This window comes from Pseudophryne corroboree, unplaced genomic scaffold (genome assembly GCF_028390025.1).
Source record: "Pseudophryne corroboree isolate aPseCor3 unplaced genomic scaffold, aPseCor3.hap2 scaffold_356, whole genome shotgun sequence".
In the NCBI taxonomy this organism is placed as follows: domain Eukaryota; kingdom Metazoa; phylum Chordata; class Amphibia; order Anura; family Myobatrachidae; genus Pseudophryne; species Pseudophryne corroboree.
Genome location: NW_026970012.1, coordinates 263420 through 335508, shown reverse-complemented (window position 1 = coordinate 335508; position 72089 = coordinate 263420). Strand labels below are relative to the sequence as shown.

General features: G+C 45.0%; 9 non-coding genes and 2 pseudogenes across 9 annotated transcripts; all 11 read right to left on the bottom strand.

The window, feature by feature from the left end:
- Positions 1–39094: 39094 nt before the first annotated feature.
- LOC135020762 (U1 spliceosomal RNA) lies at positions 39095–39258 on the bottom strand. The gene has a single exon (XR_010218115.1). It is a non-coding gene; the product is annotated as a U1 spliceosomal RNA (small nuclear RNA).
- Positions 39259–39901: 643 nt separating this feature from the next.
- Positions 39902–40064, bottom strand: LOC135020769 (U1 spliceosomal RNA). Its single transcript, XR_010218122.1, has one exon. It is a non-coding gene; the product is annotated as a U1 spliceosomal RNA (small nuclear RNA).
- Positions 40065–40216: 152 nt separating this feature from the next.
- On the bottom strand, positions 40217–40380 carry LOC135020764 (U1 spliceosomal RNA). The gene has a single exon (XR_010218117.1). It is a non-coding gene; the product is annotated as a U1 spliceosomal RNA (small nuclear RNA).
- Positions 40381–41072: 692 nt separating this feature from the next.
- On the bottom strand, positions 41073–41214 carry LOC135020771 (U1 spliceosomal RNA; annotated as a pseudogene).
- A 152-nt stretch (positions 41215–41366) lies between these two features.
- Positions 41367–41530, bottom strand: LOC135020765 (U1 spliceosomal RNA). Its single transcript, XR_010218118.1, has one exon. It is a non-coding gene; the product is annotated as a U1 spliceosomal RNA (small nuclear RNA).
- Positions 41531–42201: 671 nt separating this feature from the next.
- Positions 42202–42358, bottom strand: LOC135020768 (U1 spliceosomal RNA). Its single transcript, XR_010218121.1, has one exon. It is a non-coding gene; the product is annotated as a U1 spliceosomal RNA (small nuclear RNA).
- A 12589-nt stretch (positions 42359–54947) lies between these two features.
- LOC135020766 (U1 spliceosomal RNA) lies at positions 54948–55111 on the bottom strand. The gene has a single exon (XR_010218119.1). It is a non-coding gene; the product is annotated as a U1 spliceosomal RNA (small nuclear RNA).
- A 671-nt stretch (positions 55112–55782) lies between these two features.
- LOC135020767 (U1 spliceosomal RNA) lies at positions 55783–55945 on the bottom strand. The gene has a single exon (XR_010218120.1). It is a non-coding gene; the product is annotated as a U1 spliceosomal RNA (small nuclear RNA).
- Positions 55946–56097: 152 nt separating this feature from the next.
- LOC135020763 (U1 spliceosomal RNA) lies at positions 56098–56261 on the bottom strand. The gene has a single exon (XR_010218116.1). It is a non-coding gene; the product is annotated as a U1 spliceosomal RNA (small nuclear RNA).
- A 655-nt stretch (positions 56262–56916) lies between these two features.
- On the bottom strand, positions 56917–57070 carry LOC135020770 (U1 spliceosomal RNA; annotated as a pseudogene).
- A 152-nt stretch (positions 57071–57222) lies between these two features.
- On the bottom strand, positions 57223–57386 carry LOC135020761 (U1 spliceosomal RNA). The gene has a single exon (XR_010218114.1). It is a non-coding gene; the product is annotated as a U1 spliceosomal RNA (small nuclear RNA).
- Positions 57387–72089: the final 14703 nt, after the last annotated feature.

The following is a 72089-nucleotide window of genomic DNA, read 5'->3' as shown; positions in this document are numbered from 1 at the left end:
AAGAAAGACTTTAGTTCTGGGTGTGCACTGGCTCCTCCCTCTATGCCCCTCCTCCAGACCTCAGTTTGATACTGTGCCCAGTGGAGACTGGGTGCTTTTCAGGAGCTCTCCTGAGCTTTCTGACAGAAAGTATTTTGTTAGGTTTTTAATTTTCAGGGAGCACTGCTGGCAACAGACTCCCTCATCGAGGGACTGAGGGGAGAGAAGCAGCCCTACTCTCTGAGTTGCAAGGTCCAGCTTCTTAGGCTACTGGACACCATTAGCTCCAGAGGGATTGGTACGCAGGATCTCACCCTCGCCGTCCGTCCCAGAGCCGCGCCTCCGTCCCCCTTGCAGAGCCGGAAGATAGAAGCCGGGTGAGTATGAGAAGAAAAGAAGACTTCAGAGGCGGCAGAAGACTTCATGATCTTCACTGAAGTAACGCACAGCACTGCAGCTGTGCGCCATTGCTCCCATACACCTCTCACACTCCGGTCACTGTAAGGGTGCAGGGCGCAGGGGGGGCACCCTGGGCAGCAATATAAACCTCTTTTTGGCAAAAATATAACACATATACAGCGGGGCACTGTATATATGTATGAGCCCCCGCCAATTTTACAGTTTAAGCGGGACAGAAGCCTGCCGCCGAGGGTGCGGGGCTTCTCCCTCAGCACTCACCAGCGCCATTTTTTCTTCACAGCACCGCTGAGAGGAAGCTCCCCGGACTCTCCCCTGCTTATACCACGGTAGACAAGAGAGTTGAAAAGAGGGGGGGGGGCACATAATTTGGCGCAAATTACATACAGCAGTACTACTGGGCAAACATTAAGTTACTGTGTATTCCTGGGTTATATAGCGCTGGGGTGTGTGCTGGCATACTCTCTCTCTGTCTCTCCAAAGGGCCTTGTGGGGAAACTGTCTTCAGAAAAAGCATTCCCTGTGTGTGTGGTGTGTCGGTACACGTGTGTCGACATGTCTGAGGAAGAAGGCTATATTAGAGAGGAGCAGGAGCAAATGAATGTGGTGTCTCCGCCGACAGCTGATTGGATGGATATGTGGAATGTTTTAAATGCTAGTGTAAACTCATTGCACAAAAGATTAGACAAGGCTGAAGCTTTGGGACAGTCAGGGTCTCAACCCATGCCTGATCCTATGTTGCAGGGACTGTCAGGGTCTCCTAAGCGCCCACTATCCCAGATTGTTGACACAGTTACAGACACGGATTCTGACTCCAGTGTCGATTACGATGATGCAAAGTTACAGCCAAAATTGGCAAAATCCATTCGATATATGATTATGGCAATAAAAGATGTTTTGCACATCAGAGAGGAACCCCCTGTCCCTGACAAGAGGGTACATATGTACAAGGTGAAAAAGCCTGAGGTAACCTTTGAGGGGGTCACACGAGCTGAACGAGTTATGTGAAAAAGCTTGGGAATCTCCAGATAAAAGACTGCAGATTTCCAAAAGGATTCTTATGGCGTATCCTTTCCCATCAATGGATAGGTTACGATGGGAATCCTCCCCTAGGGTGGACAAAGCATTAACACGCTTATCCAAGAAGGTAGCCCTCCCGTCCCAGTATACGGCTACCCTCAAAGAGTCTGCTGACCGCAAACAGGAGATTACCCTGAAGTCCATTTATACACATTCAGGTACCTTACTCAGACCGGCAATTGCGTCGGCCTGGGTGTGTAGTGCTGTAGAAGCATGGACGGATACCTTATCTGAGGGGATGGATACCCTAGATAAGGATACTATTTTATTGACCCTGGGGCATATAAGAGATGCTGTCCTATATATGTGTGTATGCAAACTACAGGTGGTGCTGCAGGGCTCACACCCTTTTACTTGTCTTGTAGAGCAACTCTGGAGCTGTTTCTGGGTCCAGCTGCTGCAAGAAATCAGCTTGAATGCTTCAGGGGCTGGGGCATGGCCAACATGAGCCCACACTGATGGGGGGTGGGGGTGTATAAAGCGATTTAGGGGTCATCCAAGCGCAACCCCACAAAGGCCGCCATGCCCTGCGTGACCCTTTTCTCTTTTCATATGCAGACGAGGGTTGCAGCCAACTATGCCCACTGCTTGGATGACATCACTATATGCAAATCCATCTGCTGCAGGCCTTCCCCCAGGAATGCTTGCAGTAGTTGTTGCATTTGGTTTGTTGTTTGGGGGTGCTTCAGTATTAGGCAGCCTTCTGCCCTCCCACATTCGTCTGAAAATGTGTTCTCCCTGCAGTTGTTGTTCCCAGATGAGAGTTCCCTTGTGCTTCCTCAGTTGAATCTCCTTAACTTGACAGGGGTGTGCCCGAGCAGCCGCCCTCCACAGCCCTATCCCAACACATACTTATCTTGCATATGAGATCTCTTGATCATGAAGATAGTTCTCACAGGGTGAGGTTCATCCATTACATTTTAAAGTAGGAAGGTACAAATTACATATTCAAATTACATATATGTGCTGGATTCAAATGTTTTCCCCCCTTCCTTTCTCAATTGTGCCCATCAGCAGCTATTCTAATGTTGCTGCCAATGGGTGTGACGCATTCATTTCTTCTGTGGGGTACACTGGACTCCACAAGGATTCACATTGTATATGTACACCAGAGTAGGATCTTGATCTGAGGCACCAACAGGCTCAAAGCTTTTGACTGTTCCCAAGATGCTCAGCGCCCCCTCCTCTATAACCTCGCTTCCATGAACAGGGAGCTCTGTTTGTAGTTGGTGCCTTCAGTAGCAGGCCACTTAACAGGGGGCTGCCTCAGGCAGCCTATTCTTAGCTATTAATTTTGGCAAGAAAAGAAGAACTTTTTTTATAAGAATCTACAAGGGCTGCAGCAGGCTAGGTCTAATAGACCTCTTTACTGCAGCTCCATCACTCCCAGTGGCGCAGTATACTCCCGTGCCCCGGTTGCTGGGTCACTGCAGCGGAGGCTCCGGTTTCTTCCTAAGGTCAGTCACACACACACCGCCCTCCGGGATCACGAGGCCGCTGATGGGGGCGGGCCGTGTGCGCACTGGCGTGGACACTGATTACTGGGCAGCCGCTCCACTAGCCACCAGGGACAGTTAAGGAGCACAGCTCTGGGGGGTTTTCTCCTATATTAACCCCATTTTGTACTACCCGCAGTGCATTGTGATAGGTAATGGGGCCTGATTCAGGTTGGATCGCAATCCAACTGCAAAAACTGCTAAGAGCATACGCCTGCATTTTCTGCGGCACCCCGCAGATAATGCGATCACCTCTTCCTGTGAATCGGTGAAGGGGGGGGGGGGGAGGGGGGTCAACAACACTCCATTTCCAAGTCGGAGATGGAGCGGTGCGGGGGCACGGTTTCAAAATGGGGTCGGCAACGGAGAAACAGGAGGCGTGGTCAGAGCAGCTGCATGACATCACAACATGGGCCGGACTCTGCAAGTGGAGCCCCAGCGTCATGAGGTAGATTTTGTAGAGGCCGGGGAGGACTTCTGTTCCTGGGAACTAGCTGTGTTGTGCAGCTTTATTCCTCTGCCCCTACCTCTGGCAAGAAAGTACGCACCTCGCACTTTCTTGTTTCTTTGTGACCGAAAGGACTGCATTTGATAATGCGGAGCTTTCTTATGCTGTGAGGGAACATAAGGTAAAAAATTTGATTTTCCAACTGTAGCTGTGCGTGTTAATGCTTTGTCCATCCTACGGGAGGATTTCCATCGTAACCTATCCGTTGATGGAAAAGGATACGCCATAAGAATCCTTTTGGAAATCTGCAGTCTTTTATCTGGAGATTCCCAAGCTTTTTCACATAACTCGTTCAGCTCGTGTGACCCCCTCAAAGGTTACCTCAGGCTTCTTTCCCTTGTACATATGTACCCTCTTGTCAGGGACAGGGGGTTCCTCTGTGATGTGCAAAACATCTTTTATTGCCATAATCATATATCGAATGGATTTTGCCAATTTTGGCTGTAACTTTGCATCATCGTAATCGACACTGGAGTCAGAATCCGTGTCGGTATCTGTGTCAACAATCTGGGATAGTGGGCGCTTATGAGACCCTGACAGTCCCTGCAACATAGGATCAGGCATGGGTTGAGTACCTGACTGTCCCAAAGCTTCAGCCTTGTCTAATCTTTTGTACAATGAGTTTACACTAGCATTTAAAACATTCCACATATCCATCCAATCAGGTGTCAGCGGAGACACCACATTCATTTGCTCCCGCTCCTCTCTAATATAGCCTTCTTCCTCAGACATGTCGACACACGTGTACCGACACACCACACACACAGGGAATACTTTTTCTGAAGACAGTTTCCCCACAAGGCCCTTTGGAGAGACAGAGAGAGAGTATGCCAGCACACTCCCCAGCGCTATATAACCCAGGAATAACACAGTAACTTAATGTTTGTCCAGTAGCGCTGCTGTATGTAATTTGCGCCGAATTATGTGTCCCCCCTCTCTTTTCAACCCTCTTCTCTACCGTGGTATAAGCAGGGGAGAGTCCGGGGAGCTTCCTCTCAGCGGTGCTGTGGAGAAAAAATGGCGCTGGTGAGTGCTGAGGGAGAAGCCCCGCCCCCTCGGCGGCGGGCTTCTGTCCCGCTTAAACTGTAAAATTGGTGGGGGCTCATACATATATACAGTGCCCAGCTGTATATATGTTATATTTTTGCCAAAAAGAGGTTTATATTGCTGCCCAGGGCGCCTCCCCTGCGCCCTGCACCCTTACAGTGACCGGAGTATGTGAGGTGTATGGGAGCAATGGCGCAGAGCTGCAGTGCTGTACGCTACCTCAGTGAAGATCATGAACTCTGTGGAGCCCGTCTATCCCCATGGTCCTTACGGAGTCCCCAGCATCCTCTAGGACGTTAGAGAAACTAGGATTTTAATACCTACCGGTAAATCCTTTTCTCTTAGTCTGTTGAGGATGCTGGGCACCCGTCCCAGTGTGTACTGTGTCTGCAGTTATTAAATGGCCCTTAACTCCAGAACATTTATGTGGAGACAACTTTCCTGACTTGACCATCTTCCTTGGACGTTTTTTTACCCCTGTGTGACTGCTCCTCAGCCTCGGAGGGTTGCATCTGTGGTCCCTAGGATCCAGTCCTGGATCCCGAACCATCGCCCCTCTAGGAGGTGAGAACTGTGCAGCCACCAATGGAGTGAGATTCTGGTCTTGGAAGACAGGATTATCCTCCGGTGCATGTGTAGGTGGGATCCGGACCAATTGTCCAACAGGTTCCACTGGAACACTCTGGCATGGAACCTGCCAAACTGAATGGCCTCGTAGGCCACAACCATCTTCCCCAGCAACTGAATGCATTGATGGATTAACACTCTTGCTGGTTTCAGAATTTGTTTGACCAGACTCTGGATCTCCATAGCCTTTCCACTGGAAGAAAACCTCTTCTGTGTCCAGTATGTGTTATGATTCCAGCACTCTGGTCAGAGAAGATCTTATGGCAAGGACCGGAGCACTGGAACGGAATGCTGGGGAAGGGAGCAGGACAGGAAAATAGCCCCTGGCGCCCTAACTCTGTTGTCTCACCCGTGTTGTCAGAAATCCCCTGCGAGACTATGGTTTCTTGAGCCCTTGGCAGCCGCGTCTGAAGGGCGGATTATGTCTGCCCAACTTCGATGCCCCCCGGTCTTAATGAGAGACAAAGGGAAACCCGAGACAGGGTGATAACAAGAGGCCCTCTAACTAAACAACCAGGCCAGGGGATAAGCAAACTCAAAACTATAATATGTGCGGAGAAACCGCCAGGAAAAAGGACAACCAAAATATCCACTTGTCCAATTCTCCTACCCGGCACCGCCGAGTACCAGAGAGGACTTGTGGAAGCGGAACCCTCCGCAAATGCTCCAAACACAAAATATAAAAGGTAAAGCGGCTGAGCCGCAACACACGGCAGAGCCGCAACTCACGAACACCACTGGATATAAAACGGTGATCAGTCAGGACTCCAGGGAACCAAACGACCTCTTGGGATGAGATGACAACTCCCGAATACCGGACTTCTGCGGACTGGAATGACCGGATACAGCAGGACTGGAAACAGACTCTCAGCAAACAAAGGCAGCATGCAGGAAGCTATTACCGGCATCTGTGAGAAGCCCTGGGAGTGTATTTAACAAGGAGTCCTCCAATCAGCTGCTAATGGCTGATTAGAATAAATGCCGTGCAGCTGCCTTGCTGCACGGCCAGAGAGCAGGTGAATATCTTAATTTCCTAAAGCCTAGCAACGGGGAACGCGGTCCGCCAGTGGCGTCCCCGTTGCTAGGGTCCGTGCGGCTCAGCGCGCCCGGCGTCTAGCGTTGCTAGGGAGCCGGCGGCTGTACGTGCACGGCATCTCTAGTTGCTAGGCGCCGGGCCGCGCAGACCATCAAGCGGACCCTGGCGCCTAACAGTACCCCCCCCTTGAGGAGGGGTCAAGGAACCCCTAAAGCCAGGTTTCTGAGGAAATTCCCGAAAAAATGCCCTCTTGAGCCTCGGGGCATGAAGATCCTTATCCAGGACCCAAGACCTTTCCTCCGGACCATAGCCTTTCCAGTGAACCAGAAAATACAGCCGATCCCAGGACAATTTGGAATCGAGAACCTTCTCTACCAAGAACTCCTGTTGTCCCTGTACATCCACTGGAGATCTACCCTGAGAGATCTTCCGAGGAAATCTACTGGAAGAAACGTATTGTTTCAACAGGGAACAATGAAACGTATTTCCAATCCTGAGAGATCTTGGTAAACGTAACCGAAAGGCAACTGGGTTGACTCTTTTAATAATAAGAAATGGCCCAATAAATTTGGGTCCCAGTCTAGCTGAGGATTGTCGAAGTCTGATGTTGCGAGTCGACAACCACACCCTATCTCCCGCCTTAAAAGTGCAAGGACGTCGGAGCCTGTCAGAAAATTTCTTCTCTCGAAAGGCCGCTTTTCTGAGAGCAAGGTGCACCTTTTTCCAAATGGCTCTGAGATGGGAGGTTAAGGTAAGCGAGGAGACTGAGGAATGATGAAAAAAAGAATTAGCTCTGGGGTGAAAACCAAAAACTGAAAAGAATGGAGACTCTTTAGTGGAGGAATGACAAGAATTATTGTAAGCAAATTCAGCCAACGGAAGAAACTCGGACCAATCATTCTGGAGTTTGGCTGAATACAAGCGCAAATATTGTTTCAATGATTGATTAACTCGTTCGGTTTGCCCGTTGGATTGTGGGTGGTAACCGGATGTTAACGACAATTTCATCTTCAATGAGGCACAAAAACATTTCCAGAATTGTGCGATGAATTGTGGACCCCGATCAGAAACAATATCAGTAGGCAACCCATGAAGCCTGAATACATGGCGGAGAAACAAAACTGCCAACCCTTGGGCAGAAGGCAATCGGGGAAGAGCAATAAAATGAGCCATTTTACTAAAACGGTCCACTACCACCCATATGACTCGGAATCCGGCTGAAAGGGGAAGGTCAACCACAAAATCCATGGAAATATGAGACCACGGCCTGAGAGGAACATTTAAGGGCATAAGTTGCCCGATGAACCTTATGCTGTGCACAAACCTGACATTAATAAACAAATTCCTTGACGTCTTTAGAAAGACCAGGCCACCATACTGAGCGAGAGACTAACTCCAATGTCTTAGAGACTCCTGGATGCCCTGAAACTTTGTTATCATGGAATTCCGTTAAAACAGTAACTCTCAAAAACTCAGGGACGTAAAGACGACCAGCAGGAGTAATTCTAGGAGCTTGGTGTTGAAGCTGTTTTAACTGGGTAAATAAATCTTGTGTGAGGCCCGCCCAGATGACCGAAGATGGAAGTATGGGGGTAACAGGATTGTTATTGTGAACCGGAAGAAAGCTATGTGACAGGGCATCAGCCTTAGTATTCTTGGAACCAGGCCTGAAAGTGATTATAAATTTGAAACGCGTAAAAAATAATGCCCAACGTGCCTGCCGGGCATTAAGCCGCTTAGCCGATTCAATGTATTGCAGGTTCTTATGGTCAGTCAATACCGAAATAGTATGTTTTGCTCCCTCCAGCCAATGCCTCCACTCCTCGAAAGCCCATTTTACCGCCAGTAACTCCCGATTACCAACGTCATAGTTGGATTCAGCGGAGGAGAATTTCCTGGACATAAAGGCACAAGGATGTAACTCCAGAGACTCCGGATCCTTTTGAGAAAGGATAGCCCCCACTCCAACCTCCGAGGCATCAACCTCCACCACAAAGGGCAATTCCGGATTAGGATGTCTGAGGACTGGAGCCGAGACAAAGGCTTGTTTCAAGGCCCGGAAGGACAACTCAGCTTCACGCGACCAGTTGGTAGGATCCGCTCCTTTCTTTGTCAGAGCTACAATGGGAGCAACCAGGTCAGAAAAAGAATGAATGAACCTCCTATAATAATTCGCAAACCCTAAAAAACGCTTAATTGCTTTTAATTGGTGGGTTGCGCCCAACTAAGGATGGCCTGGAGTTTCTTTGGTTCCATGGAAAATCCCTGAGGGGAAATTATGTACCCTAAAAAAGATACTTCCGTGACATGAAACTCACACTTCTCCAGCTTGGCATATAAATGATTCACACATAACTTTTGAAGAACCAGACGCACCTGGGTAACATGTTGTTCCATTGATTTAGAAAAAATCAGGATGTCGTCTAAGTAAACGACCACGAATTTCCCTAGGAAGTCACGGAGCACATCGTTAATGAGGTCTTGAAAAACTGCCGGAGCATTGGACAGGCCGAACGGCATCACCAGGTATTCGTAGTGACCCGACTGAGTACTGAAGGCCGTTTTCCACTCATCTCCAGATTTAATTCGGATGAGGTTGTACGCTCCTCTAAGGTCAATTTTAGAAAAAATCACAGCAGAACGTAACTGATCAAAGAGTACAGAAATCAACGGCAAAGGATAGGTGTTTTTAACTGAGATCTTATTCAGGGCTCTAAAATCAATGCAAGGTCTAAGCGAGCCATCCTTTTTCTCCACAAAGAAGAAGCCTGCACTTAAAGGAGATTTTGATGGTCTAATAAATCCTTTCTCAAGGCTCTCCTTTACATAATCATTCATAGCCGCAGTTTCTGGCCCGGATAATGCATATAATCTTCCCTTTGGCAATGCGGCACCAGGAATTAACTCAATAGCACAATCATAAGGCCGATGGGGAGGCAGAATGTCCGCATTGCCTTTGGAGAAAACATCAGCAAACTCCTGGTATTCCACCGGAATGAGTTCTGGAATGATAGCTGCTGCTCTGACTGGAAACGTGATACATTCCTTATCACAAAAAGTACCCCAATGTGAACACTCCCCCGACCGCCAATCAATGGTGGGATTATGAAAGGCCAGCCAAGGGTGACCCAGAACAACTGGAACTGCTGGGCAATGTGTAAGAAAGAACTCAATTTTCTCGGAATGTAGAGCTCCTACTGTAAGTAGTACAGGGGGTGTACGGAGAGAAATAATCCCATTAGACAGCGGACTCCCATCTAAGCCATGCATGGTGACACACCTACCCAAAGGTAACTGAGGAATGCCTAAGGCCTTAGCCCAAGTTAAATCCATAAAGTTTCCTGCAGCTCCACTGTCAACAAAAGCCGACACCGAAGAACTGAGGCTGCCAAAGGAAACTTTAACTGGGACTAAAAGGGAGTTATTCGAGGAGATAAGCTGCAGACCTAGGTGAACCCCCTCACAATTCACCTGGTCAAAGCGTTTCCCGACTTGTTCGGACAATTACGAGCAAAATGTCCCTTACCCCCACAGTACAGACAAAGACCAGAATTTTGCCTTCTGGCTCTTTCTTCAGGAGACAGCCGGGAGAGACCCATCTGCATGGTCTCCTCTACGTCTTCAGGAATGGAATATACACACGGACTTGACCTTACAGGTGCTCCTTTTTCAGCCCTCCGCTCTCTGAGACGACGATCAATCTTAATAGAAAGCTCCATGAGTTTATCGAGAGTCTCAGGAGCGGGGTACTGAAGGAGACTGTCTTTTATAGACTCTGATAAGCCGAGGCGAAACTGACTGCGCAGGGCTGGGTCATTCCAGCCACAGTCGTTCGACCAACGGCGAAACTCCGTACAATAAACCTCTGCAGGATTTCTACCCTGTCTGAGAGCGCGCAACTGACTTTCAGCGGACGCCTCTCTATCAGGGTCATCATACAAGAGCCCTAAAGACTCAAAAAAAGCGTCAACTGACAACAATGCCGGATCCTCTGCTCTTAAACCAAATGCCCAGGTCTGAGGATCCCCCTGGAGCAAAGAAATAATAAACCCTACCCGCTGAGATTCAGTACCCGAGGAAGTCGGTCTTAAATGAAAATAAAGTTTACAGGATTCTTTAAAATTAAAAAACTCTTTTCTATCACCAGAAAAACGGTCAGGCAAATGCATCTTTGGTTCAGGGACTACCCTTGGGGAAGCTCGCAAAAGATCTTCCTGCGACTTCACCCGAAGAGAAAGATCCTGAACCATCTGAGTAAGTTCTTGAATCTGGCTGACTAAGAGCTGACCAGGATTTGGCCCTAAACCTGTTGGATTCATGAGGCCGATAAACTCTCACAAAACTGAATGAGAAAAAATTAAACCCCGTTTAATTTTAAGTTTTGGTATGGCCGGTAATAATGTTATGATTCCAGCACTCTGGTCAGAGAAGATCTTATGGCAAGGACTGGAGCACTGGAACTGAATGCTGGGGAAGGGAGCAGGACAGGAAAATAGCCCCTGGCACCCTTACTCTTTTGTCTCACCCGTGTTGTCAGAAATCCCCTGCGAGACTATGGTTTCTTGAGCCCTTGGCAGCCGCTTTTGAAGGGCGGATTATGTCTGCCCAACTTCGATGCCCCCCGGTCTTAATGAGAGACAAAGGGAAACCCGAGACAGGGTGATAACAAGAGGCCCTCTAACTAAACAACCAGGCCAGGGGCTAAGCAAACTCAAAACTATAATATGTGCGGAGAAACCGCCAGGAAAAAGGACAACCAAAATATCCACTTGTCCAATTCTCCTACCCGGCACCGCCAAGTACCAGAGAGGACTTGTGGAAGCGGAACCCTCCGCAAATGCTCCAAACACAAAATATAAAAGGTAAAGCGGCTGAGCCGCAACACACGGCAGAGCCGCAACTCACGAACACCACTGGATATAAAACGGTGATCAGTCAGGACTCCAGGGAACCAAACGACCTCTTGGGATGAGATGACAACTCCCGAATACCGGACTTCTGCGGACTGGAATGACCGGATACAGCAGGACTGGAAACAGACTCTCGGCAAACAAAGGCAGCATGCAGGAAGCTATTACCGGCGTCTGTGAGAAGCCCTGGGAGTGTATTTAACAAGGAGTCCTCCAATCAGCTGCTAATGGCTGATTAGAATAAATGCCGTGCAGCTGCCTTGCTGCACGGCCAGAGAGCAGGTGAATATCTTAATTTCCTAAAGCCTAGCAACGGGGAACGCGGTCCGCCAGTGGCGTCCCCGTTGCTAGGGTCCGTGCGGCTCAGCGCGCCCGGCGTCTAGCGTTGCTAGGGAGCCGGCGGCTGTACGTGCACGGCATCTCTAGTTGCTAGGCGCCGGGCCGCGCAGACCATCAAGCGGACCCTGGCGCCTAACAGTACCCCCCCCTTGAGGAGGGGTCAAGGAACCCCTAAAGCCAGGTTTCTGAGGAAATTCCCGAAAAAATGCCCTCTTGAGCCTCGGGGCATGAAGATCCTTATCCAGGACCCAAGACCTTTCCTCCGGACCATAGCCTTTCCAGTGAACCAGAAAATACAGCCGATCCCAGGACAATTTGGAATCGAGAACCTTCTCTACCAAGAACTCCTGTTGTCCCTGTACATCCACTGGAGATCTACCCTGAGAGATCTTCCGAGGAAATCTACTGGAAGAAACGTATTGTTTCAACAGGGAACAATGAAACGTATTTCCAATCCTGAGAGATCTTGGTAAACGTAACCGAAAGGCAACTGGGTTGACTCTTTTAATAATAAGAAATGGCCCAATAAATTTGGGTCCCAGTCTAGCTGAGGATTGTCGAAGTCTGATGTTGCGAGTCGACAACCACACCCTATCTCCCGCCTTAAAAGTGCAAGGACGTCGGAGCCTGTCAGAAAATTTCTTCTCTCGAAAGGCCGCTTTTCTGAGAGCAAGGTGCACCTTTTTCCAAATGGCTCTGAGATGGGAGGTTAAGGTAAGCGAGGAGACTGAGGAATGATGAAAAAAAGAATTAGCTCTGGGGTGAAAACCAAAAACTGAAAAGAATGGAGACTCTTTAGTGGAGGAATGACAAGAATTATTGTAAGCAAATTCAGCCAACGGAAGAAACTCGGACCAATCATTCTGGAGTTTGGCTGAATACAAGCGCAAATATTGTTTCAATGATTGATTAACTCGTTCGGTTTGCCCGTTGGATTGTGGGTGGTAACCGGATGTTAACGACAATTTCATCTTCAATGAGGCACAAAAACATTTCCAGAATTGTGCGATGAATTGTGGACCCCGATCAGAAACAATATCAGTAGGCAACCCATGAAGCCTGAATACATGGCGGAGAAACAAAACTGCCAACCCTTGGGCAGAAGGCAATCGGGGAAGAGCAATAAAATGAGCCATTTTACTAAAACGGTCCACTACCACCCATATGACTCGGAATCCGGCTGAAAGGGGAAGGTCAACCACAAAATCCATGGAAATATGAGACCACGGCCTGAGAGGAACATTTAAGGGCATAAGTTGCCCGATGAACCTTATGCTGTGCACAAACCTGACATTAATAAACAAATTCCTTGACGTCTTTAGAAAGACCAGGCCACCATACTGAGCGAGAGACTAACTCCAATGTCTTAGAGACTCCTGGATGCCCTGAAACTTTGTTATCATGGAATTCCGTTAAAACAGTAACTCTCAAAAACTCAGGGACGTAAAGACGACCAGCAGGAGTAATTCTAGGAGCTTGGTGTTGAAGCTGTTTTAACTGGGTAAATAAATCTTGTGTGAGGCCCGCCCAGATGACCGAAGATGGAAGTATGGGGGTAACAGGATTGTTATTGTGAACCGGAAGAAAGCTATGTGACAGGGCATCAGCCTTAGTATTCTTGGAACCAGGCCTGAAAGTGATTATAAATTTGAAACGCGTAAAAAATAATGCCCAACGTGCCTGCCGGGCATTAAGCCGCTTAGCCGATTCAATGTATTGCAGGTTCTTATGGTCAGTCAATACCGAAATAGTATGTTTTGCTCCCTCCAGCCAATGCCTCCACTCCTCGAAAGCCCATTTTACCGCCAGTAACTCCCGATTACCAACGTCATAGTTGGATTCAGCGGAGGAGAATTTCCTGGACATAAAGGCACAAGGATGTAACTCCAGAGACTCCGGATCCTTTTGAGAAAGGATAGCCCCCACTCCAACCTCCGAGGCATCAACCTCCACCACAAAGGGCAATTCCGGATTAGGATGTCTGAGGACTGGAGCCGAGACAAAGGCTTGTTTCAAGGCCCGGAAGGACAACTCAGCTTCACGCGACCAGTTGGTAGGATCCGCTCCTTTCTTTGTCAGAGCTACAATGGGAGCAACCAGGTCAGAAAAAGAATGAATGAACCTCCTATAATAATTCGCAAACCCTAAAAAACGCTTAATTGCTTTTAATTGGTGGGTTGCGCCCAACTAAGGATGGCCTGGAGTTTCTTTGGTTCCATGGAAAATCCCTGAGGGGAAATTATGTACCCTAAAAAAGATACTTCCGTGACATGAAACTCACACTTCTCCAGCTTGGCATATAAATGATTCACACATAACTTTTGAAGAACCAGACGCACCTGGGTAACATGTTGTTCCATTGATTTAGAAAAAATCAGGATGTCGTCTAAGTAAACGACCACGAATTTCCCTAGGAAGTCACGGAGCACATCGTTAATGAGGTCTTGAAAAACTGCCGGAGCATTGGACAGGCCGAACGGCATCACCAGGTATTCGTAGTGACCCGACTGAGTACTGAAGGCCGTTTTCCACTCATCTCCAGATTTAATTCGGATGAGGTTGTACGCTCCTCTAAGGTCAATTTTAGAAAAAATCACAGCAGAACGTAACTGATCAAAGAGTACAGAAATCAACGGCAAAGGATAGGTGTTTTTAACTGAGATCTTATTCAGGGCTCTAAAATCAATGCAAGGTCTAAGCGAGCCATCCTTTTTCTCCACAAAGAAGAAGCCTGCACTTAAAGGAGATTTTGATGGTCTAATAAATCCTTTCTCAAGGCTCTCCTTTACATAATCATTCATAGCCGCAGTTTCTGGCCCGGATAATGCATATAATCTTCCCTTTGGCAATGCGGCACCAGGAATTAACTCAATAGCACAATCATAAGGCCGATGGGGAGGCAGAATGTCCGCATTGCCTTTGGAGAAAACATCAGCAAACTCCTGGTATTCCACCGGAATGAGTTCTGGAATGATAGCTGCTGCTCTGACTGGAAACGTGATACATTCCTTATCACAAAAAGTACCCCAATGTGAACACTCCCCCGACCGCCAATCAATGGTGGGATTATGAAAGGCCAGCCAAGGGTGACCCAGAACAACTGGAACTGCTGGGCAATGTGTAAGAAAGAACTCGATTTTCTCGGAATGTAGAGCTCCTACTGTAAGTAGTACAGGGGGTGTACGGAGAGAAATAATCCCATTAGACAGCGGACTCCCATCTAAGCCATGCATGGTGACACACCTACCCAAAGGTAACTGAGGAATGCCTAAGGCCTTAGCCCAAGTTAAATCCATAAAGTTTCCTGCAGCTCCACTGTCAACAAAAGCCGACACCGAAGAACTGAGGCTGCCAAAGGAAACTTTAACTGGGACTAAAAGGGAGTTATTCGAGGAGATAAGCTGCAGACCTAGGTGAACCCCCTCACAATTCACCTGGTCAAAGCGTTTCCCGACTTGTTCGGACAATTACGAGCAAAATGTCCCTTACCCCCACAGTACAGACAAAGACCAGAATTTTGCCTTCTGGCTCTTTCTTCAGGAGACAGCCGGGAGAGACCCATCTGCATGGTCTCCTCTACGTCTTCAGGAATGGAATATACACACGGACTTGACCTTACAGGTGCTCCTTTTTCAGCCCTCCGCTCTCTGAGACGACGATCAATCTTAATAGAAAGCTCCATGAGTTTATCGAGAGTCTCAGGAGCGGGGTACTGAAGGAGACTGTCTTTTATAGACTCTGATAAGCCGAGGCGAAACTGACTGCGCAGGGCTGGGTCATTCCAGCCACAGTCGTTCGACCAACGGCGAAACTCCGTACAATAAACCTCTGCAGGATTTCTACCCTGTCTGAGAGCGCGCAACTGACTTTCAGCGGACGCCTCTCTATCAGGGTCATCATACAAGAGCCCTAAAGACTCAAAAAAAGCGTCAACTGACAACAATGCCGGATCCTCTGCTCTTAAACCAAATGCCCAGGTCTGAGGATCCCCCTGGAGCAAAGAAATAATAAACCCTACCCGCTGAGATTCAGTACCCGAGGAAGTCGGTCTTAAATGAAAATAAAGTTTACAGGATTCTTTAAAATTAAAAAACTCTTTTCTATCACCAGAAAAACGGTCAGGCAAATGCATCTTTGGTTCAGGGACTACCCTTGGGGAAGCTCGCAAAAGATCTTCCTGCGACTTCACCCGAAGAGAAAGATCCTGAACCATCTGAGTAAGTTCTTGAATCTGGCTGACTAAGAGCTGACCAGGATTTGGCCCTAAACCTGTTGGATTCATGAGGCCGATAAACTCTCACAAAACTGAATGAGAAAAAATTAAACCCCGTTTAATTTTAAGTTTTGGTATGGCCGGTAATAATGTTATGATTCCAGCACTCTGGTCAGAGAAGATCTTATGGCAAGGACTGGAGCACTGGAACTGAATGCTGGGGAAGGGAGCAGGACAGGAAAATAGCCCCTGGCACCCTTACTCTTTTGTCTCACCCGTGTTGTCAGAAATCCCCTGCGAGACTATGGTTTCTTGAGCCCTTGGCAGCCGCTTTTGAAGGGCGGATTATGTCTGCCCAACTTCGATGCCCCCCGGTCTTAATGAGAGACAAAGGGAAACCCGAGACAGGGTGATAACAAGAGGCCCTCTAACTAAACAACCAGGCCAGGGGCTAAGCAAACTCAAAACTATAATATGTGCGGAGAAACCGCCAGGAAAAAGGACAACCAAAATATCCACTTGTCCAATTCTCCTACCCGGCACCGCCAAGTACCAGAGAGGACTTGTGGAAGCGGAACCCTCCGCAAATGCTCCAAACACAAAATATAAAAGGTAAAGCGGCTGAGCCGCAACACACGGCAGAGCCGCAACTCACGAACACCACTGGATATAAAACGGTGATCAGTCAGGACTCCAGGGAACCAAACGACCTCTTGGGATGAGATGACAACTCCCGAATACCGGACTTCTGCGGACTGGAATGACCGGATACAGCAGGACTGGAAACAGACTCTCGGCAAACAAAGGCAGCATGCAGGAAGCTATTACCGGCGTCTGTGAGAAGCCCTGGGAGTGTATTTAACAAGGAGTCCTCCAATCAGCTGCTAATGGCTGATTAGAATAAATGCCGTGCAGCTGCCTTGCTGCACGGCCAGAGAGCAGGTGAATATCTTAATTTCCTAAAGCCTAGCAACGGGGAACGCAGTCCGCCAGTGGCGTCCCCGTTGCTAGGGTCCGTGCGGCTCAGCGCGCCCGGCGTCTAGCGTTGCTAGGGAGCCGGCGGCTGTACGTGCACGGCGTCTCTAGTTGCTAGGCGCCGGGCCGCGCAGACCATCAAGCGGACCCCGGCGCCTAACAGTATGACTCCCAAAAACAACAACCGCGTCATTGGGACCAACTGCGATTTTGGCAAGTTTAGGAGCCAACCATGTTGTTGAAGAACTGTCAGGGAGAGTGCAATGTTTTGCACCAACTGGTCCCTGGATCTCGCCTTTATCAGGAGATCATCCAAGTACGGGATAATTGTGACTCCTTGCTTGCGAAGGAGAACCATAATTTCCGCCATCACCCTGGTGAAAATCCTCGGAGCCGTGGACAGACCAAACGGCAATGTCTGAAATTGGTAATGACAATCCTGAATTGCAAACCTTAGGTAGCTTGAGGCAGTGGCTAAATGGGAACATGTAAGCAGGCATCCTTTATGTCTACCAAAACCTAGAGATGAGCGCCTGAAATTTTTCGGGTTTTGTGTTTTGGTTTTGGGTTCGGTTCCGCGGCCGTGTTTTGGGTTCGAACGCGTTTTGGCAAAACCTCACCGAATTATTTTTGTCGGATTCGGGTGTGTTTTGGATTCGGGTGTTTTTTTCCAAAAACCCTAAAAAACAGCTTAAATCATAGAATTTGGGGGTCATTTTGATCCCAAAGTATTATTAACCTCAAAAACCATAATTTACACTCATTTTCAGTCTATTCTGAATACCTCACACCTCACAATATTATTTTTAGTCCTAAAATTTGCACCGAGGTCGCTGTGTGAGTAAGATAAGCGACCCTAGTGGCCGACACAAACACCGGGCCCATCTAGGAGTGGCACTGCAGTGTCACGCAGGATGTCCCTTCCAAAAAACCCTCCCCAAACAGCACATGACGCAAAGAAAAAAAGAGGCGCAATGAGGTAGCTGTGTGAGTAAGATTAGCGACCCTAGTGGCCGACACAAACACCGGGCCCATCTAGGAGTGGCACTGCAGTGTCACGCAGGATGGCCCTTCCAAAAAACCCTCCCCAAACAGCACATGACGCAAAGAAAAAAAGAGGCGCAATGAGGTAGCTGACTGTGTGAGTAAGATTAGCGACCCTAGTGGCCGACACAAACACCGGGCACATCTAGGAGTGGCACTGCAGTGTCACGCAGGATGTCCCTTCCAAAAAACCCTCCCCAAACAGCACATGACGCAAAGAAAAAAAGAGGCGCAATGAGGTAGCTGTGTGAGTAAGATTAGCGACCCTAGTGGCCGACACAAACACCGGGCACATCTAGGAGTGGCACTGCAGTGTCACGCAGGATGTCCCTTCCAAAAAACCCTCCCCAAACAGCACATGACGCAAAGAAAAAAAGAGGCGCAATGAGGTAGCTGTGTGAGTAAGATTAGCGACCCTAGTGGCCGACACAAACACCGGGCCCATCTAGGAGTGGCACTGCAGTGTCACGCAGGATGTCCCTTCCAAAAAACCCTCCCCAATCAGCACATGATGCAAAGAAAAAGAAAAGAAAAAAGAGGTGCAAGATGGAATTATCCTTGGGCCCTCCCACCCACCCTTATGTTGTATAAACAAAACAGGACATGCACACTTTAACCAACCCATCATTTCAGTGACAGGGTCTGCCACACGACTGTGACTGATATGACGGGTTGGTTTGGACCCCCCCCAAAAAAGAAGCAATTAATCTCTCCTTGCACAAACTGGCTCTACAGAGGCAAGATGTCCACCTCATCTTCACCCTCCGATATATCACCGTGTACATCCCCCTCCTCACAGATTATCAATTCGTCCCCACTGGAATCCACCATCTCAGCTCCCTGTGTACTTTGTGGAGGCAATTGCTGCTGGTCAATGTCTCCGCGGAGGAATTGATTATAATTCATTTTAATGAACATCATCTTCTCCACATTTTCTGGATGTAACCTCGTACGCCGATTGCTGACAAGGTGAGCGGCGGCACTAAACACTCTTTCGGAGTACACACTTGTGGGAGGGCAACTTAGGTAGAATAAAGCCAGTTTGTGCAAGGGCCTCCAAATTGCCTCTTTTTCCTGCCAGTATAAGTACGGACTGTGTGACGTGCCTACTTGGATGCGGTCACTCATATAATCCTCCACCATTCTATCAATGTTGAGAGAATCATATGCAGTGACAGTAGACGACATGTCCGTAATCGTTGTCAGGTCCTTCAGTCCGGACCAGATGTCAGCATCAGCAGTCGCTCCAGACTGCCCTGCATCACCGCCAGCGGGTGGGCTTGGAATTCTGAGCCTTTTCCTCGCACCCCTAGTTGCGGGAGAATGTGAAGGAGGAGATGTTGACAGGTCGCGTTCCGCTTGACTTGACAATTTTGTCACCAGCAGGTCTTTCAACCCCAGCAGACCTGTGTCTGCCGGAAAGAGAGATCCAAGGTAGGCTTTAAATCTAGGATCGAGCACGGTGGCCAAAATGTAGTGCTCTGATTTCAACAGATTGACCACCCGTGAATCCTTGTTAAGCGAATTAAGGGCTGCATCCACAAGTCCCACATGCCTAGCGGAATCGCTCCGTGTTAGCTCCTTCGTCAATGCCTCCAGCTTCTTCTGCAAAAGCCTGATGAGGGGAATGACCTGACTCAGGCTGGCAGTGTCTGAACTGACTTCACGTGTGGCAAGTTCAAAGGGCATCAGAACCTTGCACAACGTTGAAATCATTCTCCACTGCACTTGAGACAGGTGCATTCCATCTCCTATATCGTGCTCAATTGTATAGGCTTGAATGGCCTTTTGCTGCTCCTCCAACCTCTGAAGCATATAGAGGGTTGAATTCCACCTCGTTACCACTTCTTGCTTCAGATGATGGCAGGGCAGGTTCAGTAGTTTTTGGTGGTGCTCCAGTCTTCTGTACGTGGTGCCTGTACGCCGAAAGTGTCCCGCAATTTTTCTGGCCACCGACAGCATCTCTTGCACGCCCCTGTCGTTTTTTAAAAAATTCTGCACCACCAAATTCAAGGTATGTGCAAAACATGGGACGTGCTGGAATTTGCCCATATTTAATGCACACACAATATTGCTGGCGTTGTCCGATGCCACAAATCCACAGGAGAGTCCAATTGGGGTAAGCCATTCCGCGATGATCTTCCTCAGTTGCCGTAAGAGGTTTTCAGCTGTGTGCGTATTCTGGAAAGCGGTGATACAAAGCGTAGCCTGCCTAGGAAAGAGTTGGCGTTTGCGAGATGCTGCTACTGGTGCCGCCGCTGCTGTTCTTGCGGCGGGAGTCCATACATCTACCCAGTGGGCTGTCACAGTCATATAGTCCTGACCCTGCCCTGCTCCACTTGTCCACATGTCCGTGGTTAAGTGGACATTGGGTACAACTGCATTTTTTAGGACACTGGTGAGTCTTTTTCTGACGTCCGTGTACATTCTCGGTATCGCCTGCCTAGAGAAGTGGAACCTAGATGGTATTTGGTAACGGGGGCACACTGCCTCAATAAATTGTCTAGTTCCCTGTGAACTAACGGCGGATACCGGACGCACGTCTAACACCAACATAGTTGTCAAGGACTCAGTTATCCGCTTTGCAGTAGGATGACTGCTGTGATATTTCATCTTCCTCGCAAAGGACTGTTGAACAGTCAATTGCTTACTGGAAGTAGTACAAGTGGGCTTACGACTTCCCCTCTGGGATGACCATCGACTCCCAGCGGCAACAACAGCAGCGCCAGCAGCAGTAGGCGTTACACGCAAGGATGCATCGGAGGAATCCCAGGCAGGAGAGGACTCGTCAGACTTGCCAGTGACATGGCCTGCAGGACTATTGGCATTCCTGGGGAAGGAGGAAATTGACACTGAGGGAGTTGGTGGGGTGGTTTGCGTGAGCTTGGTTACAAGAGGAAGGGATTTACTGGTCAGTGGACTGCTTCCGCTGTCACCCAAAGTTTTTGAACTTGTCACTGACTTATTATGAATGCGCTGCAGGTGACGTATAAGGGAGGATGTTCCGAGGTGGTTAACGTCCTTACCCCTACTTATTACAGCTTGACAAAGGGAACACACGGCTTGACACCTGTTGTCCGCATTTCTGGTGAAATACCTCCACACCGAAGAGCTGATTTTTTTGGTATTTTCACCTGGCATGTCAACGGCCATATTCCTCCCACGGACAACAGGTGTCTCCCCGGGTGCCTGACTTAAACAAACCACCTCATCATCAGAATCCTCCTGGTCAATTTCCTCCCCAGCGCCAGCAACACCCATATCCTCCTCATCCTGGTGTACTTCAACACTGACATCTTCAATCTGACTATCAGGAACTGGACTGCGGGTGCTCCTTCCAGCACTTGCAGGGGGCGTGCAAATGGTGGAAGGCGCATGCTCTTCACGTCCAGTGTTGGGAAGGTCAGGCATCGCAACCGACACAATTGGACTCTCCTTGTGGATTTGGGATTTCAAAGAACGCACAGTTCTTTGCGGTGCTTTTGCCAGCTTGAGTCTTTTCAGTTTTCTAGCGAGAGGCTGAGTGCTTCCATCCTCATGTGAAGCTGAACCACTAGCCATGAACATAGGCCAGGGCCTCAGCCGTTCCTTGCCACTCCGTGTGGTAAATGGCATATTGGCAAGTTTACGCTTCTCCTCCGACAATTTTATTTTAGGTTTTGGAGTCCTTTTTTTTCTGATATTTGGTGTTTTGGATTTGACATGCTCTGTACTATGACATTGGGCATCGGCCTTGGCAGACGACGTTGCTGGCATTTCATCGTCTCGGCCATGACTAGTGGCAGCAGCTTCAGCACGAGGTGGAAGTGGATCTTGATCTTTCCCTAATTTTGGAACCTCAACTTTTTTGTTCTCCATATTTTATAGGCAGAACTAAAAGGCACCTCAGGTAAACAATGGAGATGGATGGATTGGATACTAGTATACAATTATGGACGGACTGCCACGGTTAGGTGGTATAAAAAAACCACGGTTAGGTGGTATATAATACAATTATGGATGGACGGACTGCCTGCCGAGTGCCGACACAGAGGTAGCCACAGCCGTGAACTACCGCACTGTACACTGGTTGATAAAGAGATAGTAGTATACTCGTAACAACTAGTATGACGACGGTATAAAGAATGAAAAAAAAACCACGGTTAGGTGGTATATATTATAATACAATTATGGTTGGACGGACTGCCTGCCGAGTGCCGACACAGAGGTAGCCACAGCCGTGAACTACCGCACTGTACACTGGTTGATAAAGAGATAGTAGTATACTCGTAACAACTAGTATGACGACGGTATAAAGAATGAAAAAAAAACCACGGTTAGGTGGTATATATTATAATACAATTATGGTTGGACGGACTGCCTGCCGAGTGCCGACACAGAGGTAGCCACAGCCGTGAACTACCGCACTGTACACTGGTTGATAAAGAGATAGTAGTATACTCGTAACAACTAGTATGACGACGGTATAAAGAATGAAAAAAAACCACGGTTAGGTGGTATATATTATAATACAATTATGGATGGACGGACTGCCTGCCGAGTGCCGACACAGAGGTAGCCACAGCCGTGAACTACCGCACTGTACACTGGTTGATAAAGAGATAGTAGTATACTCGTAACAACTAGTATGACGACGGTATAAAGAATGAAAAAAAAACCACGGTTAGGTGGTATATATTATAATACAATTATGGTTGGACGGACTGCCTGCCGAGTGCCGACACAGAGGTAGCCACAGCCGTGAACTACCGCACTGTACACTGGTTGATAAAGAGATAGTAGTATACTCGTAACAACTAGTATGACGACGGTATAAAGAATGAAAAAAAAACCACGGTTAGGTGGTATATAATACAATTATGGTTGGACGGACTGCCTGCCGAGTGCCGACACAGAGGTAGCCACAGCCGTGAACTACTGCACTGTACACTGGTTGATAAAGAGATAGTAGTATACTCGTAACAACTAGTATGACGACGGTATAAAGAATGAAAAAAAAACCACGGTTAGGTGGTATATATTATAATACAATTATGGTTGGACGGACTGCCTGCCGAGTGCCGACACAGAGGTAGCCACAGCCGTGAACTACCGCACTGTACACTGGTTGATAAAGAGATAGTAGTATACTCGTAACAACTAGTATGACGACGGTATAAAGAATGAAAAAAAAACCACGGTTAGGTGGTATATATTATAATACAATTATGGATGGACGGACTGCCTGCCGAGTGCCGACACAGAGGTAGCCACAGCCGTGAACTACCGCACTGTACACTGGTTGATAAAGAGATAGTAGTATACTCGTAACAACTAGTATGACGACGGTATAAAGAATGAAAAAAAAACCACGGTTAGGTGGTATATATTATAATACAATTATGGTTGGACGGACTGCCTGCCGAGTGCCGACACAGAGGTAGCCACAGCCGTGAACTACCGCACTGTACACTGGTTGATAAAGAGATAGTATACTCGTAACAACTAGTATGACGACGGTATAAAGAATGAAAAAAAAAACACGGTTAGGTGGTATATATTATAATACAATTATGGATGGACGGACTGCCTGCCGAGTGCCGACACAGCCGTGAACTACCGCACTGTACTGTGTCTGCTGCTAATATAGACTGGTTGATAAAGAGATAGTATACAATACTACTAATATACTGGTGGTCAGGCACTGGTCACCACTAGTCACACTGGCAGTGGCACTCCTGCAGCAAAAGTGTGCACTGTTTAATTTTAATATAATATTATTTATCATGTACTCCTGGCTCCTGCTATAACAACCTGCAGTGCTCCCCAGTCTCCCCCACAATTATAAGCTTTATATACAATACATTGATGTGCAGCACACTGGGCTGAGCAGTGCACACAGACTGAGTCACTGTGTGACTGTGTATCGTTTTTTTCAGGCAGAGAACGGATATATTAAATAAAACAAACAACTGCACTGTCTCTGGTGGTCACTGGTCACTGTGGTCGTCAGTCACTAAACTCTGTCTGCACTCTCTTCTAATCTACAGTATCACAGCAATCTCTCTCTCTCTCTCTCTTCTAAATCTAATCTAAATGGAGAGGACGCCAGCCACGTCCTCTCCCTATCAATCTCAATGCACGTGTGAAAATAGCGGCGACGCGCGGCTCCTTATATAGAATCCGAGTCTCGCGATAGAATCCGAGCCTCGCGAGAATCCGACAGCGTCATGATGACGTTCGGGCGCGCTCGGGTTAACCGAGCAAGGCGGGAAGATCCGAGTCGCTCGGACCCGTGAAAAAAAAAGTGAAGTTCGTGCGGGTTCGGATTCAAAGAAACCGAACCCGCTCATCTCTACCAAAACCATGAAATCTCCGTCCTCCGGACTGGAGATCACTGCCCTGAGAAATTCCATCTTGAAATTGAATTTCTTTAGGAAGAAATTGAGGGATTTCAGATTTAAGATTGGTCTGACTGAGCCGTCCGGCTTCGGGACCACGAAGAGGCTTGAATAAAAACCTTCTGTCACGATCCGGGTATCTGGACACCATTTCTTACCCATCAGATGCCTCCTAAGGCTGGCTCAGCGCTCCAGGACCGGATCCCATCTGTTATCCTAATGTTCACATTCCTGCATCCTCTCCTGTCTCTCTGAGACGCTGTCACAGTAACGCCTTATTACATCTGGCATGGCGTCTCCCGCGGCCTCCGCCGCCGTCCCTGAGCTTCTGCATGCAGAGTGTCAGAGTGGCGATTACGTCAGCCGCGGTCTCCGCTGTGTCCGCGTGGTTGGATGTGCACTTGTCAGCCGGGCGTCTCCTGTCTCCAGTGGCCGGCGCCGCCATTACTGTTTTCATTACCACATGGATTACAAACCAAACTTCCCTCCAAGTGTCTGCATGGGCGCAGCCATCTTGGACTCTGTCAGCTGATCATTTCCTCCAATCTGTTGTCAGTATTGTTAATCTGCATAATTGCCTAGCCAATCCCTTCCTTGCTGCAGGTATAAATACACTGTGCCTGAGCAAGGAAGGCGTCAGTGCTTTGGTTGTCAAACCTAGTTCCTGTTTGTCTCTCTCCTGTGATTGTCTTCCAGGTTCCAGCTCCTGTCTCAAGACTTCCACCATAGAGACCCGCACCAGCATTCCACCTGCGGTGTAGCCTGACTCTCTGATCCATTGTGGATTCATCTGTTTCCAGCTTCAACATTACCTGCTTCCAGCTCAGCTTCCAGCAGAGTACAGCTTCTCTTAAAGGGCCGGTGTCCTTTCTACACTTTACCACTCTCCACCGGTATTATTATTTCTCCGCTCTCAAACTCTACATTTTACTCATATTGCATCGCTCTCAAGCTTCATTTATTATTTAACTGGTTCCAGCCAGTATCCACTCCGTGTTAACAACAGTCTGGTTCCAGCCAGTATCCACAGCAGCTGTTTTATCTTCAGCAACCCAGCTTTTCCTGGAACACCAGCTGGTACTATCCTGGGTTATCTCCATTGCTACAGTCGGGCCTGGTAAGGACTTTCCATCTAGAAGATTATAAGAACTATCTCACACTACCAGTGCCCTGTGGCTCCTGCCACCCTGTAGTACCCAGGAACTGTATTTATTCTTTGCTGACTTTTATGTTTTCTTTTACTGCTGCTGTGTTGCGGAGTTGTCATAATAAACATCATTGACTTTTATCCAAGTTGTCGTGGTCACGCCTTCGGGCAGTTATTATTCATATTACTTACATGTCCAGGGGTCTGATACAACCTCCCGGGTTCCGGTACATCTCAGCCCCTACAACTGAGGCTGCCTCCCGTCAGCTCAGGCCCTCAGTTGTGACACCTTCTCCCTGCTGACTAAGGCCAATTTGAACAATCGGTGAGGGGGAACGTCTTGAAACCCCAGTTTGTACCCTTGGGACACTATTTGTAAAACCCACGAGTCCAGGTCCGAATGAATCCAGAACTGACTGAAGAGTTTTAGACGTGCCCCCACTGGTGTGGGCTCCTGCAAGAAAGCCCCAGTGTCATGCAGTGGATTTGGCAGAAGCAGAGGACAATCTCTGGTCCTGCGATCTTGAAGAGGCTACAGACCTCTTCCTTTTCCTTCCTCTACCTGCAAAGAAAGGGGAATCTTAACTTCTTGCATATCTATTGGGCCAAAATGACTGCGGTAGATAATGATGCGTCTTCATCCGTTGAGAGGGAACATAGGGCAAGAAGGTTGACTTACCATTGAAATGAGGATGCATCTTGCTGCCTTTCCAATGAAGCAAGTTTAATTTAGTAATAGGTGAAAAACCATCCCTACAAAGGTGTTAATCAGAGACTTGGCTTTGTGGACACTTTTCAGAGAACAAATTTGTTAGCATAAAAATAAAGCCAGAAAATGAAGAGCTGTTTAATCACGCAATTTGATTTTTTTGCCAGCATATTTCTTTTTCTCTGCAACCCACTGCTAAATTGTGCTTCCTAGATGTTTTTATAAAATCACTGAATCAAATCTAACTCTGATTACATCAGAGAAGGCCAGGTACCCTACACCATAACAGGGGGTATGAAATTTGACTTGTCTACTTAAAGATCACCAAAATCTGATAACAAGGTCACCCTGGGTGGGATTGAACCACCAACCTTTTGGTTAATAGCCGTACACACTAATTGATTGAGACACTTTGCAAAAGTCCATACTGACAAAGGCTAATAAGCATTCATCTAAAACGTTTCCTAGAAAAACTTAAAAAAGTCAATAATCTGGAGAGTTTTTGTAAGATGTTTCTTCTATCAACCAACGAAGAAACACATTGGTACTTTCCCATGATGATTGAGTGCTTCAGGATCTCTTGCACATACATGTGCAGCAGAGTACAGCAATGGAAGCATGCTGGGCCCATAACCCAGAGGTAGGCAGATTAAAACTATCCTCTGCTATATGCATTTTTTTGTTTGTTAATTAAAGTAATCCAAAACAGTGGCGCACCCAGGGGGGGTTTTAGCTGCATGAGTATTATTAATGACTGTCTAGCGTCCTCTGCAGCCTGCTGTCTTCCTGGTGGCACTTGCAAGTGCAATAAAAGTTTACTTTTTTTTAATTATAGTACATATATATCCATGTGCCTACATATATACACATGTATATACATACGTACGTACGTACGTACGTACGTACGTACGTACATACATACATATAAACACACACACACACACACACACACACACACACATATGATATATATATATATACATGTGTATATATATGTGTACTGTATGTGTGTGTATATATATATATATATATATATATATGTATGCATGTTTAATATGCTATGTATATGTGTATATGGATTCACTATGATCTCCCAGCGGCCGGCCTCCCGGCGACAGCATACCGGTGCCGGGAGGCCGGCTTACCAACAGTGTGGCGAGCGCAAATGAGACCCTTGCGGGCTCGCTGCGCTCGCCATGCTACGTGCGCCACACTATTCTATTCTCCCTCCAGGGGGGTCGTGGACCCCCACGAGGTAGAATAAGTGTCGGTATGCCGGCGGTCAGGCTCCCGGCGCCGGTATGCTGGTCGCCGGGAGCCCGACCGCCGGCATACTGAAGACCACCCGTGTATATGTATATGTATGTGTGTGTGTATGTGTGTGTATATATATATATATATATATATATGTGTGTGTGTAGATATATGTGTATATATATATATATATATGTGTACATATATATATATATATATATATATATATATACACACACACAGACACACTAGTTTTACGGACCCAGCATATACTGGGTCACCTCAGTCCCCACCCCCGTGATTGGCTCCGCCCAGTTCTGGAAACCCCCCCATGCAAATCCTGCGTTTGCCACTGCAAAACTGGGATTGATATTTTGGCTCTTTTATTTTTACTTAAAGTACAATAACTTTTACCATTTTAATTTGTTTTTATAGTATATTGACAGTATTGTTTTCTTTCAAAAATCCACTTAATTTTCTTTACCCTATTATTAAAATGGTAATTGACAAAAACAAACTACATTGTCACCAGAAGAGCAATACAAAATGTACAAGTGATATATTAAAATCATCTTTCCAGCTTGAATTTCAATGATGCATTGGGGCAACGATTTTGTGAGAAACATCTTCACCCTTAAATAAAGATTTTCTTAATTCCTTACCTGTGTGCTAATTAGATATCACCTTGTTTTCACATTAAACAGACTTCCACATGAGAAAGCAGCAAGGATGCAGTGGCGTTAATGTTTCCTGGTGTCAACCTGTATTATTTCAGTAGACATTGAAATGAGGATGCATCTTGCTGCCTTTCCAATGAAGCAAGTTTAATTTAGTAATAGGTGAAAAACCATCCTTACAAAGGTGTTAATCAGAGACTTGGCTTTGTGGACACTTTTCAGAGAACAAATTTGTTAGCATAAAAATAAAGCCAGAAAATAAAGAGCTGTTTAATCACTCAATTGGATTTTTCTGCCAGCATATTTTTTTTCTCTGCAACCCACTGCTAAATTGTGCTTCCTAGCTGTTTTTATAAAATCACTGAATCAAATCTAACTCTGATTACATCAGAGAAGACCAGGTACCCTACACCATAACAGGGGGTTTGAAATTTTGACTTGTCTACTTAAAGATCACCAAAATCTGATAACAAGGTCAATTACGTACCTGGGTGGGATTGATCCACCAACCTTTTGGTTAATAGCCGTACACACTAACTGATTGCGCCACAGAGACACATTGCAAAAGTATATACTGACAAGGTCTAATAAGCATTCATCTAAAACGTTTCCTAGAAAAACTTTAAAAAGTCAATAATCTGGAGAGTTTTTGTAAGATGTTTCTTCCATCAACCAACGAATAAACACATTGGTACTTTCCCATGATGAGTGAGTGTTTCAGGATCTCTTGCACTTACATGTGCAGCAGAGTACAGCAATGGAAGCATGCTGGGCCCATAACCCAGAGGTAGGCAGATTGAAACTATCCTCTGCTATATGCTTTTTTTTTGTTAATTAAAGTAATCCAAAACTGGGATTGATATTTTGGCTCTTTTATTTTTACTTAAAGTACAATAACTTTTACCATTTTAATTTGTTTTAATAGTATATTGACAGTATTGATTTCTTTCAAAAATCCACTTAATTTTCTTTACCCTATTATTAAAATGGTAATTGACAAAAACAAACTACATTGTCACCAGAAGAGCAATACAAAATGTACAAGTGATATATTAAAATCATCTTTCCAGCTTGAATTTCAATGATGCATTGGGGCAATGATTTTGTGAGAAACATCTTCACCCTTAAATAAAGATTTTCTTAATTCCTTACCTGTGTGATAATTAGATATCACCTTGTTTTCGCATTAAACATACTTCCACATGAGAAAGCAGCAAGGATGCAGTGGCGTTAATGTTTCCTGGTGTCAACTTGTATTATTTCACGAGACATTGAAATGAGGATGCATCTTGCTGCCTTTCCAATGAAGCAAGTTTAATTTAGTAATAGGTGAAAAACCATCCCTACAAAGGTGTTAATCAGAGACTTGGCTTTGTGGACACTTTTCAGAGAACAAATTTGTTAGCATAAAAATAAAGCCAGAAAATGAAGAGCTGTTTAATCACTCAATTGGATTTTTCTGCCAGCATATTTTTTTTCTCTGCAAACCACTGCTAAATTGTGCTTCCTAGCTGTTTTTATAAAATCAATGAATCAAATCTAACTCTGATTAAATCAGAGAAGGCCAGGTACCCTACACCATAACAGGGGGTTTGAAATTTTGACTTGTCTACTTAAAGATCACCAAAATCTGATAACAAGGTCAATTACATCCCTGGGTGGGATTGAACCACCAACCTTTTAGTTAATAGCCGTACACACTAACTGATTGCGCCACAGAGACACTTTGCGAAAGTGCATACTGACAAACGCTAATAAGCATTCATCTAAAACGTTTCCTAGAAAAACTTTAAAAAGTCAATAATCTGGAGAGTTTTTGTAAGATGTTTCTTCCATCAACCAATGAAGAAACACATTGGTACTTTCCCATGATGAGTGAGTGCTTCAGGATCTCTTGCACTTACATGTGCAGCAGAGTACAGCAATGGAAGCATGCTGGGCTCATAACCCAGAGGTAGGCAGATTGAAACTATCCTCTGCTGTATGCTTTTTTTTTTAATTAAAGTAATCCAAAACTGGGATTGATATTTTGGCTCTTTTATTTTTACTTAAAGTACAATCACTTTTACCATTTTAATTTGTTTTAATAGTATATTGACAGTATTGTTTTCTTTCAAAAATCCACTTAATTTTCTTTACCCTATTATTAAAATGGTAATTGACAAAAACAAACTACATTGTCACCAGAAGAGCAATACAAAATGTACAAGTGATATATTAAAATCATCTTTCCAGCTTGAATTTCAATGATGCATTGGGGCAACGATTTTGTGAGAAACATCTTCACCCTTAAATAAAGATTTTCTTAATTCCTTACCTGTGTGCTAATTATATATCACCTTGTTTTCACATTAAACAGACTTCCACATGAGAAAGCAGCAAGGATGCAGTGGCGTTAATGTTTCCTGGTGTCAACCTGTATTATTTCAGTAGACATTGAAATGAGGATGCATCTTGCTGCCTTTCCAATGAAGCAAGTTTAATTTAGTAATAGGTGAAAAACCATCCTTACAAAGGTGTTAATCAGAGACTTGGCTTTGTGGACACTTTTCAGAGAACAAATTTGTTAGCATAAAAATAAAGCCAGAAAATAAAGAGCTGTTTAATCACTCAATTGGATTTTCCTGCCAGCATATTTTTTTTCTCTGCAACCCACTGCTAAATTGTGCTTCCTAGCTGTTTTTATAAAATCACTGAATCAAATCTAACTCTGATTACATCATAGAAGGCCAGGTACCCTACACAATAAGAGGGGGTTTGAAATTTTGACTTGTCTACTTAAATATCACCAAAATCTGATCACAAGGTCAATTAAGTCCCTGGGTGGGATTGAACCACCAACCTTTTGGTTAATAGCCGAACACACTAACCGATTGCGCCACAGAGACACTTTGCAAAAAGTACATACTGACAAAGGCTAATAAGCATACATCTAGAACGTTTCCTAGAAAAACATTAAAAAATCAATAATCTGGAGAGTTTTTGTAAGATGTTTCTTCCATCAACCAACGAATAAACACATTGGTACTTTCCCATGATGAGTGAGTGCTTCAGGATCTCTTGCACTTACATGTGCAGCAGAGTACAGCAATGGAAGCATGCTGGGCCCATAACCAAGAGGTAGGCAGATTGAAACTATCCTCTGCTATATGCTTTTTTTTTGTTAATTAAAGTAATCCAAAACTGGGATTGATATTTTGGCTCTTTTATTTTTACTTAAAGTACAATAACTTTTACCATTTTAATTTGTTTTAATAGTATATTGACAGTATTGATTTCTTTCAAAAATCCACTTAATTTTCTTTACCCTATTATTAAAATGGTAATTGACAAAAACAAACTACATTGTCACCAGAAGAGCAATACAAAATGTACAAGTGATATATTAAAATCATCTTTCCAGCTTGAATTTCAATGATGCATTGGGGCAATGATTTTGTGAGAAACATCTTCACCCTTAAATAAAGATTTTCTTAATTCCTTACCTGTGTGATAATTAGATATCACCTTGTTTTCGCATTAAACAGACTTCCACATGAGAAAGCAGCAAGGATGCAGTGGCGTTAATGTTTCCTGGTGTCAACTTGTATTATTTCACGAGACATTGAAATGAGGATGCATCTTGCTACCTTTCCAATGAAGCAAGTTTAATTTAGTAATAGGTGAAAAACCATCCTTACAAAGGTGTTAATCAGAGACTTGGCTTTGTGGACACTTTTCAGAGAACAAATTTGTTAGCATAAAAATAAAGCCAGAAAATGAAGAGCTGTTTAATCACTCAATTGGATTTTTCTGCCAGCATATTTTTTTCTCTGCAAACCACTGCTAAATTGTGCTTCCTAGCTGTTTTTATAAAATCAATGAATCAAATCTAACTCTGATTACATCAGAGAAGGCCAGGTACCCTACACCATAAGAGGGGGTTTGAAATTTTGACTTGCCTACTTAAAGATCACCAAAATCTGATAACAAGGTCAATTACATCCCTGGGTGGGATTGAACCATCAACCTTTTAGTTAATAGCCGTACACACTAACTGATTGCGCCACAGAGACACTTTGCGAAAGTGCATACTGACAAAGGCTAATAAGCATTCATCTAAAACGTTTCCTAGAAAAACTTTAAAAAGTCAATAATCTGGAGAGTTTTTGTAAGATGTTTCTTCCATCAACCAACGAAGAAACACATTGGTACTTTCCCATGATGAGTGAGTGCTTCAGGATCTCTTGCACTTACATGTGCAGCAGAGTACAGCAATGGAAGCATGCTGGGCTCATAACCCAGAGGTAGGCAGATTGAAACTATCCTCTGCTGTATGCTTTTTTTTTTTATTAAAGTAATCCAAAACTGGGATTGATATTTTGGCTCTTTTATTTTTACTTAAAGTACAATAACTTTTACCATTTTAATTTGTTTTAATAGTATATTGACAGTATTGTTTTCTTTCAAAAATCAACTTAAATTTCTTTACCCTATTATTAAAATGGTAATTGACAAAAACAAACTACATTGTCACCAGAAGAGCAATACAAAATGTACAAGTGATATATTAAAATCATCTTTCCAGCTTGAATTTCAATGATGCATTGGGGCAACGATTTTGTGAGAAACATCTTCACCCTTAAATAAAGATTTTCTTAATTCCTTACCTGTGTGCTAATTAGATATCACCTTGTTTTCACATTAAACAGACTTCCACATGAGAAAGCAGCAAGGATGCAGTGGCGTTAATGTTTCCTGGTGTCAACTTGTATTATTTCAGTAGACATTGAAATGAGGATGCATCTTGCTGCCTTTCCAATGAAGCAAGTTTAATTTAGTAATAGGTGAAAAACCATCCCTACAAAGGTGTTAATCAGAGACTTGGCTTTGTGGACACTTTTCAGAGAACAAATTTGTTAGCATAAAAATAAAGCCAGAAAATGAAGAGCTGTTTAATCACTCAATTGGATTTTTTTTGCCAGCATATTTTTTTTCTCTGCAACCCACTGCTAAATTGTGCTTCCTAGCTGTTTTTTATAAAATCACTGAATCAAATCTAACTCTGATTACATCAGAGAAGGCCAGGTACCCTACACAATAAGAGGGGGTTTGAAATTTTGACTTGTCTACTTAAATATCACCAAAATCTGATCACAAGGTCAATTACGTTCCTGGGTGGGTGTGAACCACCAACCTTTTGGTTAATAGCCTTACACACTAACCAATTGCACCACAGAGACACTTTGCAAAAAGTACATACTGACAAAGGCTAATAAGCATTCATCAAGAACGTTTCCTAGAAAAACTTTAAAAAGTCAATAATCTGGAGAGTTTTTGTAAGATGTTTCTTCCATCAACCAATGAAGAAACACATTGGTACTTTCCCATGATGAGTGAGTGCTTCAGGATCTCTTGCACTTACATGTGCAGCAGAGTACTGCAATGGAAGCATGCTGGGCCCATAACCCAGAGATAGGCAGATTGAAACTATCCTTTGCTATATGCATTTTTTTTGTTAATTAAAGTAATCCAAAACTGGGATTGATATTTTTGCTCTTTTATTTTTACTTAAAGTACAATAACTTTTACCATTTTAATTTGTTTTAATAGTATATTGACAGTATTGTTTTCTTTCAAAAATCCACTTAATTTTCTTTACCCTATTATTAAAATGGTAATTGACAAAAACAAACTACATTGTCACCAGAAGAGCAATACAAAATGTACAAGTGATATATTAAAATCATCTTTCCAGCTTGAATTTCAATGATGCATTGGGGCAACGATTTTGTGAGAAACATCTTCACCCTTAAATAAAGATTTTCTTAATTCCTTACCTGTGTGCTAATTAGATATCACCTTGTTTTCACATTAAACAGACTTCCACATGAGAAAGCAGCAAGGGTGCAGTGGCGTTAATGTTTCCTGGTGTCAACTTGTATTATTTCAGTAGACATTGAAATGAGGATGCATCTTGCTGCCTTTCCAATGAAGCAAGTTTAATTTAGTAATAGGTGAAAAACCATCCCTACAAAGGTGTTAATCAGAGACTTGGCTTTGAGGACACTTTTCAGAGAACAAATTTGTTAGCATAAAAATAAAGCCAGAAAATGAAGAGCTGTTTAATCACTCAATTGGATTTTTTTGCCAGCATATTTCTTTTTCTCTGCAACCCACTGCTAAATTGTGCTTCCTAGCTGTTTTTTTATAAAATCACTGAATCAAATCTAACTCTGATTACATCAGAGAAGGCCAGGTACCCTACACAATAAGAGGGGGTTTGAAATTTTGACTTGTCTACTTAAAGATCACCAAAATCTGATCACAAGGTCAATTACGTCCCTGGGTGTGATTGAACCACCAACCTTTTGGTTAGTAGCTGTACACACTAACTGATTGCGCCACAGAGACACTTTGCAGAAGTAAATACTGACAAAGGCTAATAAGCATTCATCTAAAACGTTTCCTAGAAAAACTTTAAAAAGTCAATAATCTGGAGAGTTTTTGTAAGATGTTTCTTCCATCAACCAACAAATAAACACATTGGTACTTTCCCATGATGAGTGAGTGCTTCAGGATCTCTTGCACTTACATGTGCAGCAGAGTACTGCAATGGAAGCATGCTGGGCCCATAACCCAGAGGTAGGCAGATTGAAACTATCCTTTGCTATATGCATTTTTTTTTTGTTAATTAAAGTAATCCAAAACTGGGATTGATATTTTTGCTCTTTTATTTTTACTTAAAGTACAATAACTTTTACCATTTTAATTTGTTTTATTAGTATATTGACAGTATTGTTTTCTTTCAAAAATCCACTTAATTTTCTTTACCCTATTATTAAAATGGTAATTGACAAAAACAAACTACATTGTCACCAGAAGAGCAATACAAAATGTACAAGTGATATATTAAAATCATCTTTCCAGCTTGAATTTCAATGATGCATTGGGGCAACGATTTTGTGAGAAACATCTTCACCCTTAAATAAAGATTTTCTTAATTCCTTACCTGTGTGCTAATTAGATATCACCTTGTTTTCACATTAAACAGACTTCCACATGAGAAAGCAGCAAGGATGCAGTGGCGTTAATGTTTCCTGGTGTCAACCTGTATTATTTCAGTAGACATTGAAATGAGGATGCATCTTGCTACCTTTCCAATGAAGCAAGTTTAATTTAGTAATAGGTGAAAAACCATCAATACAAAGGTGTTAATCAGAGACTTGGCTTTGTGGACACTTTTCAGAGAACAAATTTGTTAGCATAAAAATAAAGCCAGAAAATGAAGAGCTGTTTAATCACTCAATTGGATTTTTTTGCCAGCATATTTCTTTTTCTCTGCAACCCACTGCTAAATTGTGCTTCCTAGCTGTTTTTATAAAATCACTGAATCAAATCTAACTCTGATTACATCAGAGAAGGCCAGGTACCCTACACCATAACAGGGGGTTTGAAATTTTGACTTGTCTACTTAAAGATCACCAAAATCTGATCATAAAGTCAATTACGTCCCTGGGTGTGATTGAACCACCAACCTTTTGGTTAGTAGCCGTACACACTAACTGATTGCGCCACAGAGACACTTTGCAGAAGTAAATACTGACAAAGGCTAATAAGCATTCATCTAAAACGTTTCCTAGAAAAACTTTAAAAAGTCAATAATCTGGAGAGTTTTTGTAAGATGTTTCTTCCATCAACCAACGAAGAAACACATTGGTACTTTCCCATGATGAGTGAGTGCTTCAGGATCTCTTGCACTTACATGTGCAGCAGAGTACAGCAATGGAAGCATGCTGGGCCCATAACCCAGAGGTAGGCAGATTGAAACTATCCTCTGCTATATGCATTTTTTTTTTTGTTAATTAAAGTAATCCAAAACTGGGATTGATATTTTGCCTCTTTTATTTTTACTTAAAGTACAATTTCTTTTACCATTTTAATTTGTTTTAATAGTATATTGACAGTATTGTTTTCTTTCAAAAATCCACTTAATTTTCTTTACCCTATTATTAAAATGGTAATTGACAAAAACAAACTACATTGTCACCAGAAGAGCAATACAAAATGTACAAGTGATATATTAAAATCATCTTTCCAGCTTGAATTTCAATGATGCATTGGGGCAACGATTTTGTGAGAAACATCTTCACCCTTAAATAAAGATTTTCTTAATTCCTTACCTGTGTGCTAATTAGATATCACCTTGTTTTCACATTAAACAGACTTCCACATGAGAAAGCAGCAAGGGTGCAGTGGCGTTAATGTTTCCTGGTGTCAACTTGTATTATTTCAGTAGACATTGAAATGAGGATGCATCTTGCTGCCTTTCCAATGAAGCAAGTTTAATTTAGTAATAGGTGAAAAACCATCCCTACAAAGGTGTTAATCAGAGACTTGGCTTTGAGGACACTTTTCAGTGAACAAATTTGTTAGCATAAAAATAAAGCCAGAAAATGAAGAGCTGTTTAATCACTCAATTGGATTTTTTTGCCAGCATATTTCTTTTTCTCTGCAACCCACTGCTAAATTGTGCTTCCTAGCTGTTTTTTATAAAATCACTGAATCAAATCTAACTCTGATTACATCAGAGAAGGCCAGGTACCCTACACAATAAGAGGGGGTTTGAAATTTTGACTTGTCTACTTAAAGATCACCAAAATCTGATCACAAGGTCAATTACGTCCCTGGGTGTGATTGAACCACCAACCTTTTGGTTAGTAGCTGTACACACTAACTGATTGCGCCACAGAGACACTTTGCAGAAGTAAATACTGACAAAGGCTAATAAGCATTCATCTAAAACGTTTCCTAGAAAAACTTTAAAAAGTCAATAATCTGGAGAGTTTTTGTAAGATGTTTCTTCCATCAACCAACAAATAAACACATTGGTACTTTCCCATGATGAGTGAGTGCTTCAGGATCTCTTGCACTTACATGTGCAGCAGAGTACTGCAATGGAAGCATGCTGGGCCCATAACCCAGAGGTAGGCAGATTGAAACTATCCTTTGCTATATGCATTTTTTTTTTGTTAATTAAAGTAATCCAAAACTGGGATTGATATTTTTGCTCTTTTATTTTTACTTAAAGTACAATAACTTTTACCATTTTAATTTGTTTTATTAGTATATTGACAGTATTGTTTTCTTTCAAAAATCCACTTAATTTTCTTTACCCTATTATTAAAATGGTAATTGACAAAAACAAACTACATTGTCACCAGAAGAGCAATACAAAATGTACAAGTGATATATTAAAATCATCTTTCCAGCTTGAATTTCAATGATGCATTGGGGCAACGATTTTGTGAGAAACATCTTCACCCTTAAATAAAGATTTTCTTAATTCCTTACCTGTGTGCTAATTAGATATCACCTTGTTTTCACATTAAACAGACTTCCACATGAGAAAGCAGCAAGGATGCAGTGGCGTTAATGTTTCCTGGTGTCAACCTGTATTATTTCAGTAGACATTGAAATGAGGATGCATCTTGCTACCTTTCCAATGAAGCAAGTTTAATTTAGTAATAGGTGAAAAACCATCAATACAAAGGTGTTAATCAGAGACTTGGCTTTGTGGACACTTTTCAGAGAACAAATTTGTTAGCATAAAAATAAAGCCAGAAAATGAAGAGCTGTTTAATCACTCAATTGGATTTTTTTGCCAGCATATTTCTTTTTCTCTGCAACCCACTGCTAAATTGTGCTTCCTAGCTGTTTTTATAAAATCACTGAATCAAATCTAACTCTGATTACATCAGAGAAGGCCAGGTACCCTACACCATAACAGGGGGTTTGAAATTTTGACTTGTCTACTTAAAGATCACCAAAATCTGATCACAAAGTCAATTACGTCCCTGGGTGTGATTGAACCACCAACCTTTTGGTTAGTAGCCGTACACACTAACTGATTGCGCCACAGAGACACTTTGCAGAAGTAAATACTGACAAAGGCTAATAAGCATTCATCTAAAACGTTTCCTAGAAAAACTTTAAAAAGTCAATAATCTGGAGAGTTTTTGTAAAATGTTTCTTCCATCAACCAACGAAGAAACACATTGGTACTTTCCCATGATGAGTGAGTGCTTCAGGATCTCTTGCACTTACATGTGCAGCAGAGTACAGCAATGGAAGCATGCTGGGCCCATAACCCAGAGGTAGGCAGATTGAAACTATCCTCTGCTATATGCATTTTTTTTTTTGTTAATTAAAGTAATCCAAAACTGGGATTGATATTTTGCCTCTTTTATTTTTACTTAAAGTACAATTTCTTTTACCATTTTAATTTGTTTTAATAGTATATTGACAGTATTGTTTTCTTTCAAAAATCCACTTAATTTTCTTTACCCTATTATTAAAATGGTAATTGACAAAAACAAACTACATTGTCACCAGAAGAGCAATACAAAATGTACAAGTGATATATTAAAATCATCTTTCCAGCTTGAATTTCAATGATGCATTGGGGCAACGATTTTGTGAGAAACATCTTCACCCTTAAATAAAGATTTTCTTAATTCCTTACTTGTGTGCTAATTAGATATCACCTTGTTTTCACATTAAACAGACTTCCACATGAGAAAGCAGCAAGGATGCAGTGGCGTTAATGTTTCCTGGTGTCAACTTGTATTATTTCAGTAGACATTGAAATGAGGATGCATCTTGCTGCCTTTACAATGAAGCAAGTTTAATTTAGTAATATGTGAAAAACCATCCCTACAAAGGTGTTAATCAGAGACTTGGCTTTGTGGACACTTTTCAGAGAACAAATTTGTTAGCATAAAAATAAAGCCAGAAATGAAGAGCTGTTTAATCACTCAATTGGATTTTTTTGCCAGCATATTTCTTTTTCTCTGCAACCCACTGCTAAATTGTGCTTCCTAGCTGTTTTTATAAAATCACTGAATCAAATCTAACTCTGATTACATCAGAGAAGGCTAGGTACCCTACACAATAAGAGGGGGTTTGAAATTTTGACTTGTCTACTTAAATATCACCAAAATCTGATCACAAGGTCAATTACGTCCCTGGGTAGGATTTAACCACCAACCTTTTGGTTAATAGCCGTACACACTAACCAATTGCGCCACAGAGACACTTTGCAAAAAGTACATACTGACAAAGGCTAATAAGCATTCATCTAGAACGTTTCCTAGAAAAACTTTAAAAAGTCAAGTGAAGGAGATCCAACTGAGGCAGCACAAGGGAACTCTCGAAAGAGGAACAAGGCAAGAGGAAGATCTGAGACAAAGAAATCTGACTTTTACCAGAGCTGACCAGAGGAAAGCACAAACACAGTCCCCCTCTACCACAAATAATGCAGTCGAGTTTCCCACATTTGGGGAAATCACAGGGGTCAGCATACCCAGAATGCAATGAATGAACCTCACCCTGGGAGAACAATCTTCATGACCATGGTATCTCCTATGCAAAATAAGTATGATTTGGGATAGGGCTGGGGAGGGCCGCTGCTCAGGCACATCTCTGTCAAGTAAAGGAGATTCAACTGAGGCAGCACAAGGGAACTCTCATCTGGGGACAACAACTGCAGGGAGAACACATATTTTCAGATGAACATGGGAGGGCAGAAGGCTGCCTAATACTGAAGCACCCCCAAACAACAAACCAAATGCAACAACTAGTGCAAGCATTCCTGGGGGAAGGCCTGCAGCAGATGGATTTGCATATGATGTCATCCAAGCAGTGGGTCAAAGTTGGCTTCAACCCTCGTCTGCATATGAAAAGAAAAAAGGGATGTGCAGGGCATGGCGTCCTTTTGTGGCGCTTGGATGAACCCTCCTTCGGTGTGGGGCTCATGTTGGCTATGCCCCAGCCCCTGAAGCATTCAAGATGATTTCTTGCAGCAGCTGGGCACTGTAACAGCTCCAGAGTTGCTCTGTAAAGCATGTAAAAGGGTGTGGGCCCTGCAGCACTACCTGTAGTATGCATTGTGCGTTGGAAGGCACAAAGTAAGCAGACGGGAGAGGTCAGGATAGTGCGCAAGGGCATAGAAGGGAGCGGCTCAAGAAAAGAGAAGTGGAAACAGACAGCAAACTAGGCTGGAGAAAGACCTGAGACAAAGAGATCTGAATTATATGAGAGCCGACCAGAGGAAACACAAATTATGCAGTCAAGTGTCCCACATTTGGGGAAATCGCAGGAGCAGCACACCCAGAGTGCAATGGGTGAGCCTTGCCCTGGGAGAAGCACCTTCCTGATCATAGTATCTCACCTGGCAGGTAAATAGGAGTTGGGCTAGAGCTGGGGAGGGTCGCTGCTCGTGCACCCCCCTGTCAAGTGAAGGAGATCCAACTGAGGCAGCACAAGGGAACTCTCGAAAGAAGAACAAGGCTAGAGGAAGATCTGAGACAAAGAAATCTGACTTTTACCAGAGCTGACCAGAGGAAAGCACAAACACAGTCCCCCACTACCACAAATAATGCAGTCGAGTTTCCCACATTTGGGGAAATCACAGGGGTCAGCATACCCAGAATGCAATGAATGAAACTCACCCTGGGAGAACAATCTTCATGACCATGGTATCTCCTATGCAAAATAAGTATGATTTGGGATAGGGCTGGGGAGGGCCGCTGCTCAGGCACATCTCTGTCAAGTAAAGGAGATTCAACTGAGGCAGCACAAGGGAACTCTCATCTGGGGACAACAACTGCAGGGAGAACACATATTTTCAGATGAACATGGGAGGGCAGAAGGCTGCCTAATACTGAAGCACCCCCAAACAACAAACCAAATGCAACAACTAGTGCAAGCATTCCTGGGGGAAGGCCTGCAGCAGATTGATTTGCATATGGTAATGCCATCCAAGCAGTGGGTCAAAGTTGGCTTCAACCCTCGTCTGCATATGAAAAGAGAAAAGGGGCGTGCAGGGCATGGTGGCCTTTTGCGGCGCTTGGATGACCCCTAGTTCGCATTAAACACCTCCACCCTCCTTCGGTGTGGGGCTCATGTTGGCTATGCCCCAGCCCCTGAAGCATTCAAGCTGATTTCTTGCAGCAGCTGGGCACTGTAACAGCTCCAGAGCTGCTCTGTAAGGCAAGTAAAAGGGTGTGGGCCCTGCAGCACTACCTGTAGTTCGCATTGTGCGTTGGAAGGCACAAAGTAAGCAGATGGGAGAAGTCAGGATAGTGCGCAAGGGCATAGAAGGGAGCGGCTCAAGAAAAGAGAAGTGGAAACAGACAGCAAACTAGGCTGAAGAGAGACCTGAGACAAAGAGATCTGAATTATATGAGAGCCGACCAGGGGAAACACAAATTATGCAGTCAAGTTTCCCACATTTGGGGAAATCAAAGGGGCAGCACACCCAGAGTGCAATGGGTGAGGCTTGCCCTGGGAGAAGCACCTACATGATCATCGTATCTCACCTGGCAGGTAAGTAGGAGTTGGGCTAGAGCTGGGGAGGGTCGCTGCTCGGGCACCCCCCTGTCAAGTGAAGGAGATCCAACTGAGGCAGCACAAGGGAACTCTCGAAAGAAGAACAAGGCTAGAGGAAGATCTGAGACAAAGAAATCTGACTTTTACCAGAGCTGACCAGAGGAAAGCACAAACACAGTCCCCCACTACCACAAATAATGCAGTCGAGTTTCCCACATTTGGGGAAATCACAGGGGTCATCATACCCAGAATGCAATGAATGAACCTCACCCTGGGAGAACAATCTTCATGACCATGATATCTCCTATGCAAAATAAGTATGATTTGGGATAGGGCTGGGGAGGGCCGCTGCTCAGGCACATCTCTGTCAAGTAAAGGAGATTCAACTGAGGCAGCACAAGGGAACTCTCATCTGGGGACAACAACTGCAGGGAGAACACATATTTTCAGATGAACATGGGAGGGCAGAAGGCTGCCTAATACTGAAGCACCCCCAAACAACAAACCAAATGCAACAACTAGTACAAGCATTCCTGGGGGAAGGCCTGCAGCAGATGGATTTGCATATGGTGATGTCATCCAAGCAGTGGGTCAAAGTTGGCTTCAACCCTCGTCTGCATATGAAAAGAGAAAAGGGGCGTGCAGGGCATGGCGGCCTTTTGCGGCGCTTGGATGACCCCTAGTTCGCATTAAACACCTCCACCCTACTTCGGTGTGGGGCTCATGTTGGCTATGCCCCAGCCCCTGAAGCATTCAAGCTGATTACTTGCAGCAGCTGGGCACTGTAATAGCTCCAGAGCTGCTCTGTAAGGCAAGTAAAAGGGTGTGGGCCCTGCAGCACTACCTGTAGTTCGCATTGTGCGTTGGAAGGCACAAAGTAAGCAGATGGGAGAAGTCAAGATAGTGCGCAAGGGCATAGAAGGGAGCGGCTCAAGAAAAGAGAAGTTGAAACAGACAGCAAACTAGGCTGGAGAGAGACCTGAGACAAAGAGATCTGACGAGAGCTGACCAGGGGAAACACAAATTATGCAGTCAAGTTTCCCACATTTGGGGAAATCACAGGGGCAGCACACCCAGAGTGCAATGGGTGAGCCTTGCCCTGGGAGAAGCACCTACATGATCATAGTATCTCACCTGGCAGGTAAGTAGGAGTTGGGCTAGAGCTGCGAAGGGTCTGTCAAAGTCAGAAAAATATCTCTATGCACACTACCATATTTGCACCTCACCCAGGTCCGTGCTGCGCATGCGTACGCTCTCCCGTACGTGCGCATACTCACAGTCGCGGGCACCCGCAGGCGCATGGTATGCGTATTTACGGTAGAGTTTATGTGGTTGTAGCGTGCGACTCAATCGTAACATATTTTCACTAATAATGTATTTTGTAGATCATGGTCCCTTTGATAGATTCTGAAAGTTTGGTTAATATAGAATGTTTATGAACAGAGGAATCCCTCTTTGTTTGATACGAAGGGTCAGACAGGAGTAATACAGTGGTGTTTAGTATCCATCGGAAGAATATTTAATTAGAAATATTCCGGTGTTGGTTTGAAGCAGATCAATCGCTCGTGCGAATAGTTATGGACATAAGAAGTTTATGAACATTTACTTTATTTGCACTTTATTACCCATGCGGCGGGAAACCCAGTTTCCCTCCCACCTGAGCAGTTGGAAATAGTCACAGCCCACCTGTATGAATCAACCTATGACCTTTTGTTATAATGCGAAGCCGAATTCCTGTGTCCAATGAACAATGAGATTGTAGGGACCATTGAATTGTATTGTGTGTGGGGCATAAATAGGCAGGCCGACCGTATCCAGTTCTCTCTCTCTTCAACGGTTCTCATTGCTGATAATCGGGAGCTGGATATCGAGGCGCATGCGATCGTTCCCCTAGTGCGTAAGTTTTCTCCGTAATCATATTGTCTTACTGTGAGCCATCTCTCTCTCTCTCTATCTCTCTCTCTCTCTACTCTTTCTCTCGTATTTTCCTTTAATTGTATTGTATTGTATTTCCTGTGTAGTTTATCTGGTTAGTTGGTTTATGTTATATTGTAGTGTATGCTTTGTACTGTGATTCTTTTTGCAAGTATAATAGTCATAATACATATAATAGGTTTCGGACCCTAAGCCCAGGTATCTGTGTATTCTTTATAGTGTTAAGTATTCTCTGAGCGCCGGTGACGCTCAAGCAGCTTTGTAGTTAATCAGGTTACACCAGGTTGCACTTACACTCTGTCTCTACACTAAGGTATACTGTGTATCTCATCGTTAAAGGTATAGAGATAAAGGTTTAAACGTTGTAAGCGTCTGCACCGCTGGTGATCTCCTCGTGGTCCCGAGCGTACGCTACGCTATAGCGAATCATTACGTTAGTCGGCAGCCAATAGCGTGCCTGCCTGTGATCACTGGACCGTAAGCGAACGTGACGCTTGAGCGTCTCGACTACGGTTGAGCGATCGCTACACAACTTGCGTACCCTTACGGTACTTCTTACGTAGATAGCGTATAGTGTTCTTAGACCTCTTAAAGTGTTTTATATACGATAAATATTCAGCTTTATCAATTGGCGGCTCGCCCGTCCTTCACATATCTGCACTAGGTAGATCAGCAGACATTATCCCTCAGCAAAGGGCGGGAGGTAGTATCCCTCGTAGTGCTGACAGGATAAGCGTCTGCTTCACTTAGGTAAAGAGTGCTGAAGGAATCCGGGAACCGGAGGTAAGAACAAAACGCTAGTGTCTTTTAAAACTGTTTATTTTTCTGTCTTGCGTACACACGCACGCACACATATATATATCTGCATTTCTTTTTCTTTTTCATTTTCGTATATCACTCTCCTGTCTGCCAGTTTTTATAGTTGATAGAAGTGCTAAAAAGAGAGTTGCCGTTATTTCATAGTTTAAGAGTAAAGGTAATATAGTTAAAAGATAGACAAACACACAGTTTCGCCTGGGAGATAAGGCGAAGTCAGTGTGTTTGTGTGGTAGATGATCAAGGATCATCTACATTGATAAAAGTATAAATTGTGTTACGGTGGATCTTTGCTTTGCGCATACGTGTCTCTAACAAAGACTTGCGTATGCAATCCAAAGGCCGACGCACGCAGCGTACGTTACGCAACGGAGCGTCCGGTTACGCCCACGTAGCTCAAGTCACGATAAGTTGATTTTTAACGCAAAGCGATAAATAACGCGAGGCGAGAAATAACGCAAGTCTATTTTTGGGTGTCCGAAATTTAGTTAACAGATCCTGCTCCTAATTGGTAACACACCTGATCTGAAGAAAAATTTCTGCGCAGAAATAGAAATAGAAACAAAAGTGTACATGTGATGAGTGAGTGTTTTTACAATTTTTAAAGGTTGAACCACAAGAAAAGTCGAGTACTCGTGAGGTACATGCGTGTAAGTGACGTGCACGGTGGCTAGGGAGGCATCTCTGGTTAAATATACAATTTTGAGCATTAGAGTATAGCAGACCAGGAGGTCATACTGTAACAAGACCAGGAGGTCATAACAGACCAGGAGGTCCAGGTACAGCCGACAAGGAAGTCTGCTATACAGTTCACAGGCACAACACCGAAAAGGGTTGGTGCAACACCCATATAGGCCATATAAGCTCTGGCTGAAGGAATTCGCAGTCGTAAGTTTCGATTCCATTGGTCTTTCCGTACATAAGCTTAGTTGTTTGTGTACTGAACGACTGGACCGCACGTAAGTGTGTGCAGTAGTTAGTAATCTGACCTAATACCATTAGAGTAAAGGGGTCACAAACGCTATCTGTACACTCTAACGTGATTTGTGTAATTTTTTTATTTTAAGGGAAGTTCGCTGCTCACTCAGGAACTATCCAGCAACCAATAGTTACTGGAAAGAGTAAGTGTTCTTCGGATAACCCTCGCAGGTTCCAGTAAATAGAGGTTCAGGTCGCAGGGGCCCTAGGTCGAGTACGCCAGCACCATATCGGTGTGATCAGGTCGTATTGGTCGGCGTGGGCGAGTGAGTGGGGTACTCGGTAAACCGCCACCGTCAGCCTATTGTTGGCATTTGGTTTTGCGTAAAGGGTTGGCTAAATAAAGCAACACTTTCGAACTATGGGGGCCACTTGTTCAGGTAGGGGGCGATCAACCTCGGTTCGGGTTGATTCAGTGGTCCGGCCAATTGGGTCGGCCAGGTATATAATGTGTGAGAAATATGGAAGTCACACAGAAACTTTATGTGATGAATGGGAGAGAATGACTGTACATGACGGGGAGAAATTCCCAAGAGTAGGGAGCTTCAGCTCAGAAGTGTTACAAAATTTAAGGAGGAGGATATGTCTCATAAAATCAACAAAGAGACGAATCCAGCATTATGATTATTTACAGTTGTGGCAACAGGAAGGTGAGATACAGAGAGGTTTGGCTCAGGCGGCGGGATCTGGCTCTAACAGAAAACTGATTGTCACGGCCCCGCCGCCACCATACATATCAGGAGAGAAGTTGATTGCGGAGAAAGACGCACTAAGGTGTAACACAAAATCACTTAGTAACTGTGTAAATGTTAATGATAATGTTAACCCATTAACCCATGCAAGTATTAACCCGTGCAAGTTGTACCCTGTTTTGAACTTTCCTCAGGAGTGTGATCAAGAGGACGAATCGGCAATGATTTCAGCGCTCTCTCTAGCAGCCACCATAGCAGAGACCACAGTAGGCACAGCTCCACCCACGAGATTAGTAAAGGCCCCTAGCGGAGGGATAGGTGAGGTCGTATCAACTGGTAAGTACGGCACCATGCATTATGCTGAAACTATTTCACCACAGCCTGTAGAATCTACACAGAATGAGGTTGTTAGAATTACACCTGTTAGAGTAATAGCAGTGCCAAATGGGAAAACAGACGCATCAGGAGCCACTCCCATTAGGAACATTGCCATGTACACTCCATTTTCCCGAATGGAATTAAGGACCATAGTGTCTGAATTTCCTGACCCTAGAAAAGACTTAGTTGCCAGTCAAAAATACATCAGAGACTTAGGTAACACTGTAGAGCCCAACAATAAAGACTGGCAGATATTGCTGAGAGCATGTTTACCCTCAAATGTCGACGCAACTCAATTTTTAGCTGATTGCGGACTAGGTCATGATGTACCTCTTACAGATGTGTACAACCAAGATAATGTGAAAAGAATAAACTTGCAGTTAAAAGAGTATTTCCCAGCAGTAGCTAAATGGAATAAGATATTCTCCATTAAACAGAAGGAGTCAGAGACAGCTGCAGAGTATTTTCACAGAGCATTATTAGAAATGCCAAATACACAGGCATAGAGGACATTAAAACAGACACAAACCATCGGGAAGTAGCAGTATCGGTACTGATGGATGGTTTAAAAGAGTCATTGAAGACTAGGGTACAGACCACGCAACCATGTTGGCGAGGTCTGTCTGTGGCTACTTTGAGAGAGGCTGCTATTGATCACGACAGAAACATCACCAGACACAGGGAACAACAAGGTGACAAATTAATGTCAGTAAGTATACAGGCTCTGACCACAAGGCAGCCTTTGTTTGTATCACCAAATCCTGTGGGTAAGTCAAGTATGGTTACTTGTTATTCTTGTCACAAACAGGGACACATGGCACGAGATTGTAGAGTAAAGAATCCACGAAACTCATACCAAACCCCTAGACAACGACACGACACACGACATTGGGAGCAAGGTCCGCAGAAACGGAGTTATGAGCCACATACAGGGGAAACAAAAAGATATCCCCCAAACAGAGACTGGCATGCCTCTGGTAGTTCCCAACTATCTCCCTCACAAGTAGTTGCTGCCAGCGGGATTCAGGGAGGTCACCATACCCAATAGGGGTGTGGCCATACCTGTAATCTGCAGCCAGTAAAATTAATTGCCAATCTTGGAAGTGAACCCGAGATCGCAATTAATGTAGCTGGTAAAACTTTAAACTTTCTTGTAGACACAGGTCAGTGATAAATTCGACAGTGGGCATGAGAACCACTGGTAGGACAATTCCAGCCATGGGAGTAACAGGAGTAGTCCAGCACTACCCTGTTAGCAAACCAGCCGAGATTACAATAGGGCCTTTGCATACCAAGCATTCCTTTTTGCTGGCTGCATCGGCACCAACCAATCTCCTGGGAAGAGACTTACTGTGTAAAATGGGGTGCGTCATTTATTGTACTCCTGAAGGTGTATTCTTGGACATACCTGAGAAACACGCTCAGGAAGTGCGAGACATGTTAGACTCCCCATCAAAATTAATGTCACATACCATTATGACAAATAGGAATCCATCCCAAATAGAAGAGATGACATCTCAGATACCAGAGTCACTTTGGACAAAAGACGGACAAGACACTGGATTAATGGCAAACGTAGCTCCAGTAGTTGTACAAGTAAAAGATGGTAGGATAGCTCCAAAAATCCCACAGTACCCTCTGAAGCCAGAGGTGGAGTTAGGAGTTTACCCAGTAATAGAGCGCTTGCTACAACAGGGCATTCTGGTAAGAACGTCCAGCACTGCTAATAGTCCCATCTTCCCTGTGAAAAAGAGTGGGGGGAGGGGTTACAGACTAGTGCAGGATCTAAGGGGGATTAACAAAATAGTTGAGAGTCAGTTCCCCGTAGTGCCAAATCCAGCTGTCATCCTAATGCAAATCCCTCCCACTGCCAAATTTTTCACTGTTATTGACCTCTGCTCCGCTTTCTTTTCGGTACCTCTGCACCCTGACAGCCAATATTTGTTTGCATTCACATACAGAGGAGTCCAATACACGTGGACTCGATTACCCCAAGGTTTCATAGATAGTCCAAGTATATTTTCTCAGGCTTTGCATGATTGTTTACAGTCTTTGCAACCAGACAGTGGATCAGTATTGATACAGTATGTGGACGATTTATTACTGTGTTCAGATTCACTGGAAGCATCTCTGAAGGATACGAAACAGCTCCTGTTTCATCTTTCAGACACCGGACACAAGGTGTCCAAAGACAAGTTACAATTATGCCGAACTAAGGTAAAATATTTGGGACACTGTCTAACACAAGGACTGAGACACCTGACCGCTGATAGAATCCAAGCAATTAGAGACATGACTCTGCCACAAACCCAGCAACAGATCAGAACGTTTTTAGGAATGTGTGGGTATTGCCGTAATTGGATCCCAGGGTTTTCCATTTTGGCGTTACCTTTGCAGGAAATGGTCTCCTCAAACAAACCTGATAGGATTTCGCATACAGACGAGTCCGAAACAGCATTTGAGAGACTCAAACAGTGCCTAACGCAGGCACCAGCACTAGGTATGCCAGACTATGGGAAACCCTTTGAACTATATGGAACAGAAAGTGCTGGTTGCGCGGCAGGTGTACTAACCCAAAAACACGGTGATGCCAGTAGGCCAGTTGCATACTACAGCGCTCAGCTAGACACGGTAGCGCGATCCCTCCCCACATGCTTGCGAAGCGTTGCTGCAATAGCATTGCTAGTGACAAAAAGCGAAGACGTCGTGCTAGGCCACAACCTCACAATCCATACGCCACATGCAGTATCAGCCTTATTGAATTCTGCCCAAACCAGACACGTCTCATCAGCGAGATTTACAAGATGGGAATTGGCACTAATGGCCCCCGTAAACATCACCATAAGGAGATGCAGTGCATTAAATCCTGCAACGTATCTCCCAGGTGTGCCTGGTCAGGCACAAAGGGTGGAAGGTGAGAGTGATGGGGAAGGAGGATTTAATACAAAGGAAGATACACATGATTGTATGGAATATTTGACCCAAAATTTTACCGCAAGGCCTGACATCAGTGACAACCCACTGGAAGATGCAGAACTCACGTTCTACACGGACGGTAGTTGTCATAGACAGTCAGACTCGGGAGACTTGTGTACTGGATACGCAGTCGTAGATGACCAAGACACCATAGAAGCGGAACCGCTAGGCCCACCTCACTCAGCCCAGGTTGCTGAACTGGTCGCCCTAACCAGAGCATGTGAATTGGCTAAGGGTAAGTCAGCCAATATCTACACCGATTCTAGATACGCATTCGGGGTAGTCCATGATTTCGGAGCCCTATGGCGCCTCAGAAATTTCATGACGGCCGCTGGTACACGGGTAGCGCATGCAGCTCACATAAAAAGGCTTCTAACAGCGATACAGGAACCCGACAGAGTGGCTGTTATCAAATGTAAAGCACACACATATATCCAAGACCCGGTATCACTTGGTAACAGCCGAGCAGACGAAGCTGCTAAGTTAGCAGCTGCTACCCCCATACAGACAGACACCACACAATTAATGGTATTTAATACCATTAACACACAGAAGTTGTGTGAAATGCAAAATTTGTGTTCCACACAGGAAAGGGCAGTCTGGAAGGCAAAGGGATGTGGCCAGGAGTCCTCAGGACTCTGGACGGATGGACATGGTAAACCAGTGGCCCCCAGAGCATATCTTCCATGTCTGGCTGAAGCAGCTCACGGGCTGACTCATCTAGGCAAGGAAGGAATGTGCAAATTGGTAAGAGCATACTGGTGCGCCCCAGGATTCTCCTCTCATGCGAGTAAAAGAGCAATGTCATGCCTTACCTGTTTGAGAAAGAATATTGGAAAGGCAATACCTACAGAACCATCCCATATCCCACCTGCCGGCGGCCCTTTCCAGGTAATACAAATTGACTTTATACAATTACCCCCTTGTCGGAATTTGAAATATGTACTTGTTTGTATAGATGTTTTCTCAAATTGGGTCGAAGCATTTCCAGCGACAACAAATACCGCTATGTTTACTGCTAAGAAAATTGTGCAGGAATTTGTATGTAGATATGGTATCCCTAGAATAATCGAAAGTGATAGGGGTACCCATTTTACAGGTGATGTCTTTCAAGGAATGTGTAAGTTGATGGGAATTGATAGCAAGCTGCACACTCCGTACCGTCCACAGGCGAGTGCGAAGGTCGAAAGAGTGAACAGCACTATTAAAAATAAATTGAGTAAAGTGATGGCAGAGACAGGATTGACATGGCCAGAAGCTTTACCCATTGTATTGTACAGTATCAGAACCACTCCCAGGTCCCCTCTTAATCTGTCTCCCTTTGAAATCTTGTTTGGTCGACAACCGCATGCCATGATTAACCCTCAGGATGATTTGAAATGTAACAATGAAGTAACTGTAAAGTACTTGATTAACATGAGTAAACAGTTGAGGAATCAAAATGATAATCTGAAGTTAGTGATTCCTGATTTACCAGATAGTAATTGTCATGACATTGAACCTGGGGATTATGTAATGATACGGAATTTTCTACGCTCAGGTTGCCTTATTGACAGATGGGAAGGACCATACCAGGTCTTATTGACTAGCACTACGGCATTGAAGGTTGCTGAGAGAGAGACTTGGGTCCATTCATCCCACTGCAAGAAGGTTGCTGATCCAGAGAAGTCCCGTGATAAGAAACAGACGGTAGAGGTTGTATCACTGGAGTGTCTGTTCCAGGAGGACTGAGGCGGCACCTGAGCCTTGAAGACCGAGAGCTGTTGTCGACTCCCCACTCCCTTTTATTATTTTCCTCCACTTCCCATCCCCTCTCCCTCAAATTTCTTTTTCCTCCTTCTCATTCTTCTCCATTTCCTCCTATAAGATGGACTTGCCCCAAGAGACTGTGATCCGGATTTTCCTGTTGACCATGATGTTGACCAGAGCAGTCTGTTCCGGCGAGAGTACCATGGAGGTCGATAGAGGTTCTGGAATGGGTTCTGATGATAAAGATGGAGGCGTAGTTTTCCAGGATCAACCTAACCAACAAGCAAAGGCGAGTATCAGAAAACGATCCGATAGCATTGACCATAGAAGAAATTGTGACGGATTGTTAGCTGAAGAAAACTGTATCTGTAGGCTCTGTAACAATGTCATTGAAGATGGGTGCATTAAGAAATGCCAATCCAGTTTTAATATCCATATGGACCGGCATCCATTGAGTGACTATCACTCCTTAGTGGGTAATGTGTTAAACAAAACAGATTGTTGGGTATGCTCTCAAGTACCTCAAGGTCATAGCAAATCAGGGCTAGTACCATTTCCTTTAACGATAGGGGAGGTACTTGAGTTAAATGGTGGGAGACCGGTGGACAGGAGGTTTAATATCTCCAGCCCTCCTAGTTTGAAGCTCCACCAATACCATGTGGATAGGTCCCTATTATGTTTCAACATCTCCAATCCCAGAAAGCCGGGAAATTGGGAAGTGTCATGGAGTAACCACACCATGACCTTTTCGCATAGAGCAGATAGAATGCCTACAGATACAGAGCTTGTACGCCACATAGCCAGTAGAGGGAAATCTTTCCGGTATAGGTACACCTTAGGAAATAGGATTACGAGAGTTGGAGAAGTATCACCAGGATACTGTGCACATATCGTACAACCTGATACGTGTATTAAGCAGATGGAAGAATTAGGGTTAGGAGATTTCACCTGGAAGGTGTGTAATATGGTTATGTCCTTCTCCGTCCCATATGTTCTCCCCGATGATGCATATTTCATATGCGGGAGAAAGGCGTACAAGTGGCTTGCCCCAAACTCTGAAGGATTGTGTTATATTGGAAAAGTATTGCCTGAAGTAATGACTGTAACACATGACAAAATGAAGGACATACATCGTGGTGCCCAAGCTCCTTATACTCACACCCACTACGAGCACGTTGTTAAAAGACACCTGATAGAGAAGACAGAGCATCCGGCCTCTGATCTGATAAGTGAATCCACCGGGATTCAATTCTTAATCGCGTTAGATTTCACCCGCACCGCTAGAGGAGTGCTAAATTATAAATACATATCGGCGCTCGCAAATTTGTTAGACAATATCACTGAAATGTATGATGACACATTTAGATATACGGGAAGGGAACTTCAAGCTTATAAAACAGAACTGGTGCAGCATAGAATGGTTCTTAATTACCTCACAGCAGTGACAGGCGGATATTGTGTTACATTGGCAACACAGTACGGCGTGAAGTGTTGCACGTATATCACGAATAGCACCGAGGATCCGGTCGAGGTCATAGACCAAAAGATGGACGATATTCTCCAATTGAAGTGGGAATTTCGCCGAAAACACAATCTCACTCTTGCTGCTGTAGGTAATGAGCTGACTGGTTGGGTGTCATGGTTGAACCCGCGAAATTGGTTCTCCGGTTTGGGAGACTGGGCTCAAGGAGTCATAATGGATGTTGGGAAGTTTCTCCTATGTATCTTAGGTGTTATCATAACCATTGGCTTGATATTTAGATGCGGTCAGGCTTTAATGAGGTGCAATCGTCGTACTAAGGTAATGAGTTTGAGGAGTGAGGAAACTGTAATTAACCTGGATTTGATTTATGACCCAATGATAGAAACAATGATGTGATGAAAATGCGATTTCTACGGTCCGTTTCTTTCACCTGTTTTTCTGGTTTTTCTCCAAGATAAAAAGACCCACTTGGACGAGGAAGTTGACGAGACGCTATACAGACAACGGATAGACCAAAGAAGAAGTTTTGACCACTTGAGATATGGACATTTGATGAACTTTGCCATGGATCCCCAGTTTCCCTAGAATTCTTAAACTTACGCTAGCCCAACATTTTTTGTAAATCTAATGGCATTGACAAAGCTTTTTGCTCACCCCTAATGGGCAACACAGCGCAAAGAAGACGACTTTCAACTGATACCGAACAAAACTTCAACCGACAGATATACATTAACCTGACATAGAATACCACCGCATTTACCGTAATTATGTCTTTTCTTCATTTCTACAACCCTCAGGTAATGACACACATAGTATAGGGAATACAGGCACAGATATCAGCAATCACATATTCCCCCATTCATGTATCATCAACTAAAATGTGCTCCCCATTTTGTTCAAAATCCGAAAAGAGCTCGGTAAAGTTTGACAGCCCATCCACAGACCCGTACCACGGGATAAGAAGGAATTCAAATGTATACTTCGCAATACCTCGAAGCTTGATTTACAACACGTACGGCACGATGATACATGACCCCCCAAACACGGATTCATACACACATGCTTCTGCTATCTCACTAGGTCATACCCTCTTCACACCTACTCCTCTCTCCTCCCTTACCCAACCATGGAAATGAATTAACCCCTAACATATATTTTTCTCCTTTTGAAATGTTTTCAGGAAGTGGCAGTTATTATTGACTGCCAAAGGGTGGACTGTCAAAGTCAGAAAAATATCTCTATGCACACTACCATATTTGCACCTCACCCAGGTCCGTGCTGCGCATGCGTACGCTCTCCCGTACGTGCGCATACTCACAGTCGCGGGCACCCGCAGGCGCATGGTATGCGTATTTACGGTAGAGTTTATGTGGTTGTAGCGTGCGACTCAATCGTAACATATTTTCACTAATAATGTATTTTGTAGATCATGGTCCCTTTGATAGATTCTGAAAGTTTGGTTAATATAGAATGTTTATGAACAGAGGAATCCCTCTTTGTTTGATACGAAGGGTCAGACAGGAGTAATACAGTGGTGTTTAGTATCCATCGGAAGAATATTTAATTAGAAATATTCCGGTGTTGGTTTGAAGCAGATCAATCGCTCGTGCGAATAGTTATGGACATAAGAAGTTTATGAACATTTACTTTATTTGCACTTTATTACCCATGCGGCGGGATACCCAGTTTCCCTCCCACCTGAGCAGTTGGAAATAGTCACAGCCCACCTGTATGAATCAACCTATGACCTTTTGTTATAATGCGAAGCCGAATTCCTGTGTCCAATGAACAATGAGATTGTAGGGACCATTGAATTGTATTGTGTGTGGGGCATAAATAGGCAGGCCGACCGTATCCAGTTCTCTCTCTCTTCAACGGTTCTCATTGCTGATAATCGGGAGCTGGATATCGAGGCGCATGCGATCGTTCCCCTTGTGCGTAAGTTTTCTCCGTAATCATATTGTCTTACTGTGAGCCATCTCTCTCTCTCTCTATCTCTCTCTCTCTTCTCTTTCTCTCGTATTTTCCTTTAATTGTATTGTATTGTATTTCCTGTGTAGTTTATCTGGTTAGTTGGTTTATGTTATATTGTAGTGTATGCTTTGTACTGTGATTCTTTTTGCAAGTATAATAGTCATAATACATATAATAGGTTTCGGACCCTAAGCCCAGGTATCTGTGTATTCTTTATAGTGTTAAGTATTCTCTGAGCGCCGGTGACGCTCAAGCAGCTTTGTAGTTAATCAGGTTACACCAGGTTGCACTTACACTCTGTCTCTACACTAAGGTATACTGTGTATCTCATCGTTAAAGGTATAGAGATAAAGGTTTAAACGTTGTAAGCGTCTGCACCGCTGGTGATCTCCTCGTGGTCCCGAGCGTACGCTACGCTATAGCGAATCATTACGTTAGTCGGCAGCCAATAGCGTGCCTGCCTGTGATCACTGGGCCGTAAGCGAACGTGACGCTTGAGCGTCTCGACTACGGTTGAGCGATCGCTACACAACTTGCGTACCCTTACGGTACTTCTTACGTAGATAGCGTATAGTGTTCTTAGACCTCTTAAAGTGTTTTATATACGATAAATATTTAGCTTTATCAGGTCGCTGCTCGGGTACCCCCCTGTCAAGTGAAGGAGATCCAACTGAGGCAGCACAAGGGAACTCTCGAAAGAGGAACAAGGCTAGAGGAAGATCTGAGACAAAGAAATCTGATTTTTACCAGAGTTGACCAGAAGAAAGCACAAACACAGTTCCCCACTACCACAAAAAATGCAGTTGAGTTTCCCACATTTGGGGAAATCACAGGGGTCAGCATACCCAGAATGCAATGAATGAACCTCACCCTGGGAGAACAATCTTCATGACCATGGTATCTCCTATGCAAAATAAGTATGATTTGGGATAGGGCTGGGGAGGGCCGCTGCTCAGGCACATCTCTGTCAAGTAAAGGAGATTCAACTGAGGCAGCACAAGGGAACTCTCATCTGGGGACAACAACTGCAGGGAGAACACATATTTTCAGATGAACATGGGAGGGCAGAAGGCTGCCTAATACTGAAGCACCCCCAAACAACAAACCAAATGCAATAACTAGTGCAAGCATTCCTGGGGGAAGGCCTGCAGCAGATGGATTTGCATATGGTGATGTCATCCAAGCAGTGGGTCAAAGTTGGCTTCAACCCTCGTCTGCATATGAAAAGAAAAAAGGGATGTGCAGGGCATGGCGGCCTTTTGCGGCGCTTGCATGACCCCTAATTCGCATTAAACACCTCCACCCTCCTTAGGTGTGGGGCTCATGTTGGCTATGCCCCAGCACCTGAAGCATTCAAGCTGATTTCTTGCAGCAGCTGGGCACTGTAACAGCTCCAGAGCTGCTCTGTAAGGCAAGTAAAAGGGTGTGGGCCCTGCGGCACTACCTGTAGTTCGCATTGTGCGTTGGAAGGCACAAAGTAAGCAGACGGGAGAAGTCAGGATAGTGCGCAAGGGCATAGAAGGGAGCGGCTGAAGAAAAGAGAAGTGGAAACAGACAGCAAACTAGGCTGGAGAGAGACCTGAGACAAAGAGATCTGAATTATACGAGAGCCGACCAGAGGAAACACAAATTATGCAGTCAAGTGTCCCACATTTGGGGAAATCGCAGGAGCAGCACACCCAGAGTGCAATGGGTGAGCTTTGCCCTGGGAGAAGCACCTTCCTGATCATAGTATCTCACCTGGCAGGTAAGTAGGAGTTGGGCTAGAGCTGGGGAGGGTCGCTGCTCGGGCACCCCCCTGTCAAGTGAAGGAGATCCAACTGAGGCAGCACAAGGGAACTCTCGAAAGAAGAACAAGGCTAGAGGAAGATCTGAGACAAAGAAATCTGACTTTTACCAGAGTTGACCAGAAGAAAGCACAAACACAGTCCCCCACTACCACAAATAATGCAGTCGAGTTTCCCACATTTGGGGAAATCACAGGGGTCAGCATACCCAGAATGCAATGAATGAACCTCACCCTGGGAGAACAATCTTCATGACCATGGTATCTCCTATGCAAAATAAGTATGATTTGGGATAGGGCTGGGGAGGGCCGCTGCTCAGGCACATCTCTGTCAAGTAAAGGAGATTCAACTGAGGCAGCACAAGGGAACTCTCATCTGGGGACAACAACTGCAGGGAGAACACATATTTTCAGATGAACATGGGAGGGCAGAAGGCTGCCTAATACTGAAGCACCCCCAAACAACAAACCAAATGCAACAACTAGTGCAAGCATTCCTGGGGGAAGGCCTGCAGCAGATGGATTTGCATATGGTGATGTCATCCAAGCAGTGGGTCAAAGTTGGCTTCAACCCTCGTCTGCATATGAAAAGAAAAAAGGGATGTGCAGGGCATGGCGTCCTTTTGTGGCGCTTGGATGAACCCTCCTTCGGTGTGGGGCTCATGTTGGCTATGCCCCAGCCCCTGAAGCATTCAAGATGATTTCTTGCAGCAGCTGGGCACTGTAACAGCTCCAGAGTTGCTCTGTAAAGCATGTAAAAGGGTGTGGGCCCTGCAGCACTACCTGTAGTATGCATTGTGCGTTGGAAGGCACAAAGTAAGCAGACAGGAGAGGTCAGGATAGTGCGCAAGGGCATAGAAGGGAGCGGCTCAAGAAAAGAGAAGTGGAAACAGACAGCAAACTAGGCTGGAGAAAGACCTGAGACAAAGAGATCTAAATTATATGAGAGCCGACCAGAGGAAACACAAATTATGCAGTCAAGTGTCCCACATTTGGGGAAATCGCAGGAGCAGCACACCCAGAGTGCAATGGGTGAGCCTTGCCCTGGGAGAAGCACCTTCCTGATCATAGTATCTCACCTGGCAGGTAAATAGGAGTTGGGCTAGAGCTGGGGAGGGTCGCTGCTCGTGCACCCCCCTGTCAAGTGAAGGAGATCCAACTGAGGCAGCACAAGGGAACTCTCGAAAGAAGAACAAGGCTAGAGGAAGATCTGAGACAAAGAAATCTGACTTTTACCAGAGCTGACCAGAGGAAAGCACAAACACAGTCCCCCACTACCACAAATAATGCAGTCGAGTTTCCCACATTTGGGGAAATCACAGGGGTCAGCATACCCAGAATGCAATGAATGAACCTCACCCTGGGAGAACAATCTTCATGACCATGGTATCTCCTATGCAAAATAAGTATGATTTGGGATAGGGCTGGGGAGGGCCGCTGCTCAGGCACATCTCTGTCAAGTAAAGGAGATTCAACTGAGGCAGCACAAGGGAACTCTCATCTGGGGACAACAACTGCAGGGAGAACACATATTTTCAGATGAACATGGGAGGGCAGAAGGCTGCCTAATACTGAAGCACCCCCAAACAACAAACCAAATGCAACAACTAGTGCAAGCATTCCTGGGGGAAGGCCTGCAGCAGATGGATTTGCATATGGTGATGTCATCCAAGCAGTGGGTCAAAGTTGGCTTCAACCCTCGTCTGCATATGAAAAGAAAAAAGGGATGTGCAGGGCATGGCGGCCTTTTGCGGCCCTTGGATGACCCCTAATTCGCATTAAACACCTCCACCCTCCTTCGGTGTGGGGCTCATGTTGGCTATGCCCCAGCACCTGAAGCATTCCAGCTGATTTCTTGCAGCAGCTGGGCACTGTAACAGCTCCAGAGCTGCTCTGTAAGGCAACTAAAAGGGTGTGGGCCCTGCAGCACTACCTGTAGTTCGCATTGTGCGTTGGAAGGCACAAAGTAAGCAGACGGGAGAAGTCAGGATAGTGCGCAAGGGCATAGAAGGGAGCGGCTGAAGAAAAGAGAAGTGGAAACAGACAGCAAACTAGGCTGGAGAGAGACCTGAGACAAAGAGATCTGAATTATACGAGAGCCGACCAGAGGAAACACAAATTATGCAGTCAAGTGTCCCACATTTGGGGAAATCGCAGGAGCAGCACACCCAGAGTGCAATGGGTGAGCCTTGCCCTGGGAGAAGCGTGTACATTTTCGGTATCGCCTGCCTAGAGAAATGGAACCTAGATGGCATTTGGTACCGGGGACACAGTACCTCAATCAAGTCTCTAGTTGCCTCTGAATTAACGATGGATACCGGAACCACGTTTCTCACCACCCAGGCTGACAAGACCTGAGTTATCCGCTTTGCAGCAGGATGACTGCTGTGATATTTCATCTTCCTCGCAAAGGACTGCTGGACAGTCAATTGCCTACTGGAAGTAGTACAAGTGGTCTTCCGACTTCCCCTCTGGGATGACGATCGACTCCCAGCAGCAACAACAGCAGCGCCAGCAGCAGTAGGCGTTACACTCAAGGATGCATCGGAGGAATCCCAGGCAGGAGAGGACTCGTCAGACTTGCCAGTGACATGGCCTGCAGGACTATTGGCTCTCCTGTCTAAGGAGGAAATTGACACTGAGGGAGTTGGTGGTGTGGTTTGCAGGAGCTTGGTTACAAGAGGAAGGGATTTAGTGGTCAGTGGACTGCTTCCGCTGTCATCCAAAGTTTTTGAACTTGTCACTGACTTATGATTAATGCGCTGCAGGTGACGTATAAGGGAGGATGTTCTGAGGTGGTTAACGTCCTTACCCCTACTTATTACAGCTTGACAAAGGCAACACACGGCTTGACACCTGTTGTCCGCATTTGTGTACAGGATGCAAACCTTCATGTCCAAATTTATCCATCTCATCAGTCGTACCTCAGATTTGCGGTACAGGACTGTCATTGCCAATTTCAGACGTTGCTGTTTGGTCTCTCCACGGCCCAGAGAATTTTCACCAAGGTAATGGTGGAAATGATGGTTCTCCTGCGCAAGCAATGTGTCACAATTATCCCGTACTTGAGCGATCTCATAAAAGCGAGATCAAGAGAGCCGTTGCTGAACAGCGTATCACTTTCACTGAAAGTGTTACAGCAACACGGCTGGATTTTCAATATCCCAAAGTCACAGTTGGTTCCTACGACTCGTCTGTCTTTCTTGGGCATGATTCTGGACACAGACCAGAAGAGGGTTTATCTCCCGATAGAAAAGGCCCAGGAACTCATGACTCTTGTCAGGAACCTATTGAAACCAAAACTTGTGTCAGTGCATCACTGCACTCGAGTCCTGGGAAAGATGGTGGCATCATACAAAGCCATTCCATTCGGCAGGTTCCATGCGAGGACTTTCCAATGGGACCTACTGGACAAGTGGTCTGGGTCACATTTACAGATGCATTGGTTGATCACCCTGTCCCCCAGGGTCAGGGTATCACTCCTGTGGTGGCTGCAGAGTGCTCACCTTCTCGAGTGACGCAGATTCGGCATTCAGGACTGGATCCTGGTGACCACAGATGCAAGCCTCCAAGGTTGGGGAGCAGTCACACAGGGAAGAAATTTCCAAGGTCTTTGGTCAAGTCAAGAGACTTGTCTTCACATCAACATCCTGAAACTAGGGGCCATATACAATGCCCTACGTCAAGCGGAGACCTTACTTTGCGACCAACCGGTTCTGATCCAGTCAGACAACGTCACCGCAGTGGCTCATGTAAACCGCCAAGGTGGCACAAGGAGCAGAGTGGCGATGGCACAAGCTACCTTTGCATTTTTCTCCCAAACGAAGGACACTAGAATGAAAATTTTAAAGCCTCCTGTTAGTGCTTCATCTACACGGTATAGCCCTGAATTTTCCAATGCGTAGCTCTTTGCAAAAGAGAGATATTGGCAAGGAAAAGCTGTCTTGTACCTTTGCATTTTTCTCCCAAACGAAGGACACTAGAAAGAAAATTTTAAAGCCTCCTGTTAGGCCATCATCTACACGGCATAGCCCTGAATTTTCCAATGCGTAGCTCTTTGCAAAAGAGAGATATTGGCAAGGAAAAGCTGTCTTGTACCTTTGCATTTTTCTCCCAAACGAAGGACACTAGAAAGAAAATTTTAAAGCCTCCTGTTAGGCCATCATCTACACGGCATAGCCCTGAATTTTCCAATGTGCAGCTCTTTGCAAAAGAGAGATATTGGCAAGGAAAAGCTGTCTTGTACCTTTGCATTTTTCTCCCAAACGAAGGAAACTAGAATGAAAATTTTAAAGCCTCCGGTTAGTGCTTCATCTACACAGTATAGCCCTGAATTTTCCAATGCGTAGCTCTTTGCAAAAGAGAGATATTGGCAAGGAAAAGCTGTCTTTCAACTCTTCCACAACTGAAAAACAGATAGTCTTCCCAAGCCTTCCATCCTGTAATATCTTCAGTCTCTCGTCAATGAAGAAAACAATCCCTCCAGCAGACTCTTCAACCACGATACAAGATCACAGCCAAAAGGGCGAGAAGCAACTACACTTGCGTTTAACCAAAATGGCTAAAACTTAGTGGAGGAAAGTGCAGTGCACCAAAACATAAGCTGACACAATCATGGAGAATGCGCCAGCATATATGCTCTTCTATCTATATTTTGCAAACCTGCTCTTGTCCCCTCCAGCTGCTCCATGTAGATTTGACGCCTGGCAAGGTGCATAACCCACTGACAAGCAGGCACACTCCTGCATGAGTTTTCACTCTCACTAGCAGGATGATACACATTCATTTGCATGTGCTCCACCTCTGACACACCGCCCACCCAACCACCCAGTCACCAGAGCCACCCACAAGCCAACTGGCTCCGTGATTTAATTTGCACAGTGCAGTCATCCAGGCAGCATGTCCTTCTCAATGGAATAATCTCTGGTTCCATGGAATCTTCCGCATTGGAATGCTGCGGAACAAAAAGGATTTAAACATTCAGCTTGCTAGCATTCAATGTACCTGCGGCTTGGCTCTAGCACATGGGTCTTCATCCTGTGGCCCTCCAGCTGCTGTGAAACTACACATCCCAGCATGCCCTGCCACAGTTTTGCTATTAAGGTATGCTAAAACTGAGGCAGGGCATGCTGGTATATGTAGTTCCACAGCAGCTGGAGGGTCGCAGGTTGAAGACCCATATTCTAGCATGCCTGTTCTATGATGCATGTTCTGTGATGTCACAATCAGCTTGGAATGGGGTGTCTAGCATGCATTTGCTGACAGCCACTTGAGGGAGACACACATCGGGAGATGCAGCATATCGGAGGTCTTCGATGCCTTTCCAGCAAATGCACACCACCAGCTGCTGGTCTGGACACAAAACAATACCCACAATTGAAGGCTCAAAATGCCCAACTACAGGATTAATGTAAGTAGTGAATTTAGGAATGAATTTAGAAGTAGGAAATTAAGTTAGTTCACAAGTACATTCAAATTCCGATCTAAAGTCTAGGTAGGCCTCACGTCCTGGCAGCCCCCAGCATTTAAAAATGCCTTGATTAGAGGTAGGGAATTAAATGTAGATAAGAAGTAGACACAAAATAACACTCCACAGAGCAATTATCAGGTGTCTTTATCAATTGTTGCATTTAAAAAATCAAGCAATTAGGGAACACAATGTTGCGACAATGTAACCCTATTTGCAAAATAGTACTAAATAAGTTTGTCGATGTAAGACATTTGCAAAGGCGCAAACAAAACACGCTGGAAAATGCAACCGAATCTGTTTTTGGAGGTTAGAATAGATGCAGGATCAAGTAGCTCAATGGGTAGGGTGTTTGATTAGAATTCAACAGGTTATAGATTTGAATCCTGGGTATGATAGTTTGAGGTGTTATTTAATAAAGTATGTTTATATATTAGTCACACATGGCTTACTTGTACAAATGGCATGTCACCAGTTAGTGCTGACTGCTGATATGCCATTTGCACAAACACGCCATGTGTGACTGTATATGCATTTAAGGAGGGCACCCCGGCAATACCACAAACCATTGAGTGTCAAGTATACTAGATATATCTTCATATCTCATGTGCTTTCTCTGAGACCAATCTTGTTATGCCCCTTCCCCACAAGGCATGCGCCTTTTGTCCATATTGCAAAAATGGGGAGGGGAGGGGGGGGGGCATATAATTCTCTGTCACAGGGCACCAAAAAGTCTAGTTATGGCTCTGGTATGCATTATGTAATCTGGCAGACCATATCTCCAACACTGGCTGGTTGGAATAGAAATCCGGTTATCTATGTGAGCAAATGACCATCAACGATTTACTCTCAAACACTAGAAAATGGACAAACATGGTCCCCTAAACAAATTGGTTAAATTTTGGGTTTAACCAATTTGTGTAATGACCATTTTTGACCACTTTTCTAGTGTTTGGGAGCAAATGGTTAATTGACATTTGCTACTATACATTACCAGATTTTCATTCCATCCATCCAGACTGGATAGATAGCCTGACAGATAATTGTGTAGTGTACGCCCAGGATAACTGTCAGTTGTGCTTTCTTTTATGACGGCACATAAATGGGTGGGCAGATCCAGAGCAAGCACTGCCCACTCATGCATAGTTGTCAACTGATGTGAAGTTCCAGGGGGCAATCTCAGTTATAAAGAAAAGTATCTGGAAATTGTCCCTAGTTTAAAAAAAAAATAAAAAAAAAATTGATCAACTCCATTTATTTAGTATGATATCCCAGCAGTCAGAACAACATACTTTATTAAATAACACATCTCAAACTACCATACCCAGGATTCAAACCTATAACCTGTTGAATTCTAATCAAACACCCTACCTATTGAGCTATTTGATCCTGCATAAAAATTGTGAACATTATATGAAGCTATTGGTACTTTGCAAAAAAAAAGTATCAGCATTACAACGCAGCAGATCCATGCAGTTTGCAGCCACACACTACATGTATCTGCTCAGCCACAATGCTGATTATTTCTTCACAAAGTACAAGGTGAGCTCCAAACAGAATTCTCTAGCTTAGAATTATACCTTTCTATGCCAAACCTAGAAGTCGGGCCCCCCACCCTGGGATCCCCCAGAGGGAGGCCTGCACCGTCATGCGGCAGGCTTGTCCGTTTTGGAAGCAGGCTGATGGGCAGCCCAGGCTTGCTTCAGTCTGGGCTTGGCAGGTATGGAAGCATGAGCTTGCTTTGGGTATGCCTGACCTTGGGTACGCTTTACCTGAGGGATGAAAGGGCCAAGGGAAAGTACTTTTAGCCTTCTGCGTGGTAGGAGTCATACGAGGTAGGCAAGCTGTTTTAGCAGTAGCCAGATCAGCTACAATCTTATTGAGGTCTTCTCCAAAGAGAGTGTCTCCCTTGAAAGGAAGCACCTCCAGGGTTTTCTTGGAATCCATATCCACCGACCAGGATCTCAACCAGCTGTATAAAGTATTACCTTGGAACTGGCTCTCCACTCCCCATTATCTGGTTATCATGGCTTCCTCCGCCAGTGTCCAGACTCGCTTGCTGAAGCTCGGCCACTTCTTCCTAGCAGCAGGCTCCTGGATCACTGGGCAGCAGAGGTGCTTGGGAGCCGGAAGGGGGCGGAGCAATCAGGCAGGCAGTTGCAGTGCTGCCCAGCTATCTGTGGTGTGAGAAGAAGCAGGGGCACCCCACCGCTGGCAGTGCTGCAGCTAGCGGTGGTGGCAGCGGCGAGGCTGCTGGGCTGGGTCTTGAAAAAGGTGGAAAGAAGGGTGTTACGGCATGGAATGTACAAACTGCGAGACCCTGCTGGTAGCGCCTTTGTCTATTTAGTAGGAAGGGCACGTAACAGCCGGGGGGCAATGGAGGAAGCCCCTTTAGGGCTGGAGCCCCTTCAGGGCTGGAGCCCGGCGGCAACTGACTCCGTTGTCTCTGGCAGTTCTGCCCCTGGACTAGAGGAATGGTCAAGAACATGGCAACATTTAATGCCAAAAAATGCAAAATCATACACGTCTCAAAAATGCAAAGGCTAACTATAATATTAAGGGCATTATAATGGCAAGAGGAAAGCTATCTAAGTATTACTATTTCAGGTGAGCAATGTAACAAAGCAATAGGAAAGGCAAGTCAGATGCTTGTTTGCATAGGTTAAAGAACCAGTAGCAGAAAAAAGTAATACAGGTTGAGTATCCCATATCCAAATATTCCGAAATACGGAATATTCCGAAATACGGACTTTTTTGAGTGAGACTGAGATAGTGAAACCTTTGTTTTTTGATGGCTCAGTGTACACAAACTTTGTTTAATACTCAAAGTTATTAAAAATATTGTATTAAATGAACTTCAGACTGTGTGTATAAGGTGTATATGACACATGAATGAATTCTGTGAATGTACACACACTTTGTTTAATGCACAAAGTTATAAAAAATATTGGCTAAAATGACCTTCAGGCTGTGTGTATAAGGTGTATATGAAACATAAATACCTTCTGTGCTTAGATTTAGGTCCCATCACCATAATATCTCGTTATGGTATGCAATTATTCCAAAATACAGAAAAATCCGATATCCAAAATTCCTCTGGTCCCAAGCATTTTGGATAAGGGATACTCAACCTGTAATGCCACTGTATAGGTCCTTGGTACAGCCACATTTAGAATCCTGTGTTCAGTTCCAGAAGCCATATCTCCAGAAGGCTGTAAATACATTAGGGCAACTAAAATTGTGCATGGCCTACATCACAAAACTTACCTGGAAATACAAAAAAATGTTGATGTGTATAGTTTGGAGAAGGGAAGAGGGAACATACAGTAATAGAAACATTTAAATATATAGGGAGGAATGTAATAGGGTGTGAGAATCAGAAAGTGAGAGATTTTGTGTTTTTTCCTGTTTTTTTTTTTTTTTATTGTTTGTTTTTTAAAGTGGCAATCCTTTACATGGCAAAACCAGGTTGATATTTGCCATGTAAAGGATTGCCACCGTGGGCATGTGTAGAAGGGGCACTGCTACTGTTGGCATTATGTGTGTAAGCTGCACTGATATGGTGGTTATGTGTATAAAGGGCACTGCGACTGTGGGTATTATTATTATTATTATTATTATTATTACATGCGGTGTAATGACAATAAGATAGTGCTACTGTGTGGCGTATTTTGATTTGGGGTGCTATTGTGTGGCCATGCCCCTTCCTAGTGATACCACACCTTCTTTTTTTAAGGAGCGCACTGTCCCTTTATTAAGTATTGGAGAGAGGGCCCAAATTAATAGTTTGCAGGGAGGCGCCAAACACCCTAGCACTGGCCCTTTGGTAGGGGACAGGATTTGCTTCTGCTTGTGCACATATGTTATGATTGCCAGCCAACAGCACTGGTTTTGCCTATAACACTAACTATAAATATTTTGAATTGGTCCTGGACCACCAATCCAAGGCACCCCTGCAAGTGTCCTGAGGCACCCCAGGGTGCAGTTTGAGAACCACTGGTCTAGTGAGTACCCAGGATAATTATTGTAGCTGGTCTGCGGGTAACAGCTCTCAGATCCACTTCTAGAAAAAATGCAGCAATGTAATTTGAGTGACAAACTGCAGAGATGAACCCTTTCTGTGACTGCTGCACAGGGATCACACAAACTCTATTCATAGGGCTGACTTCACTTAGGGGAGATGTTCTCACCCCGCAAAGAAGTGCGAGTATATACCGCACTTACGGTACCATTGGATTTACAGATATTTTCTTGCAATACACTATGGGGGTCATTCTGAGTTGATTGCTCGCTAGCAGTTTTTAGCAGCCATGCAAACGCATTGTCGCTGCCCACTGGAGAGTGTATATTCACTTTGGAGAAGTGCGAACACTTGAGCAGCAGAGCGCCTGCAAAATCGTTTCAAAATAAGACCAGCACTGTAGTTACACTTCGTGTGCGTTGATTCTAACAACCGAGGGACGGCTTTTGATGTCACACACCCATCCAGCGAATGCCCAGCCACGTCTGCATTTCTTCTGCCACGCCTGCATTTTTCCAAGCACTCCCTGAAAACGGTCAGTTGACACCCAGAAACGCCCTCTTTCTGTCAATCTCCTTGTGGCCTGTTCTGTGATTGGAATAATCGCTAGAACTAGTGCAAAACCACAATGGACTTTGTACCCGTACGATGCGCATGCACATTACGGAGCATGCGCATGCACAGATTAGCCATTTTTTTTCAACTGATTGCTACGCAGCGAACAACGGCAGCAAGCGATCAACTCGGAATGACCCCCTATATACATAGAAACATGGATTTTTACTGCAGGAATTATGGTTAGTTTAGGGGTATCGGTTAGGGTCAACAGAGGTGTAGCTAGGGGTCCAAGCGCCCCTGGCAAAGTAAGGGACTGGCGCCCCCCCTTTCGATAAAGCATTGCAGTCCATTGGCGGTTACCATGTTGGAGCCACAGCAACTGACCCCCTCCCCCACACGCTGCCCTACATCATCGGCTGGGATTCACTGTTGGTGTGAAGCCACTGGGAACATTCTGGTAGCATTAGCAGCAGTCTGTGTCATAGATAGGGAAGGCAGAAGGTTAACTAGCTAATAGCAGTCTGTTGGCAGCAGAGGCTGGGCGGGGGGCTGAGAATGAGCCAACGCTGATCAGTGTCCAGTCTGCTCAGACAAAAATATTTTGTGATCAGGGCTGGTTCTAGACCAAAGGAGCCAATGGCAAAAATTTCCTTTGGCACCCCCCCCCCCACACACACACATACACACACACACACACACACACACACACACCAAAAAAGAACATATCCCAGTTTAACATAACGCTATGTGGTGCAAGGTGTGGAGCTGGTCACTTGTATCAGACCTCTGACATTTGCCTTTTCACCCATATTGCATACTTTTTCTTGCAGGTTGTGTCTTAATTCAAGAAGTGTTCTAAGTACTTCAGCTTAGTATCTTTACTGACCCCTCTTTACCCCACACTACATAACTGACCCCTCTATACCCTACACTACATCACTGACCTTTCTATAACCATCACTGCATTACTGACCCCTCTATACAGTACACTGACCTCTATATACCTGCTAGTACATCCCTGATGCCTATATTCCCTAAGCTAAATCCCTGACGCCTCTATTCCCTACGCTACATCCCTGATGCCTCTATTCCCTATGCTACATCCCTGACGCCTCTATACCCTACGCTACATCCCTGATGCCTCTATTCCCTACGCTACATTCCTGATGCCTCTATAACCTACGCTACAACCCTGACGCCTCTATACCCTACGCTACATCCCTGACGCCTCTATACAGTACAATGCATTACTGATCCCTCTAGACCATACATCCTCATTACATCAGAGAGATAGTGAAACACTGGAAAAAATAAGGATAAAGTGGACTACAGAAACTGATGCTCTAAACAAAGGAGAGAGAGAGAAAAGCACAAGGGAAAGTGGGCAATCGGAACACCATAGAGAGAGGAGAGATAGAAATGCCTGAAAAAGTAAAGGGGGTTGGGTATGGCATCCGGCGCTCGGGATTCCAGCAGTCACATGATACCTAATCCTAATCCTAACCCTCTGGGGGGGTGGCGGATAGGGCTAACCCTCAGGGGGTGGCAGCTAGGACTAACCCCCCCCCCCCTCCTAGTGCCTTCCCTAACACCCCCTCCCCCGGTCCTAACCCTCCCTCCAATACTCGCCTTCGGGATGTTGGCTGTCTGTGTGCCGGCACCAGTCTCCCAAGTGGTGTCAGGATTCCAACATCGGTCAAATGACCGCCGGTATACCGTCTGCCGGGATGGTAAATGTATCCTGAGGACAGGTAGTGAGTGTGGAGGGATAGGTGGTTCAGTAAAATGTAACAGCTCAAACTGCGATCATTCACTGATAAATTGATTTATAGCTCTCCCTTTTTAACCATTGCAGTCATAAAAGCAATGTTTTTTAAACTTTTAAATAAAGCTTGTTAGCATCCCCAGCACACTGTATATGCTGGGAGATGTAGTTCTCAATATGAAAACATTTAATTACTGTATGAACTCTAATTCCCCAACTGAAACCTCTCACAAACACACACTCCTAAATCTAGCACACACACACACACACACACACACACACACACATTTCCCCAGTACTGACAACTCTCATCTCTTCCACACACTGACAACTCCCTCCTGCTCCTCTCCCCACTGACACTGACAGCTCCCTCACAGTCACACACATCCTCCACCCCCCCACCCTCCACCCCCACACACACACTGAAAGCACACATGCACAAATCCCCCCCTCCTCGACACTAACTGTCACGGACTGCTTGGGCAGCAGGGGGCAGGCTCTGACTTGAAGTGCTGAAATTCAACAGCTCTCTCGAACTTGCAAGGCATGGCTGTGCAGCTGTCTCCAGCCATCTCCTTGCCCACTGTGTAATTTGTGGCGTTCTCTGATGTTCCCCGCTCTGCCTCTACAACCGGCACATAATGTACAGCAGTGGTGACTCCTGAGTATGGGCCTGGAGAACTCCGCCTACCGGGGGGTAGGGATTAATAATTTCAAAGGGGCAGAGCTAGGAGTGAAGCAGTGGACAGCAGTTGAGGGGCGTTTCAAACTGTAACAGGGTTGGGACAATTTCAGTATCCTTCCCTCACCGTCTAATTGGTCAGTCCCACGCTGATTGCCATAGCGCCCTTTCGAGACTGCAGAACTCTATCCCTTAGCCACGGTTGGCACAGCTGGATGGTGCCCCTGGCAAGTGCCATCCTGGCCAAGGGGTAGATACGCCCCTGAGGGTCAGGGCCAGAAACAGAAATCTCGGGGCCCAGTACACTGATATCTCTGGGGCCCCCTCAACCCCCCCTTAACTTGGCAGAGGGATCTTTTAAAAAAAAATGGAGCCTTTGACTCGGACCGTCAGTGAGGCCGGCAGGTGGTTTTCATACTGGGCTATCCAGCTCTTCGGTGGCGGTGGCAGGGACATTCAGAAAAGGGCCAGCACAGCAACATGCATAATAATGGCAATACAGTATGGACCACAGGGACTGGACAAAGTGATGGGGTAAAAGGAGGGGGGAGGGTTTAGTTGGCCTGTTAATTGTTTTCCTGCTTAAATTGAGCAGTTGGTGGATACACTTTAAAAAGCAATATTGGCACTGTGGCCCCATTATTTCTGTTCTTAATACTTGGAGCCCTGAACAAGTGTCCCCTTTGTCCCCCCTGTCACCGGGCCTGTTCAGGCGTTACCTATGGAGAAGCTGCGACATGACATCCTAGGACACGATACTGCACCATGCATCACCATTATATTTCAGTGTGCCTTGTCAATATTTAAATCTTGTTCTGTGTGACGTGAGTTGTAAATGGTTGAAAATCTCTGTGCTACAGTATCGTCACCATGTAGTTATAACAACACCGCAAAACCACCAAAAGACGTGTTTTGGTAGAGGGACTGCTGGAGGGGCCCATTGGGGCCCCCAGTTTGCTACCCCACCCCAGTATACCTGTGCTGTAGCCAGTGGAAGGGGCACTATCTTCCCGGTGATCTCTTCGGGAAGATGGTGCCGCACATAGAAAGCAAAGACTCTGGCTGCACTCTCCTGCCCTCGCTCTAAGCAAGGTGATCGGGCCACAAAAGGACCCCTGTCGGACCCCTGCCGGACCCCGGCCTGTGGGCCACAAAAGGATGCATTGGGGGCGGCATGCGGCCCATGGGTTTGACACCCCTGCCCTAGAGTATCAAAATTTGTTTCACGGCACCCCTAGGCCAAAGTTTTTTTTATTGAGAAATTCAGAAAAAAATATAAAATTAAGTAAATTGTGTTTATAGCATGTCATCCTCAGGTTCAGTTATGTTGTGAGGGAATGGTTTTGCCAATTTAATAAAGTATAAATAATTTTAATTGGTCCTGGACCACCAAACTATGCTACCAGTGCAAGAACCCCAGTTTGGAAACTACTGCAATAAAATAAACCTTTTTTGTTTTTTTTAAACTACATGTAATACACCTTAGAGCTCAGTTCCTAAAAGGTTTTAAACCCTTGCATACAGTAAACTACACATATTTAAAAATCCTACACCGGGCACAAGTGCTCACGGGCCAATTTCATGGCAGTCTCGGATAGGAGGGCATTGTGGATTCACCAAGGGAATGCTGATGCTGACTCCAAGAAGAAAGGGAGTCTCTTCCCTATGAAGGTGAAGCCTTGTTTGGCGACGGCCTAGTTAATTTGATCTCGGCAGCTCCCGCAGGTAAGTCATCCTTCTTGCCCTATGTTCCCTCTCAACGGATGAAGACGCATCATTATCTGACGCAGTCATTTCGGCCCAATAGATATGCAAGAAGTTAAGATTCCCCTTTCTTTGCAGGTAGAGGAAGGAAAAGAGGGAAGAGGTCTGTAGCCTCTTCAAGATCGCAGGAGCAGAGATCGTCCTCTGCTTCTGCCAAATCCACTGCATGACGCTGGGGCTCTCTTGCAGGAGCCCGCACCAGTGGGGGGCACGTCTAAAACTCTTCTGTCAGTTCTAGATTCATTCGGACCTGGACTCGTGGGTTTTACAAATAGTGTCCCAAGGGTACAAACTGGGGTTTCAAGACGTTCCCCCTCACCGATTGTTCAAATCAGCCTTAGTCAGCAGGGAGAAGGTTTTTATTCAAGCCTCTTCGTGGTCCCGAAGCCGGACGGCTCAGTCAGACCAATCTTAAATCTGAAATCCCTTAATTTCTACCTAAAGAAATTCAATTTCAAGATGGAATCTCTCAGGGTAGTGATCTCCAGTCCGGGGGATAAAGGAGATTTCATGGTTTTGGTAGACATAAAGGATGCCTACTTATATGTTCCCATTTAGCCACTGCATCAAGCTACCTGAGGTTTGCAATTCAGGATTGTCATTACCAATTTCAGACGTTGCCGTTTGGTCTGTCCACGGCTCCGAGGATTTTCACCAGGGTGATGGCGGAAATGATGGTCCTCCTTCGCAAGCAAGGAGTCACAATTATCCCGTACTTGGATGATCTCCTGATAAAGGCGAGATCCAGGGACCAGTTGGTGCAAAACATCTACTCTCCCTGACAGTTCTTCAACAACATGGTTGGCTCCTAAACTTGCCAAAATCGCAGTTGGTCCCAATGACGCGGTTGTTGTTTTTGGGAGTGATACTGGACACAGAAGAGGTTTTCTTCTAGTGGAAAGGCTCTGGAGATCCAGAGTCTGGTCAAACAAATTCTGAAACCAGCAAGAGTGTTAATCCATCAATGCATTCAGTTGCTGGGGAAGATGGTTGCGGCCAACGAGGCCATTCAGTTTGGCAGGTTCCATGCCAGAGTGTTCCAGTGGGACCTGTTGGACAAGTGGTCCGGATCCCACCTACACATGCACCGGAGGATAATCCTGTCTTCCAAGACCAGAATCTCACTCCATTGGTGGCTGCACAGTTCTCACCACCTAGAGGGGCGATGGTTCGGGATCCAGGACGGGATCCTAGGGACCACGGATGCAACCCTCCGAGGCTGGAGAGCAGTCACACAGGGGGAAAACATCCAAGGAAGATGGTCAAGTCTTCCTTGGATGTTTTCATCTCCACATAAATGTTCTGGAGTTAAGGGCCATTTAATAACTGCAGACACAGTGCGCACTGGGACGGGTGCCCAGCATCCTCTACAGACTAAGAGAAAAGGATTTACCGGTAGGTATTAAAATCCTATTTTCTCTAACGTCCTAGAGGATGCTGGGGACTCCGTAAGGACCATGGGGATAGACGGGCTCCGCAGGAGACATGGGCACTTTAAGAAAGACTTTAGTTCTGGGTGTGCACTGGCTCCTCCCTCTATGCCCCTCCTCCAGACCTCAGTTTGATACTGTACCCAGTGGAGACTGGGTGCTTTTCAGGAGCTCGCCTGAGCTTTCTGACAGAAAGTATTTTGTTAGGTTTTTAATTTTCAGGGAGCACTGCTGGCAACAGACTCCCTCATCGAGGGACTGAGGGGAGAGAAGCAGCCCTACTCTCTGAGTTGCAAGGTCCTGCTTCTTAGGCTACTGGACACCATTAGCTCCAGTGGGATTGGTACGCAGGATCTCACCCTCGCCGTCCGTCCCAGAGCCGCGCCGCCGTCCCCCTCGCAGAGCCGGAAGATAGAAGCCGGGTGA